This window comes from Equus caballus, chromosome 4 (assembly GCF_041296265.1).
Source record: "Equus caballus isolate H_3958 breed thoroughbred chromosome 4, TB-T2T, whole genome shotgun sequence".
Classification (NCBI taxonomy): Eukaryota; Metazoa; Chordata; class Mammalia; order Perissodactyla; family Equidae; genus Equus; species Equus caballus.
This window is the reverse complement of record NC_091687.1, coordinates 19,162,198-19,234,286: the sequence shown is the minus strand read 5'-3', so window position 1 is coordinate 19,234,286 and position 72,089 is coordinate 19,162,198. Positions and strand designations below refer to the sequence as shown.

Below are 72,089 nucleotides of genomic sequence, written 5' to 3'. Positions count from 1 at the left end.
TCCATACAATGTCTTCTGGACTTCCTGGGGTGGCCCCACTCTCTATCTGAACCCCTGGAGCCAGCCCTGCCCTTTCTAGGACATGATGGCAGCCTCACTCTCTAGGCCACATAATGGCTTGTAGAATTTTGGAAATCCAACAGCCTTCCTTTATTTCACCCCATCTCTGTACCCTTTTTCATTTAAGCTAGCGGTATTCCTGCTGGGATAACAGTCTCAAAAAGTGTTGGTTTTCCATAAATGTCAAAGGATCTGTTCAATTAGACATGAGGTTTCTCCACATATTCTTCCTGGACAACCCCATCTCCCTTCTTAGCTTCTGCTGAGATTATTGTTTGGATCCATACACCACATGATGTGCCTAACTATTTCAGCAAATGGTTGTCCAACCACACTCTTGGTCCTTTCTCCAGAGCATGCCTTGGTACTTTTTGCAGTATAAATAGGTTGGGAATTTTCAAAATCATTCTTTTATAGTTGGAAATTTCTTCTTCAATTTATCTCTTTCTTCTCCCGTTTTATCATAAGCAACAAGGAGAAACGAAGCTGTGGCTTGAACATATTGCTTGGAAATCTCTTCAGTTAAATATCTGAGTTTATTGGTTAGAAGTTCTACTTTTCACCCAACACAAGAACATGATTCAGCTAAGTATTCCGCCACTTTATGACAAATACCTCCTTTTCTACAGTGCCTAATAACATGCTCTTTTTTTTTTCTGAAATCTCACCAGAGGCACCTTTAACATTTATAATTCTATCAGCATTATGTAAACAATGACATATGTATTCTCTAAGTCAATAGAAGCTTTCTCTACCATCCTCATAATTTCATTCTGAGCCTTCATCAGAATTGCCTTTAGTGTGTATATTTCTAACAATCTCTTCATGAAATGTGCCTGAAAATTTTCCCCACCTTTGCCCATTATCCAATTCCAAAGCCATTTACAAAGTTTTAGGTATTTTTTACAACGGCTTTCCATTCCCTGACACCAAAATCTGTATTGAGTTTTCTAGAGCTACCAAAACAAATTACCACAGATTTGATGGCTTAAAAAGACTAAACCTATTTTCACACAATTTTAAAGGCTACAACTCTGAAATCAAGGTGTGAGCAGCACCATGTTCTTTCTAAATGATCTAGGGAACAATCTTTCTGTGCTTCTATGTAGCTTCTGGAGGTTACTGGCAAAGCTTGGCTTGCAGCTGCATCACCCTAATCTCTGCCTCTGTATTGTTATGGTCTTCTTCCTTCTTTATGTGTCCACCTGTCATTGGAGTTAAGTTCCACCCTAATCCAATATAATCTCATCTTAAATTGATTACATCTGCAAAGATCCTGTCTCCAAATAAGATCACATTCACAGGCACTAGGGGGCTAGGACTTCAACATATGTTCCTGGGGGACACAATTCAACCTCACAACAGAGGCATAAAAACTTTGAAGAAAACTTCCCAAATATGATGAAAAATGCTAAACCTTGAAGAAGCACAACAAATTCCAAATAGAGTAAACTCAAAGGGAGTTAGAGCTAGATACATCATAATCCTACTGTCAAAAGCCAAAGAGAAAGAGAGGAGCTTTAGACCAGGAAGAGAGAAATGACTTATTATGTACACAGTATCCTCAATAAGATCAATAGCTAATTTCCCTTCAGAAACAATGGAAGTTAGAAAGTATTGAAATGAAAGAATATTAAAACTATCACCCAAGAATACTAAATCTAGAAAAATTATCTTTCAAAATGAAGAATAAATTAAGACATTCCCAACTAAACTAAAACTGAGAGTTTGTCACTAGTAGTCCTGCCCAACAAGAAATGCTTAAGGGAGCCATTTGGGATAAGATGAAAGAATGATACAGAGTAACTCAAATCCACATGAAAAAATAAAAAAATCAGTAAAGGCAACTATATAGGTAAATATAAAAGATAGTAGTTATAGATATTTTATTATAACTCCTTTTTTCCTGCCTGATTTAAAAGACAATCGCATAAAACAACAGTTATGAGTCTATATTGATGGACACATAATGTATAGATATGAAATTTGTGATAATAACAGTATAGAGGGAGGGCCAGAATTTTATAGTAACAAAGTTTTTTATATTATTGAAGTTAAATTGATATTAATCTGAACTAGATTGTTCTAAATTAAGATGATCATTGTAATCTACAGGTTAACTATTAAGAAAATAATTCAAATATATATGATAAAAAATGACATGGCTGTTAAATTGTTACAGTAGGAAATATTTAATATAAAAGTAGGCAATAAAGGAGGAATAGAGAAGCAAAAGCTATCTAAGGCATGTAGAAAACAAAATGAAGTTGACAGAAGTAAGTCCTTTCTTATCAGTAACACATAAAATATAAATGGTTTAAACTCTCCAATGAATAGGCACATCTTGGGAGAATGGATAAAAATGATGATTCAACTATATGCTATCTATAAGATACTCACTTTAGATTCAAATATAACAATAAGTTGAAAGTAAAAGGATTGAATAAGATATTCCATGGAAACAATAACCAAAAGGGAACCAGAGTGACTATATTAATATCAGGCAAAATAGACATCCTATGAGAAACAAAAAGGTTAATAATGACAAAAGGCTTAATCTGTCAAGAGTAAATAACAATTATTGGGGCCTGCCTGGTGGCATAGTGGTTAAGTTTGTGTGCTCTGCTTTGGCTGCCCAAGGTTCACAGGTTTGGATCCCAGGTATGGATCTACACACCTTCCATTAAGCCATGCTGTGGTGGCATTCCACACACAAAATAGAGGAAGACTGGCACAGATGGTTAGCTTAGGGACAATCTTCCTCAAGCAAAAAGAGGAAGGCTGGCAACAGATGTTAGCTTACAGCCAATCTTCCTCACCAAAAAAAATAGAGAGAGAGTAAATAACAATTATAAATGTACCTATCAATAAAGTCCCTAAATAACTGAAATAAAAAATGACAAAGTTTAAGTGAGAAATAAATTAAATTGATAGTTCAAAATTAATAGTCAGATACTTCAATAGTTTATTTCCCCTAATGTATAGAATAATTAGATAGAAGAGCAGCAAGGCAATAGAAGACGTGAATAACACTATAAATTATATGTACCGAACAGACAGACAGACAGACAGAACACTCCATCCAAGAACACTAGAATACGCGTTCTTCACAAGTGCACGGGAAACATTCTGTAGGATGCAACGTTAGGCCATAAAATAATTTTAATAAATTTAAAAATTTAAAATCATGTGTTGTATGTTATCCAACTAAAATGAAATGAAATTAGAAAAGAATAAGAAAATATAGAAAATTCACTAAAATGTGGAAATTAAACCACGCAATTCTAAATAATCAATGGATCAAAGAGGAAATCACAGGGAAATTAGAAAATACTTTGAGATGAATGAAAATGAAAACACAACATAACAAAACTTATAGAATGCAGTGAAAGCAGTCGCCGAAGAAAATCTATGGCTGTAAATGTCTTCTTTGAAAAAAGAAGAAGATATCAAATCATCAAATTAATGACCTAAATTGGAACTAGGAAAACAAAGAGGAAGCTAAAACTAAATACAGCAAGCAAAAAGAGGAAAATAATAAAGATCAGAGTGAAGGTAAACAAAACAGATAATAGAAAAACAAAAGAGAAAAATAAATAAAAGCAAAAGTTTGTTCTTTGAAAAGATCAACAATATTGACCAACTTAATTAGCAAGATTTACCAAGGAAAAAACAGGAAAGGCTCAAATTAGCAAAATCAGGATTGAAAGTGGGGACATTACTAGTGACCTTACAGAAATAAAAAGGGTAATAAGGGAATACTTTGAACAATTGAATGTCAAATTATATAACCTGAATAAAATGGAAAAAATTCACAAACCACCAAAAGTGAATCAAGTAGAAATAGAAAATCTCAATAGAAATTATAACAAGTAATAATTGAATTAGTACATTCATGATTGCTTAATGACAGGTATACTTTCTGAGAAATACATCATTAGGCAATTTTTTCACTGTGTAAACATCATACAGTGTATTTACACAAATCTAAATGGTATAGCCTTCTACACATCTAGGCTCTATGGTAATAGTCTTAAGGGACCACTGTGGTTTATATGCAGTTCGTTGTTAGCCGAAACATTGTTATATAGCACTTGACTGTACCCATAAAACCTCAAAGAAAAATCCAGGATATGATGACTTCACTGGTCAATTCCACAAAATACTTAAAGAGGAATTAACACTAATTCTTCCAAACCTTTTCAAAAGACCGAAGAGGATGGGATATTTCCTATCTCATTCTGCTATGCCATTACTCTGCACCAAAGTCAGACAAAGACAGTATAAGAAAACTATAGACCCATATATCTTATGAATATAGATGCAAAGTTCCTCAACAAAATACTAGCAAACTGAAATTATTAGCATATTAAAAAGATTATACACCATGACCAAGTGGGATTTATTCTAGGAATGCAAGGGTAGTTCCGCAAATGAAAATAAGTAAATTTAATACACTATCTTAATACAATGAAGGCAGAAAAAAGATAATCTCACCATCAATTTTACTAAACATGGTACATGTTCATAAATAGTAATATTTAATATTATTAAGATGACATACTCCCCAAAATGATCTTCATATTCAATGCAGTCCCTTCCAAAATTCTAGTAGCATTTTTTTAATTTTATTTTTTTCCTTTTTCTCCCCAAAGCCCCCCAGTACATAGTTGTATATTCTTCGTTGTGGGTCCTCCCAGTTGTGGCATGCGGGACGCTGCCTCAGCTTGGTTTGATGAGCAGTGCCATGTCCACATCCAGGATTCGAACCACCGAAACACTGGGCTGCCTGCAGCGGAGCGCGAGAACTTAACCACTCGGACATGGGGCTAGCCCCAGTAGCATTTTTTTTTTTTTGCAGAAATGGAACTATTGATCCTGAAATTCCCATGAAATTTCAAGGAACATAGAATAGGCAAAACAATCTTTCAAAGGGAGAACAAAGTCCCAGGACTCAGATTTCCTGATTTCAAAACTTAATACAAAGCTATACGTATCAAAAGAGTGCGATATTGGTACAAGGATATATATATAGATTACCAAAATAGATTTGTTTCCAGAAACAAACCCATACATCTACGGTCAATTGATTTTCTACAAGAATATCAAGACAATTCCATGTGGACAGAACAGTCTTTTCCACAAATGATGCTGAGACAACTGCACACACACAGACACACTATGAACCTCTACCTCACACAATATGCAAAAATTAACTCACAATGGATAAAAGTCCAAATATAAGAGGTAAAACTATACAATTCTTACAAAGAAAAATATATGTCTATTTTCATAACTTTGGATTCAGCAATGGATTTTTAGACATTCCACTGAAAGATGAAGCAATTTAAAAAATAGATATGTGTTGGAATTTATCAAAACAAAAAACCATTTTTTTGGTCAAAGAACACTATTAACAAAGTGAAAAGACAACCACAGAATGGGAGAAAATATTTTAAAATCATATATCTGATAAGGATCCAGCAACGAGAATATACAAAGAACCCTTAAGTATCCACAATAAAAGGCAAATAATCCAACCACAGAATGAGAAAAAAATTTGACTAGACAGTTCTCCAAAGAAGATATACGTTAAAATGATGTTAAACAGGCACATGAAAAGATGCTCAACATCATTAATCATTTGGAAAATGCAATCAAAACCACAAGTTACTACATACCCACTAAGATGGCTAGAATAAAAAAGTCTGATAACAATGTGCTGGTAAGGATGTGGAGAATTTGGAATCTTCATCCATTGCCAATGAAAATGTAAAACTATGCAGCTGTTACAATTACATTTTGATAGTTTCTCGAAAAGTTAAATACAGAATTACCATATGATCCAGCAATTCCACTCCTAAGCATATATCCAAGAGGACTGAAACCATATGTTCATGGAAAAATTTGTACACAAATGTTAATGCAGCATTATTTATAACAGATAAAATTTGGAAACAATTCAAATGTTTATCAGCTGATGAACAGATAAATAGAATGTGATATATCCACACAATGGAATAGTATTGAACCATAAAAGGGAATGAAGTATAAATACTTGCTAAAACATGGATGAACCTTGAAAATGGCTTAACTGAAAGAGAAGAGATACAAAAGGTCACATATTGTATGATTCCATTTACATGAAATGTCCAAAATAGGCAAATCTATAGAGACATAAAGATTTGTGGTTGCCAGGGGCTGAGGAGAGGGAATAATTTAGACTAACAGTTACTACGTAGAAGGCTTCTTTTTGCGGTAATGGAAATATTTCAGAATTAGATAATGGTAATTGTCACACAACATGATGAATATTCTGAAAATCAGTTTAAATGTTGAATTTCATATTATGTGATGTGTATCTCATTAAAATATGCTAAATAAAATATTACAGAATCTACTTATATAATTTAACTCTTGTTACTACTCCTAATATCAAGATGCGGGCTATCATGTTTGCAGGTGGAAACCTTGCATTCCTGTTTGAAAATCATGCATGGTGACTAATTGGGGAAATGCATTGAGGCATTTTGTATTCTTAATTGGGAGGGGTGATAATCCAGAGGTCTTAGGGTTAATAGTAAGTGGGGGACATGCCAGCACTTAGAGAGTGTTGAGAATTGATGGAATGCAGGGGAATATTTGCCCTTTGGATTCTGAGGTATGGATAGTTCGAACGTAAACTAGGGTGGTTATAATACCTAATCTTTTGATGGAGACTTGTGGGATAAGTGTAAGGCATCGATCATTTTCTACAGCCTTTAATATTTTGAGATGGATGGTATCTTAGTAAGTTTGAGCTGCTATAACAAATTATCATAGACTTCTGGTTTAAACAACAAACATTTATTTTTATTTTTCATTGTTCCAGAAGCTGAGAAGTACAAGAACAAGATGCCAGAAGATCCCTTGTCTGGTGAGAGCTTCCTAGTTTTTAGATCGTTGTCTTCTCCTTGTATCCACACATGATGGAGAACAATCTCACTCCTGCGATCTTCTTAGAAGGGCACAAATCCCATTTGTGAGGACTCTACCCTCATGACCTAATTACTCCCCCCAAAGACTCCGCCTCCAAATGCCGTAATTTTGGTGATTAGATTTCAACATATTAATTTTGGAGGGACAAAAATATTCAGTCCATAACAGATGGAAGCTGAAGACACAAGGTTCATGTAGAAAGTGAGGGTCGCTATGTCAGAAAAGGGAATCCTGAATTGAGGGCCAGACCTATGCTTGAACAAAGGGTAGCTTAATCCAAAGTGACTCAAGACTTTCCTTAGAGGGAGATTCTGAATCTTAGGAATGTAAAAGAGTCAAGGTAATTTCTGGGAAAGTAATGATGAGACTCAAGTCTGAACCACAGGCGAGTCCTCAAAAGAAAACAAAAACCATAGTCAGTAACCTGTGATAATCTAGAGCATGTTGTGGTGTACAATGCACAGAACCAGTTGGGGAAACTAAAACAGAACAAATAAAGGTGGTTTTATTGTTCTCAGTGAAGTCATGTTCATGGCATATGGAAAGGAAGGTGTTTTACCACCACCAATACTGTCTGGTCATTCTGAAGTAGGGTGTTAACAGGACAAAATAGAACTTAGCAGCAGTATTGTGGGGTTCTTGGTAGATGAAATTTGGTAGAACTGATAAAAAAGAAATTAGAATCTTTAGGCCTTATTTGATTTTATGAAGGTAGGATACACAAGATAACAGAAAACATTGATTTAATGTAGTATGTTATAGATCACATCCCACCAAATTCTCATTCATGGTATCTAAGCCAGGTAAGTGGAGATAAACAGAAGTTAATTCCCCAATCTCCAAACCCTGGATAAAATCCTTTTCAATATAAATTGCTTGACGTTGATGTTGATTATGTAAGTATGTACAGTAAGCTTCCTTGAAATTGCATTCCCTGCAAGTGAAGAAATCTTCCCTGTTAAAAGTATTTATTTGCAGATAACTTACATTCATAGGGAAAAAAATGAAACAAAAGTGGTTATATCCATAGACTAGCCCTTAAAACAAGTGCAAAGTGATGCAGAAGTATATTTTGCTTTCAATTAATCCGAAAAGTAATAATAGTGAAGATAAATAATTTGAAAATTCGTATCAAAAGCTGATCCTTCAAAAATATGCTGATCCTCTCCCCTGGCCCTTTACCAGTCACAGTCTTATACAACCACTAATTTATTTTCTCTTTCTACTGATTTTCCTCTTCTGGACACTTCCAACAAATGAAATCATACAATATGTGGCCTTTTTTGTGCCTGACTTCTTTCACTTAGCATTATGTTTTCACACTTCATCCGTGTTGTACCATTTATCAGCACTTCATTTCTTCCTTTTTTGTGGCTTAATAATATTCCATTTTATGAATATATCACAGTTTGTTTATCCATACAACAGTTGATTTAATTTGGATTATTTCCACTTTTTTACTATGTGAATTTTACTGCTATGAATATCTGTGTACAAATTTTGCTATGAATGTACGGTTTCAGTTTTCTCAAATGTATACCTAGGAATGGAATGCTGGGTCAGTGGTAACTTGTTTAACTTTTTGGGAAAATTTCCTATTGTTTTCCACAGGGGCTCTACCATTTCACATCCTCACCATCGATGTATGAGGATTCCAGTTTCTCCACATCCTTGTCAACACTAGTTATTATTTATATTTTTTGTTATAGCCGTCCTAGTGCATTTTATGTGGTATCTCTTGGTTTTGATTTGCATTTCACTAATCACTAATGATGTTGAGTATTTTTTATTGTTATTAGTCTTTTTATTGTTGAGTTTTAATGCTCTCTATATATTTGCATTTGATCCTTATCAGATATATTATTTGGAAAGATTTTCTTTCATTCTTTGCATTGTATTTTCACTTTCTTGATGGTATCTTTGGATTCTCAGAAGCTTTTAAATTTGATGAAATCCAAATTATCTATTTTTTCTTTTGTTGCTTGTGTTTTTATTACTTGTGCTCTTGGTGCTAGATCTAAGAAAACGCTGCCAAGGATAAGGTCACAAAGATTTGCTCTTGATTTTTCTTCTAGATTTTTATAGCTTTAGCTATTACATTTAATTCCGTGATTTAAGTTAATTTTTGTGTATAGTGTGAGGAAAGAAACCAAATTCATTCTTTTGCATAGGGATATTCAGTTGGCCCAACATCATTTATTGCAAAGACTATTCTTTTCCCATTGAATTGTCTTGGCACACTTATTAAAAACCTCCTGTAAAGGGTTACTTCTGTACTCTCAGCTCTATTACATTGATCTATCATGCCAATATCATATTGCCTGCATTAGTGTAGCTCTGTAGTAAGATTTAAAATTCAGAGATCTGAGTCCTCCAATTTTATTATTTTCACTTTTTGCTTTTTCTTTGCTATATTTGTTTTCTTGCATTTCCATGTGAATTTTAGTATCAGCTTCTAAATATCTGCAAAAAAGCTAGCTATAGTTTTGAAAGAAATTACGTTGAATCTGCAGATCAATTTTGGCAGTATTACCATTTTAACAATGTTAGCTCTTTGGATCCATGTATATGTGATGTTTATCCATTTATCTATAGTTTCTTTAATTTCTTTTAACAATGTTCTACAGTGTTCAGTGTATATTTTGCATCCTTTGGTTGAAAGTATATTTGTGTTGCTGTTTTAAATTGATGGTTCTATTAATTTTATTTCCAAAATGTTCATTGCTGCTAAACTAGAATACAACTGATTTTTGTATATTAATATTTAATTCTATCACATTTATGGCACTTGTTTATTAATTCAAATAGTTTTTGTAATGGGTTCCTTCAGACTTTCTGTGCTTGAAATCATGTCCTCTGCAAAGAGAGGAAGTTTTATTTCTTCATTTACAATCTGGACGCCTTTTATTTCTCTTTCTTCTCTAATCGCCCTGGATAGAACCTCTAGTAACATTTTTAATAGAGTGGCAAGAGTGAACGTCGTTGCCCTTTTCCTGATCTTCAAGTGAAGTATTCATGTATTCTCCATTATGTGTGATGTTAGCTGTGAGTTTATTGTACATACATTTCTCACTCCGGTTGTGAAAGTTCTCTTCTATTTCTAGTTTGTTGAATGTTTTCATGATGAAAGAGTGCTTAACTGTGTTAAAAGTCGTTCCTGTATCTATTGAGATAATCATGAAGTTGTTATCCTTTATTCTATTAGCATATTTATTCTATTAATATAGTGTGTTATACTGATTAATTTTAAAATGTTGAAACAAGCTTGCAGTCCTGGAATCCTACTTGATCACAGTGTATAATCTTTTTCATTTGTTGGTGGGTTCAGATTGCTAGGGTTTTTAGCACGTAGATGTTTTTCTTATGAATTTTGCATCAATATTTATAACTATGTGGATCTGTCGTTTTCTTGTGATGTCTGGTTTTGATATCAATCTCTCTATCCATTTATCAAACCATTTTATTTTTTATACATTTCAAAATAAAATAAATTGCACACAGGAATAAATATCACTATAAATCTTTCACACACATTTTATTAAATATATTTCAGTATTTTTAATAATTTTTAAATTTTAATGTGTCAGGATTTTACTGAACTTAAAATTAGCTTGGGAATGTTGATTTGTAATAATGGTTCTATAACTTTTAATAGCTTTTTGATTTATTGTTGTGACTCTTGATCCTCTAAGTTTGGAACAAGAGTTCTTTACCTTCATAAAGCTTCATTTTTCTTGTAACATCCAATCACAATAGTTGATTTCCAGATCTCCCTTTACTCTGCATTCCTGCTTGCCAGGTCATTTGCCTATTGTCACCTCTTCAGGTACATTGTGGATATGCGAGTTCTGAAATGATCTCTGACTTAGAACACCCTTGAGCACAACATAACTACTGACCTTAGAAATTTTTGGTCTCTGTATTTTTCTAGCTTCCCCAAGGGGCACTGAGTATTTCAATAGAAGTAACTGGAAGTAAAAGGATAATTATACTGAAGGATGTCACTGGATCCTACTATATTTTGGTGGGAACAAATAGGCTCACTAATCAAAGGAGATATGGTTTTCTAAGTCAGGGAAATGAATTGGGAACTTGAGATGTGGAAACAACCTAGCAATTGATCAAGACTGAACTGTGGGGGCCAGCCCTGTGGCTGAGTGGTTAAGTTTGCGCACTCCCCTTTGGTGGCCCAGTGTTTCGCTGGTCCGGATCCTGGGCTCGGTCATAGCATCGCTTGTCAGGCCAGACTGAAGCAGCATCCCACATGCCACACCTAGAAGGACCCACCACTAAAATATACAGCTATTTACTGGGTGGGGGGAGGGTTGGGGAGAAAAAGCAGAGAAAAAGAAAAGACTGAAATGTGGAGTCGTAGATCAAAACATCTTTTTTTAAAAAAATATATTCAGTAATTAGAGAAGAATCCTGTAGGCATATTTGTTAAACTTTAACATGATAGGGCTGAGTCAATGTATACAGATTAAGTGAATTCAGTTTTGACATTTGGAAAATGTAGAGCAGAAAGTCATGTAAATTGATGACATAGAATCCATTATAACACCAACTACTTTCATTGTCAGCTGATTTGCGGTCATATCTGGTCTAATCTGTGCCACCAGTAACTATATTTTATTTTTAAGAGAATAAAATAACACAGGCATGAAGTTCCTTATTTTCTTCTGTGATAGACATACCAGATTTTGATACTGGGACTGAAGCGCTACTGTAACAAACACCCAAAAATGTGGAACCAGCTTTGGAATTGGGTTGTGGGTAGAGGCTGGAAATATTTAAGGAGCTTGATAGAAAAGCTTAGATCGCCTTGAGGAGACTTAGTAGAAATATGAATGTTAAAAGTACTTCTGGTGAGAGCTAAGACAGAAATGATGAATATGTTTAGAACCTGGAGGAAAGGCCATTTTTGTTACAAAATGACAGAGAACTAAGCTGTATTGTGTTCTAATGTTTTGTGGAAAGTAGAACATGTAAGTGATGAACTTGGATGTTTAAATGAGGAGATTTGTAAGCAAAATGTTGCAATGCAACATTTAAGATAGTAAGATGCAAGAGAAAAGAGATAAATTGAAGAAGTAACTGCCTAGCAAAAAGAAACCAGCTCTTTGTGATTTGGAAGATTCTCAGTCTATCCAGACAGCATGCTCTGGAACATGGCCGAAGGTATGGCTGGGCAACAATTTGCTAAAGAGAGTAGCTGTGCGACTCATGGATCCAGTCAACCATCTCAGCAGAAGCCAGACACAGAGATGCAGTTACCCAGGAAATATCCAGTCTTGTCTCAATACTTTGGACCTCCTTGAATTGCACAGGAGGCCAATAAGGTTTTTGAGAATTTTATGCAGCAGTAACACTGCAACACTGCCTGGTCTGAAAGGGATTGAAAAAAGACAAAATGAAGGAAGAATGACTTTTAGGGCAGAGCTATGGATGCCCCAGGGTGATGGGGCATGCACAGTGCCCTGGTGGACCTGGAGAGCATAGCCATCACCCTGAAGATCTGGAGGACAGAGTATGGAACCAAAGAGGATTATTCCCAGGTCTTAAACTCAAATGGAATTTGCCCTGTTATATTTTGTATTTATTTGGGACCCGTGATCCCTTTCTTTCTTCTGATTTCTCCCTTTTGGAGTAGGAATGTCTGTCCTATGCCTGACCCACCTTTGCAATTTGGAAGTGGATAGCTGGTTGCCTGGCTTCACAGGTTCATAGTTGGAGAGGAATTCATGATAGAATCATACGCTGAGTCTCATTCATACCTGATTTCAATGAATGCTGACTCTTCTGGGCTGACCAGATGGGATGAATGCGTTTTGTATATGAGAAGGACATGAATTTTGAGGGGCCACAACACAGTGTGTCATTGGTAGAATTATGAGCTCTGAAATTCATATGTTTAAGTTCTAACCCGCAATACCTCATACTTCAGAGTGTGACCTTATTTGCAAATAGTTCTTTGCAGATATAGTTAGTCAAGTTAGGATAAGGACATACCTAAGTAGATGAGGCTTCTGATGAGATATGACCACTCTCTCCATAAATAAGGGGAAATTTGGACGCAGACAGGCATGCAGGGAGAAAACCTTTGTGAAGAAGAGTGTTGAGATTAGGTGGTGCATCTGCAAATCAAGAAACTCCAAAGATTTCTAGCCAAGCATGGAAAGCTATGACAGAGGCAAGTGACAGATTCTTCCTGATAGCCCTCATAAGAAATCAACCCCCTGACACCTTGATCTCAGACTTCTTGTGTCAAGAACTGTGAGACAATAAATTTCTATTTCTAAACTCACTCACTTTGTGCTGTTTTGTTAGGGCAGACCTAGAAAATTAATACAGATGACAGCAAGGAAAGAGAAGAGAAATGTGTTAGATCTAGTATTCACATGAACAAACAATTTGCAAATTGGATATTTGTTAGGTCAGATTGCCTGTCTATGATCATAAGATTGTTTTAAAGCTGTTTTACGGCAAGGTTTCTTTACTTGGACTCTAATTTGTTACTTATCTCTCTATATAGCATTTGAATTAATATTGTGATTTTATCAACAATTTGCACTTTAAGTAAGGGATTATCACTTTATGGTGTGGTAAAGTAATGCATATTAACAAATTTGCACATTTTAATTTACACCAGCAGTTCTCTAGAAATCTCAATAGAAGAATACGTATCTCCATAAAACTTACTCATTTTTCAAGATGCAGATTATTAAGTGTGGGAGATTGAACAAATGATGTATAATTCCCCATCCTTACCTCTGATTAAATAGATGTTTGATGTGAGCAGGACATGGGGAAAATTTATTGTATATAAGTTATATTTAGTCACACACACACAAAGAAACTTGTCTAGAATTATAGCATGGTCCATAATTTTGGTCTCAAGGACCATAGATACTTCCAAGATTTTGGTCTCATTATTGTTATTCTATTCCTATGAACTTTGGACCTCAATCTCTGACCGTGTGTTTCTACTTCAAACATTTCCTAACTTTGAATTTCAGCCTCTACTTGACTATCATCTTATAAAGGAATTTAATAAAATTGCTTGAGAGCCAGGATGCTCAACGCTCAACACTCAAGTCACTTCTCATTTAAGAATCATCCATCCCTCAACTTATGTAAAATCTTTCCTTCCTTCCTTCCCTCATTCCTTTCTTGCTTTCTTCTTTTCTTTTGCCTTTACTGATTACACTACAGAATTCTGTCCCAAATTATGCATCCTTTCATTATATTAGTTTGTGTCTAGATATATGTGCAGTAAATCAATAAATGGTAGGTACCACTCCTTATTATGTTTTTCTGGAGCCAAGCCAGTGGCTGACACAAAGAGATGCTCAATAAACATTAAATAAATAAATGCATAAATGAATAATAGAACGAATACTTAAATTGCTAATTCTTTCATATCAAAAGAACTTGTGAGAATAGCTTAATGTTGTTGTTATTATGGAAAGCTCAGCTTTCTAATAGCCAAATGACTTTCATAAGGAAACTTCTTTTTGCTCTCTTATATCTGATGTGATCAATTAATTCTCCTTTAAAAATTCCTAAGCAGTGCTTGTGTACATGGAGTTCCCCAGAGAATGAATATATAATTCATTATATAATTTATGTATAATATATAATTATATATTATAATTACATAATGTACTTATTATAATTATATATAATTTATATAATTATGTATAATATACATATATTTATATATAATTATATAATTTATGTATAATTATTATTAAATTAAATATTAATGTATAATTATATACATAAATTATATAATTTATGCATAATAGATATATTGTTTATTATTAGTCTCAGCAGTTTCTTTCTTCTATCAGAAAAATGATTGCTATAGACTGAATATCTATATATCCCTCCAAAATTCATGCATTAAAACCTATTCCCCATTGTGATAGCACTAGGAGGTCGGGCCTTTGGGATGTGATTAAGTCACGAAGGCAGAGCTCTCACGAATGTGGTTAGTGCCCAGAGAGCTCCCCTGCCTTCTACCACCATGTGAGGACACAGCGAGAAGCCAGCCGTCTATGAACCACAAAGAGAGCCCTTATCAGACGCTGAATCTGTGCCTTCATCTTGAATTTCCCAGCCTCCAGAACCTTGAGAAATAATTTCCTGTTGTTTATAGGCCACTCAGTCTTGGTATCTTGTTATAGCAGCCCAAATTCACTAAGACAGAGATCGCAGTAGGGTTAATATATTTTAGTGCATTTACTTTCAGTTCCTTTTCTCTCCACAAATTCACACAATATGGAAAGGCAAGTAGCAATGTCTAATGAATGCCCCATGGATTCTTGTAGGGTTGTTTGGCAAAGAACTAGCTGGAGCAGGGACATCCTCTCAGGCCAACAAGACTCAATTTCCAACAGTCCCCCAGAATGGCCAGGCTGTTTTGTAAGAAACTCTGAAGAGTATGGCATCCAAGGAGTCTGCCACCAGTAAGAAATCTGCCCCAATTATTGTCCTACACAAATGTAGATCAGCAGTGGGCAGAGCATCTCTTCTGAAAACAGACACGTACTGTATCCTTCTCTCCTCTGGAAAATTCTGAGAAAATGAGAAACTGATGAACCTGCTAACCCTTTTAGCCCCAAACAAGTACATTCAATTCCATTTGCATTGTATATTTTCATAACTATAACCATTTCATATAAAATATTTTAAATAATTGTATTGAACTACAATTGCACAAATTAGACGAATTTTTACTAGGTAAATAATCCATGTAACCAACTCAAAAATCAACAAAAAGAGCATTAATAGAACTCCATCAAACTCCTGTCAGTCCCCTTCCCAGGTATCTTTTTCAAGTATAAAGATTTTCCTGGCTTTAATTCAATAGAATATATGCCTGTTTTTCATGGTATGAGGATTTTTTTTTGGCTTGTTCTGCTCAATGCCATGTTTGTGGAATTGATCCACATTTTTTATATTTTAAAATGTATTTGTCCAATTAACTTTTGGTGGAAATTTGGAATGTTTTTAACTCAGAGATGTTATGAACAATGCAATGAACATACTTGAATTTTGGTGAACACGTGTTTGCATTTTTTTTGGAGAGTAATTTGTGAATTGTACAGTATGTATGTATTCAGCTTTAACAAATCTTGCCAAAAAAGTTTTCCAAAGTGGTTGCACCAATTTACATTCTCATCAGTAGTGACTGAGAGCTCCAGTAGACAGACATTTTCACATATCCATGGTCGTGTGAATTTTAGCTATTTTGATGAGAATGTATTGGTAGTTCAGTGTAGTTTCCATTTGAATTTTGCTGTGACCATTGAAATTTATTAACTTTTTGGCTATGTTTATTTGTGAATACCTGTTTAAGGTTTTGCCTATTTTTCTATTGAGTTGTCTATATTTTCCTTATTGTTTTACACAAATGAAAAATATTAAAGATGCAAATACATTGTGAAAAACAGGTATTATTATAAATATCTTCTTTCTTCCTCTGGGTTGCTTCTTCTTACATTAAAGGAAACACTTGATGAGGTGATTAATTTTAATGTTGCCCAGGAGTGGGCAAACTTTTTCCCTAAAGGGTCTGAGACTAAGTATTCTCAACTTTGAGGCCACAAGGTATCCATCACAACTACTCAGCTCTGCCGATGTCATGTGGAAACAGCCATTGGCAATACATGGCAATACATTTAAACAAACAAATATGTCTGTATTTCGACAAAATGCTATTTAAAATTTTAATTTCATATAATTTTCATGTGTCATGAAATATTCTTCTTCTTATTATTTTTCCCAACTATTTAAAAATGTAAAATCCATTGTATCTCAGTGGTGTTACACAAATACATGTTGGGTCAGATTCGGCCCATAAGCTTGCCAACCCTTGATACAGGATAATACAGCAAACATTTTCTTCATAGTTAATGATGAGAGTATCACTTGACGGACATCTTTGCCTATGTACATCAGTTTTAATCTTAGCTGTTCTGATCAAAGTATATTAATAATTAATAATGTGCCGTTTTACCTCTCTGTTAAATTTTTTGTTGATTATTCTATTTACTTATAGAATTTTTTTATATATGACTCAAGGACTTTGTTAACTATATTAATGATAATTATTTTCACCCTATATCTGATAATTTTATAAATCTTAACCACTTGTTACTCTGTTTCTGTTGTCTGCTTTCTCTAGGTTTTTATCACTCAATCTATTATGCTTGTGCATGATTTTTCTATTGAATGCCAAATATTGACTATGAAAAGCTTAAGGAATAACATAGCTTTTATCATATCATCTTCTCCTAGAAAAAGATTTAAATTTACTTCTGGCAAAGATTAATCATTCAAATCCAAAGTGTTAAGTAGCTGTTGAGATGTGATAGATTAGTTGTAAGAAGCTGTATGAGTTTTGAGTAAGCGATTGGGCTCTGACTTCTAATACCACTTTCATTTTTAAGTACCCACATGACTTCTGTCAGGTTGCTTGTCTCTTGGTGGCATTTCTTCTCTAAATGTAAAGGTTTAGATTAGATGATTGTCATAACAGTATGACTAATAATTTGCCCTCAGAAGTTTTAAGGAGAAAAAATGAAAATGATAATGTTGTATTAAAGAGGCTGTAATTGATGACTTCATTAATAATAGTAAAAGGGGCCTGCATTTTGAGATGAGAGGGATTTAAGTCACAGAAAAACTCTCATAAATAGAGCATGTGATTGGCACTAAGACCTCTGATTATAAATGAGAACTACTTATAAAAGAAATTTTACATTATTATAAAAACACAATCTATAGTATGTGAATTTTCATAGAACAATATAACTTTTAAGCCATTCTATGAAAATGAATCAGAATAGTGTTTATTGATTGTTTGATATTTGCCATCCGTTATCTTATCTCTTCTCAGAATTATTAAGTTTAATCCTTGCTCTTTATTTGATTTATGCACAGTTATCCTCTTTTTATAACTTGGAAAACTAATACTTACAGAATTTAAAGACCCGGCCAAAGGTCACAAGTCTCTCAAGCATTTTGATCTCAGTCTTCTGATTCCATGATTCAGAATGTGCTTGTGTGTAAGGGGGTGGAGAGGGACAGACAGAGGAACACCTGTGTGGTGTAATGCATGTTCTTTTTATTGAGAATCTGCAAAACACCCAAAGTGATGGTGTAGGGGAAAGATTGGCGTGAGGTTTCAGCTCTTATCTTTGTTTCTAGTATGTGATCTTGTTAGTCATTTAATACCTTCAGACCTGAATAACCTTATTTGCAAAACAAGGAATTTGGCCTATGCGAGTTCTGAGGTTCTACACAGCTCTGTAATTCAGTCAATAATATGTGTTCACCGGTAAGGCTATATACGTATTCAAATAAAAGCTGCATCTCTAAGTACAAGGAGTGTGATGAATTCAGAGAGCCTTCACTAAGAATGTAATTTATTGATACCAAATGTTATATCTTCTTGATTTCTTCTAGGAAGACATAAACCTGATAAACTGTTGGAATCTAAATTAGATTTTTTTATACTTATCAACAGAGAAATATGGCTTATTTAAATCACTAGTGTGTTTTTGTGTGTTTATCAATCAAAACTTTCATCAAAAACTATTTCTTCATAAGAAGAGAAGAGCAAGGAGGATGCAATAGCAATCCCAAGAATATTTTAAGTAAAACAGTTAATATTTGACTCTGGGATTATCTGCTCTCTCTCAGGGCTACATTTTCAACAACATAGATTGGATGCTATAATTTCTATTTAGGAAAAAAGCACTTGAAACAAAAATTTAGGCAAAAATTTAAAAATATCCATGAACTTTTATATGGAAAACCACTTCACACCCTCTAGGATGGCTAGAAACAAAAAGATAATGTGTTGGCAAGGATGTAGAGAAATTGAACCCTCATGCAGTTTTAGTGGGAATGTAAAATGGTGTGATCACTTTGGAAAAGTCTGAAAGTTCCTCAAATGATTAAACATAGAGTTAGCATATGATCCAGCAGTTTTATTCCTAGGTATGTACCCAAGAGAAATGAAAGCATATGCCCACACAAAAACTTATACAAATGTTTATAGCAGTATAATTTATACTAGCCAAAAATGGAAACCACCTATATGCTCATTAAATAACAAATGAATAATCAAAATCTGATATATACACACACTGAAATATTATTCAACCATAAAAAGGAATTAAATTCTGATTCATGCTAAAATATGAATGATGCTTGGAAATATTACACTAAATGAAAGAAGCCAGTCATAAAGACCATATACTATATGATTCAATTCACACGAAATGTCCAGGAAAAGGAAACCAAGAGACAGAAAGTAGATCAGTGGTTGCTTAGGGCTGCGGGATATGGGGTGGGGGATGGTAGGATGACAACTAAAGGGTATGAGAGTTTCCTTTTGTGGCAATGAAAATGTTCTAGAATTGACTGCAATGATGGTTGCACCTACATGCAAACATACTAACAACCGAATTGTACACTCTAATTAGGTGAATTATATGGTATGAATCTTATTTCAATAAAGCTGTTTTTTTAAAATAAAAGAGAATAAAAGCTGAGGATAGATTTTTTAAATTAAATTAAAATAATTAGAATACATTCTTAAAGTTTTTTTCAAAGCTCTCACAATCGAAAAGGAAAAAATCTATGAACCCTCTTAGATGTCCTAAAATGAGCTCATTCATTGGGAAACACAGATTTTGGCAAAGGATAAGTTTGAGACAGTCTTGATTGCTACAGCTCTGACCATTTAGCATGCTAGGAGACCCCACCAGGAGATAAAGAAGAAATTGGTGTCACTGTGCCAGGTTTGTTTTGCCTGCCCCGTGGAAAGGCAAACACTGAGACAAGGAGATTGCAGCACAGAGAGGGTTTAATCACAAGGCAGCCATGGGAGGGACCGAGAGCATGAGTCTCAAATCTGCTTTCCCCAAAGTAGGAACTTAGGGATATTTATGGGATGGGAGGCAAGGTGGTCTGAAATGTGGAGAGAGCTGATTGAGGTGAGGAGAGGTGAGGTAACTGACAATCTGCGCAGGTGTAGTCAGACTCCATGGCTCTTCATAGGACCCATGTTCACAAAATGGTGGTGTGAGCATGATCTGAGGGTGGAGTTTTTAGCCTTTTGACGTCAAAAGACCACCTATTGGCCATCTGCGAGGGTCCAGTTGATGGGTTGGTGGTCTCAGCTGGTCTGGAGTGGACAAAGGGGTTCTAATTCCTGATAAACAGCTCATATTCATTACCATGGTGACCCAGGCTCCAGGGAGATGTTATCTATAGGAACCTAGTGAGAGTCAGACAGCATATTGCCTCAACAGCACACTTAACAATGGGTGGGTTAAACAGCTAAAAGCTATAATCGGTAATTGCAAAAAGGAAAATAACTTTAGTTTGTAGCTTCTTAACCATCAATGGCTAACTCTGCTGGTTTCACTGGGATAGAAGTGGATCAGGAGCCAACTAGGGAAGTCTGTGCAAGAAAGAGGTTTTGCAGTCAAATATTTATTCTCAAATTGAATCTCAAAGTCAACCCAAGCCACAATCAATTGTCATGGAGTCCAGTCACAGAGATGAGAGACTTCAGAATTTGTGGGATTTTCCCAGAGTGAGGCAGTGTCTTAGAGAGTTGTATACAGTGATCTCACACACAAGGATCCACTGGGAGGACCTTAGGCCTGAAAGGAAGGTAAAACCATTCTGTCTGATTCCTTCACTTCAGGCCTGGGCAGGACAGGGCCTAGAGTCTTAGGCACTGCTATGGAGGGCCAAGAAAGCAAGGACTGATAAACCTTGCTGAAACACTGGAAGTGAATGTGATTTTCTAGAGGGTTTGGCTAGAAAGCAAGCATGTCCAAAAGTGTGGTCACAGAAGCTGGTCTTTCAGAAGATGAAGACAGTGAAACTTATACTCTCAGAGAAGACCCAGAAAGCTTGAAAGGTGTTTGTTACTGCCTAAGCCTTAACACGCATGTAAATAAATCATCATCTGTGCAATTATTTTTCAGTACCTGCCGCCTCACCCCACACCTGCACTTGATTTATACTCACACGGATAGAGACTTTGTCTTGTTTTCCATTGTGGTCTGCTGTGCTTGATAAATAGTGAATCAGTCAATAAATACTTGTTTGGTAAATGCATGAATGTTTGAATGAATGAGGGACTAAATGGCCCAGGGCTAGATGTTCAAAGAGAAACCTGGACCCTGCGGTCTTGACTCGAAATGAGAATTCATCCAGAAATGTGTGACTTCCCAGTTAGCAACACTTAAGCACAGAGCTAAAGATATTGATAAAATTTAATTAAACAAATAAAAGTAGGTTGTAGTTTTAAAAACTTTAGAAATAATAGGGGGCTTCATATCTTGTTCATTTAATTAGCACTACAGTCTTTTGGAGTAGATATTATTATTTCCATTTTAAAGATTAGAAAAATAAACCCTTTCGACGTGAGAAAGTTACGATACACACTGCGGTTTCCTGACTTCACAATTTGTGACTTTTTTCCTGAACTTGATAACTTGGTGTGAAAATGCTCGCAAGGTGTGGTGGTAGTTGGAGGCATATGAGTGGAAGCATTGGAATTGAGGGTGGGGTTCTCCCTTCTCTCTTAAGGCACCTGGACCACAGCACAGTTACTTTTATAACTGCTCCTTTAACTCTCCCTCTCCCCCCAAACCACTCCTCTTCCCATCTCTTCCCTTGAAGAAATAATGGTTCTATATGTGCTAGAATTGCTCACATGAAAAGGAAGCTGTTCGCAGGTGTGATTATTCTTTATACATAAATGCATGATTCATTTAAAATTGTTTTCCCACCCTCAAACCAAGTTTGAATTCGGAATTTAGGCACTAAAGCATAGGAGGAAATCATTTAGACCCCCTGATATGTGGCAGTGTATCACATATCCTACATGATACACAGTCGTCCAATGTTGGATGACTCATCACGTACAATGTGCAGCCCAAACTCCTGGGCACGGCACATTAGGCTTTCTGAGGTATATAACTTTGCCTACCTCTCCACCTTTGTCTTTCATTTACTTTTTTCCCAAACAAACATTTACCCTTGATGTTTGTGTTCAGGTTTTTCACCAAGAAAGTTACTATGTCTTGTTCATTTTCACAACCTAAGTTTTAGCACAGTCCCTGCATATAAAAAGAGCTTAGAAAATATTTGCTGCATTATTCATTCACATTTCGATAAGAATATTTACTGAATACCCCCTCTATGGCATACATTTGGCTTAATATTGGCTATGGAAAAAATGAATAGGGCGTAGTCTTTGATTCAACAAACATGGATCAAATGTTTTTTGTTTGTTTATTTTAATTTGGAAAATAGACAATACAGCATATTTAAAAAGGACATATACAGAGCATTAAGAGTAATGAAGTCGAGTATGTGATGGAGGTTTCCAGGAGGTGATGTCTAACCTAATACACATCAGTGGTTTGTTGGAGGCTGCTGCACCAGCTAGCAAAAGCAAATTGTGAGCATCTCTTCCAAACCCCAGTGATGTCACATGCTAGTGCAGGGGAGGAAGACATTTCCTCTACCCTCCCTGGGTTCTTCTGGCCAGAGAATGAATTAAATTCACATGAGACAGAATAGTAGGAGAAAATTAAACAAAGCTTTATAACATGTATACATGGGAGGGGCTCAGGCAAGCTGACCAACTCAGCAAAATGGCTGAAGCCACCACCCTAAATATCATATTCAGCTAAGCACAAAGGAGGATGTTGGGGGTGGAGGGGGAGCTGATCATGGGCGATTACCACACAAGTGCAATAAACAAATGCAGATTTAAGTCCTTGCCTTTGGCATTGATTAAGAGTTTCTATAGATAAAGTCATCCCCGCTTCTTCCTGGTACAGAGCGGGAGACATCTTTACAGATGGATATTTCCTTTACAATGTAAATGTCTCTTACAAAGGATAAGTAAATTCTACTTTTCAGTTGCTTTCCTGTCCGCAAAGTAACCAGCCCCAAATAATCATCATGCCAAAGAGACATATCTTGGGGTGGCCAGTCCACGCCCCCACACTAGGTTGAAATCAGCCTTGTAGGAAATATTTACACCATTGATGTGGAAAAATGCCACATAGCAGAAATCCCCCCTCTCACCTCCTGGAGAGACTGTATGTCTCATTTGTACTCGTGGGATTTAATTTATAGAAGTGATTAAGTGATGACACGGAGGAGCTCATGTTATGGAAAGAAGATTTTTATTGCTTACATTTCCCAGGAAGATGGGGCATGCTGTCCCATTCAGGGTCCCAGGAGAAGCATCAGGTTTGAGTCCGGAGGCAGAAGCAGGAGCAAAGCAAATGTCTACTCCAAGGCCTTCATTGGGATTTCCTTGGGAAAGTCAAGGCAGGGCCGAGTTAACATTGTGGGATTGGCTAGTTCGAATATGGTGCAGGGCTTTGCGCTATTGTGATGGTCTCCACTTGCCTGGTACCTGGTCCTGGGAGGATTCAGGGTAGGGAAATACTGGCTTAGTGTGTGAAAGTTAGATAAAAGGGGTCCCTGGGGCTATAGACTCAAGATTGTTTGGTTTGCATGTTTAAGACCTGCTCCACAGACCACTTTGCTAAGACTTGGCTAACCCTGAAAGTAGCAGTCTCTCTCTGGCCAGCAAGATTTTTAAGATGTCAAAACATTATAAAATATAGAAAATAAAAAATCATGATTAATGTACAGTAGGCAAACATTCACCAGAACACTGCTGGTCCTAATGGGTTAACTAGAGGAAGATAGGAGAGAGGAGGGCACCAATGATGAAGGTGGGAGATAAAGATGACGAAGACACCTCACTTCTATGACTCATTCGACATACAAATAGAGAAGCAGACAAGTGTTTATAATTTAAATTGCTAAAGGACACAGGAGGCACCTCAGGTTTACAGGAAAATCTGAGGGCTTTGTTCCAACGTGATGAGTATGAGAAACATACTGTAGGAATGCCCATCAGGAATAAACAGCCGTTGGTGTGGCATTAGCTCAGGGTAAATTTCTGCATTGTAAATACCCACACAATAGCCATCGTTCAACATATCAAAGACAGCATTTTTATTTTGTGTCCCATTCTACTGAGTGTATTTATGTATAAAATATTATGGAGCTTCTCTTCTAGTTGTGTGTTTGGCAATAAAGGGGTTAACCTTACAAATCAAGAATGGGAGAATCAGAAAACCATTTAGGTCTGCAGAGCAAAGACTTGAGGAGTTTGTCCTTGAAAGAACTGCTGGATATCTTCTACATGGTGACGCTTCAAACTCACCAGGTGGCACATCATCTCAGAAACGGTGCAGGATACCCCAAAAGTTATTTAACAGGGTCAAAAATTAGATAATACGGTTATTAGTGATTTACATCATGCTAACCCTATATATCCATTCATCAGTCTAACAAGTTCTTGAAAGTTAATTCACGTGGAAAATTGTTGCCATTTAAAAGCACAAAAATAAATGACATCATTCAAGTTTGCTGTAAAATGAGAAAAACTTATCCTACATTTTGTCAGTGTTATAATGGACTAAAACTGAGATGAAGGCCAAATTAAACCATGGATATGGGAATAGGAAGGGGTATCAGAGAAAGCTACAAAGAGGAGTTATTTAAATTGGTCTTGAACCAGGAATTCACTATGCAGTAGTGGATAAAAGTCTTCTTACTTTAATCGACTGATTTATCTTTCCAAGCTTGTTTCTCCAGCTATGAAATGGGGCTAATGGCTGTACATGCTGATAAGAACTGTGAAGAATCTGAGTTACCCTATTTACAAGTTAACAAGTTATACTGCCATGATCTTGTGGCTGCAGAAAGGAGGCACAAAATCCTGAGTCAGAGGTAAAGGACTTTTCTTCATAACACAGCAGGCAGCCTGAGCTTCACGTCTCAGTCAGTTCACCTTGCCCGAGTCAAATGTAGGTGACATGACCCAGGTGGATGTTGTACACACACTGGGTTTGTTTCTCTGTCAGGTGAGGAACTTCTAGCTTCTGAAAACCAAATCTTTTATCAAGAACAATTGTCTGAACCTTGCCCCAAAGGGAGATATTATTTTTATTATACTGGACAGTAACAAAGACGCTTTCTTCTTTGGAGAGAGAAACTCTATCTTCTAAGGCTATTCACAAAACAAAAACCCTTAAAAGATCATGTGGAACAAAATACCGCCAGTACCCCCTGCTCACAAGATGATACAGAAGCATGAGACATATGGAGAATTATCTTCCCAAAATATCCACCACTAATTTTTGCACCATCTTGGCTTCTGGAGAATTTTTCTAGGAGTATGCCATTTCCTCTGACACTTTGATTCACCTGAGCAACAAAGACTAGAATCAAATATGTTCAATGTGTCCCATCTAGCATTTGCAATAGGACTTCAAGCAGCAGAATAAGGCCACCCACAATATTGACCTTATGTCCCTAAGCTGAATAAATCTCCAAAACTTTCAGGATCGACCTTAGAAAAACAGGTAGCTTTCTTTTTAAATGTCTGGGTTGACTTTTCCCCTTGGCCTGGGGCAAGGATGCACACTGAAGGCACACTCTGTCTTGGAGCCCAAGGAGTGAGTCCAGGGCAATTCTCGCCCTGTAGACCACGGTTAGCAAGGCAAGGCTAACCTAAATCATTGTAGGACCAAGTGGTACCATTAATCACTTCAGCTAAAGTGATTGTGTGACTCTCACTGTAGGAAAATCTGTCCACAGGGTAGACAAAATTCATCTTCAGCCATTCTCCTGGAGGCCCTTCTCAACCCAGTGACCAGGAAAGTCTTGCTTTGGAGAGATCTCTCTCGTTTTCTGAGGGCTACATGGCCTCCTACTGGCATTTACTTAACACTGAAACTTCCCTTATAACCATCCCAAAGGTGCAGGTCGCCGTGTTTTTGGAAGGGAGGCAAGTTAAAAGCTGGCTTTCACATACAGAGTAAAGTCAGAGGGAACACATTGTGCCCCCAGGGGAAAAAAAATGTTTTTTACAATTTTCTCCCCAAGTGAGACCTACATCATTTTGGAGGGATACATCTTAACCGTGCCCTATAGTGGTCTCCTGGCCAGCTAGTAGATTTTAGGGTTCACAGTTCATTTTTAATAATTGAGATTAGTTCTTATTTTTGAAGAGACTGCTTGAGGGCAGTCAGTCCAGCCCATCCCATGTGTCTATGCCATCAGGCAGGTGGAACTCACCTACCCACAGAATGACTAAGGGATCACTATGGCCAGCGGGTAGGAGGGCATGCAGAAGTGTTCACAGAGCTGAGGCCATCCCCTGCTGTTTCCAAAAGAGTTTTCAATGAGGTTAAGGGGATGTAGATTAAATCATGGTCAGAGATGTCTGGCAGGTCATATCCAATAGTCAGCTAAATTTATGGTATTTGCAGCAATTCCCAAGAGCAGCACAGGGCATATTCTGTTGTGAGAAAGTCACCAGGGGCAATTCTGAAGACATGGGTCTTCCAGATCCCTCCCTCCATAAGTCCTGAGGCCTAAGGTGTTTCTTCCCCAGGTGCGGAGGTGATTGTTTTCTACAAAATCTGGATGTCACCTTTTTCTCAATCATTCCCTAATTCCACCTAGACCTTTCTTCTGGAAGTGCCATGTGCAAGAAAGACAAGGGCATTTTGCTAAAATTTAACTGGAATTGCGGCTGGCTCCGTGGCCAAGTGGTTAAGTTCACACACTCCGCTGTGACGGCCCAGGGTTCGGATCCTGGGTGCAGACATGGCACCGCTCGTGAGGCCACGTTGAGGTGGCATCCCACATCCCACAACTAGGAGGACCTGCAACTAAGATATACAACTGTGTACAGGGGGGGTTTGGGGAGATAAAGCAGAAAAAAAAAATGATTGGCAACAGTTGTTAGCCCAGGTGCCAATCTTTAAAAAAAAAAAATTAACTGGAATTAAGTTTAAATCTTTAAGCTCCTTTTGTCCCAGTTGTCACCCACAGGGTGTGATAACCAGTTTGGTCTGGGCTTCCAATAGGGGAAAGACATATCGTAGCTGGGAATGACCAGGGTGGAATCACGAATTTTCAAAATAGTTCTATACAAATTCCTTTTATCCTGATAATTACTCAGGAAGTAGCCAAAAGGGTAAAATCCTTTTCTGGTGACAGCTTTACTTAGTGACTCTAAGGTGTGTGGACTGGGAGAAGTGAGGGAGATAGTGTGCAATTTTTTTGAGTTAATTTTTGAGCAAGTCATCCCAACCTTCAGTAATACCAGCTGCCTATGAATGTTAGGGAGCCTGAAAAGACTGTTGAATACCAAACTATCAGCTAATTTGTGAGTGGCTTTCACAATAAACATCCCACTATTGTCAGACTGCAGATGGTCTGGGAAACTGAAAGCATGACACATTAGTTTCAAGCACCGCAATGGTGTAGTGGGAGTCAGGTGTGGTCGATCCATCAGGAATGTGTGGAGGCTGTGCCCTGAGCAATGCGGTCTCCCTTACTACAAGGCAAGCCAGTGTCAACTTTTGTATAATTTACAAGTCTGGCATTCAGAATCTCATAGTCCTTTACCGCATGCCAAGTCTGCTATTGTAGACTTGTTGCCACATCCAGGGCAACGATGGTCTAGGCAGTAGGGTGGCAAATTGGTCAGTGCAGCTTGATCTACAGCTCCGTTCAGTCTTTTCAGAGAATGGTACCTTTCTGTGGACACTTACATGAGTGCCCCAGATGATTCAATCAGTAGCCATGACTTTTCCTACAGTCTGCTGCCCCTCTGAGGCTTGGGAGTAATTTATGAGAGAGAGAGAAAAAAAAATTGCCATTTTTACTTAAAAATTTAAAACCTGAACTCCACAATAATTTTTGCATTACAAAACTAACAATCCTTTGCCTCATGAGTTCTGTATCAGATTGTCAAGGCTCATGATTTTGTTTTGAAATTTTTGTCTTCGAAGTGTTTATTTCTTCATATATGTTGAGATGATTATTTTTATTTCCTTTTTGTATTATCACATTGAGTTTTATTTTTTCTGCAAGAAAATCATTCACACACTGTCTTAAAAAATAAAGACATTAGAGCCGGCCCTGATGGCCTAGTGGTTAAAGTTTGGCACCCGGTGCTTCAGCGGCCCAGGTTCAGTTCCAGTATGTGGAACCGCACCACTCATCTGTCAGTAGCCATGTGGTGGCAGCAGCTCACATAGAAGAACTAGAAGGACTTACAAGTATAATATACCACTATGTACTGGGGCTTTGGGGAGGAAAAAAAGACACATTATATTAAAAATAATAATAATAATAAATAAAGACATTGTTGCCTCACTGTTAACTAGAATTCCAGAGGAGAGGGAAATTTCAAGTTTGATTTAATTATTCGATTTGATTCCATTTCCCTTAATTCTTTGGTCTTGTCTAATTTTACTCTCTTACCTTAACTTTGTGACTGGTAGAGAGAAGGCTATGGTATTTCTGGTCCTCACTTTTACCCAAAATAATGTCAGAGCAAATGGAGAGCCTTAACTGAAATTCTAACAAATGAAGCGCTCTCCCAGATGCCTCAGTAAGAATCTTCCTACATCTTATTGGCCCAAAATAGTTACAACTTCACTCATAGTCCATCCAGTTGCAAAGGGACCAAGAGTAACTTCCAACTAACCAGGCTTACCTGGAGAGATTAGGGTAAAAACCTAAACAAAATCTGGGTTGTTTTGTTGAGGCAAAAAAAAAAGATACTGAGTTGATGAGTAAAGAAAGTGTAATTCCAGATGACTTCAGTGGTCAATTAATATTTTGGAATAATAGGAATAAATATTACCAATATTTCACAAAATCTTTAGGAAAATCGGAGGAATGAACACTTCTGAAATTACTATATTGAGATGGTATTATACAGATACCAAAGTCAGACAAAAAGAACAAAAACAGACAAGAAAAGAAAATTACAGAAAACTGTTCTCTACAAATATAAACATAAAAATACTTAACAAAATATTAGCTAGTAATATGTAAAAATGATTTTATATTATTACTAAGTTGGATTATCTCAAGAATTTAGTATCAGTTAATCGTTCAGATACTATATTAATTGAATGAAGGACTAAAATGATCTAATCATCTTTTCAAATGCACAAAAAGGATTGACTACAGCCTTTACCCATTCATGATAAAACTTTCAAAAACTAGTGTTAGAAAAGAATGCTCTGATAAAAGACTGCACACAAAAAAGCCCCCGCACCTAACATAACATCTAGTGGTGAGATACTTGCATGCTTCCCCCTAGGCTTGGGAACAGAGCAGGGCTGTCTGCTTCTGTTGCTTCTATTCAAGATGTTTGGACATTCTAGGTAGTCCAACTGGGCTAGACAAAGAAATAAAAGACAGATTATAAATGGAGTAGTAAAATCACCTTTATTCTCAGATGACATAATCCTGCATTAAAAATATTCCAGGGAATCAAACAGAGTATTAGAACTAATAAACTACTTTAGCAAGGTTGCAGGATACAATATCAATGCAGAAAATCAATTGTATTTCTGTACACTAATAAAACAATATCCGAAAATGAAATTAAGGAAATATTTCCTTTTATAAATGTATCAAAAATTTAAAAATGCTTATGAATAAATTTAACAAAAGAAATGAAAAATTGCTAGAGTAAAAACTATAAAATAATGTTGAGGGAAATTAAAGGAGGTGTAAATCAATGGAGGGATATTTCCTGTTCATAGATTGAGAGACTCAACACTGTCAAGATGGCAATTTCTCCCAGATTGATTGATAAATTCAAGTCAATCTTTATCAAAATAGAATAGAAATTTAAAAGTTGATTTCAAATTTATATGTAATTCCAAAGGACCTAGAATAGCCAATAAGTTGGATTTACAATTTTTGATATGAAGAAATTTCAAAATTTAAATCAACATTAACCAAGACAATGTGTTTTTGATATAGGTATAGTTACATATCTCAATGGAACAGAAATGAAAGTCCAGAAATAAATCCTTACATTTATGACCAGTTGATTTATGATGAAAATGCTAAAACAATGCAATATTGATAAGATATCGTCTTTTCAACAAAACTGTTTGGGACCATTGGATATCTACAAGCAAAGATGCAAAAACAAAAACAACACAACACCATAACACCATACAAAACAGTTAGACCAAATAGATCTCAACTTAAGGAATAAGAAAACAAAACTTCTCAGAGAACAAAATAGGAGAAAATCTTCATGATATTGAGAAAGGAAAAGCCTTATTAGATACATCATAAAACACAATCCATAAAAGAATAATTGATAAATTAAGCTTTATCAAAATTAAAATCTTTTGCACTTAAAATTCATGATTAAGAAATGAAAAGTTAAGCCATAGACTGATAGAAAATCTTTGCAAATCATATATCTGTTAAGACTTATACCCAGAATATATAAGGAACTCTCAACTCAATGATAAGCCATAAAGAAACCTACATTATAATATGGGCAGCTATTTGGGTAGTTGTTTCACCAAAGATGATAGGACTCATTAAGTTATTTAGTAACATATTGTTTAATTTCCACATATTTGTAATTTTCCTTGTATTTTTGGTTTCTAACTTCATTCTGTTCTGCTTGGAAACCAGACTTTGCATGATTTCAATCCTTTTAAATTTATTGACACTTGTTTTATAGCCTATGTTCTATCACAGAATATATTCCTTGCACACTTGAGAAGAATGTGTATTCTGCTATTGCTGAGTGCAATGTCCTACAGATAAGGTAGGTTAGTTGATTGATAGTGTTATGCAAGTCTTCTATTTCTTTGTTGATCTTCTACCTAGTTAGTCTATGTGTTACGAGAAGTAGGCCATTGAAGTTTCCAACTATTATTGTGTAACTGTATTTCTCTTAATTTTGTCACTTTTTGTATCATAGATATTGGGGCTTTGTTCTTAAGTACATATATATGTTTATAATTGTTATGTCTCCTAAAGGGTTGAATGTTTTATTGTCACAAAATATCCCTCTTTATCTCTAGTGACTTTTTAAAACAAATATATCTTGTGTGGTATTAGTATAACCACTCCATCCTTCTTGTGGTTGCTGTTTGTACAATAGAACTTTTACATCCTTTTACGTTCAATCTATTTGCATCATTAAATGTAAAGTGCATTTCTTGTAGATAGCATATAGTTGGGTTTTGTTTTTTTTTTATAATTTGACGATCTTTGCCTTTTGATGGGCTTGCTTATTCCATTGATATTTAATGTTATTCTTGATATAATTAGAAATACACATTTCATTTTATTTTTTGTTTTCTATATGTCTCATATCTAGAGTAGGAAATACTCTCTGAGAGGCCTTTGTCTTCTCCTTGGGAGCGGTTCCCAGTTCATTGTTCTCTATGGCTCCTGGCTCTGTCCTCTGGGATAGCCTTACTTTCACATCACACTTCTTGGTCACTTCTGAAAGTGCAATGGGAAACACACAGTTTTTTGTTTTTTTTTTTTTTTGTATCTGAGCAATGGTCTCAGTCTGTTTCATGCCTATGGTAAATTAGTGACCCAGGAATATCTTTACATTTCAAATAATCTCAGTCTCATTTAATCTAGGCTAGCTCTTTGCATGTGTGTGGTTGCACAAAGAATTAAGTTTTATCTCAGGAATAAAAGAATGACTTAATTTTGGCAGGTCTATAATGTAGTAATTAATTATATTAATTAATTAAAGGAGATATATATATGATGATCTACTTAGATTTGGAAAAACATTCAATAAAAGACGAACTCCTGAGTGGGAGGAGAGTTCATGTTAACAAACTAGGAATAGAAAGACATTTTCTTAACCCAATAATATGTATTTATTCACTGCACAAGTATTATTCAGCACCTACTTTATGTGAATCATCTATTAAGGCTGCTGAAATTATAGAAGGAAATAAAACAAACACAAATCCTTGTTCTCATGAAGCTTGTATATAGGCATTTATTTTGTCAGATGGTAAAAAAAATTCCACAAAGAAAACTAAACAACGAAACCTAAATAAAATAAATTTATAAAAATAAAGAATGGTAAAGGAAGAAAGATGGGAATATTGGGGTAGGGTGTAATATAATTTTCAAAAGAATGATCAGAGCAGTCTTCACTGAGAAAATGATGTTTGAGTATTTCTACCAAAACATACATTAAATAAAATACTCAGTAGAGAGTCTTCAGAACTATTCAATTTATATCAGGAAACAAGATGCCTGAAGTTTACCACTTTTCTTCAGTACAGCCAGAAAAGTAAGAAAAGAAATTGAGAATGAGAGACAGGGAGAGAGATTGAGAGAAAGAGAGAGAGAGAGAGAGAGAAGAGGTTTTATATGATTATCTGTAGAGAAAACCTCAGAGAATACATACAAAAATTATTAGAACTAATGAAAAGCTTCAACAAGGCTTCTGGATTCAAAGCTACTATGTGAAACTCAATTTTTTTTGGTATATTTGAAGATATGTGCAACTATCACCATAGTCAATTTTACACCATTTTTGTTATCACAAAAAAGGAAACCACATACAGTTTAGCTAGTGTTCCTGATGAGGATTTTTAGGCTGCTTAATTTTAAAATGGCTTATGATGAGGATTTTTAGGCTGGTTAATTTTAAAACTACAGATGAGATTCAGGCTCCAAGGAGTGGAATTTGTTTGCCCCTTTGTTGGGAAACATTTACATTTCTAAGGGAAACCTCTATCTGTGAAGATGCCTCCCTCTCTGAGCCAGGAGGAAGGGGGGATGGCCTTATCTCTGGAAACTCTTAATGGGGAAGGCAAGAACTTAAGTTGTTTACTGTCTGGCAACCTCATGTAACTGACCCTCCCCCCGACAAATCCTCCTTTGTCTTTAGCCGAGGATAAAATTCAAGCGGTGACTTCTGCCATTTACTCAATCCGGTTTGATTCTTATCTACCATTTTAGCTTTTTACATATTCTTTGTCTTGTAAAGAGATAACTCACATGCCCATGCCTTAAATGTAGCCCTAACCCTCAACTAGGGGCAGCAGCAGGAGCTCTGACTGCCCGTGGGTCCTGTCCCCACGCACCAGCTCTGCCTGCCAATGGATCCTGTCCCCATGCCAGCGGGGGCAGCAGCAGCCGCTCTGCCTGCCCATGGGCTCTGTCCCCATGCCAGCGGGGGCAGCAGAAGCGGCGGCAGCAGAAACTCTGACTGCCCATGGGTCCTGTCCCCATGCTATTCTACTCTCTAAATAAAAGAGCACTACTGCCAGATCTTGAGAGTCCAAGAAATCTTTCTTTCGACTCCTCGGCTCACCGACCCCGCATCATTTCCTCTCAAACTCCCCTCAAGCCCTAGGCAACCACAGTCCACTTGGTGCCTCTATAGGTTTCCTTGTTACAGATATTTCATATGAAGGGAATCATATAATATGTGGTCTTTTGTAAATTGTTTATTTCACTCAGTATAATGTCTTCAAGGTTTATCCACGTGATAGCAGGCATTAGAACTTCAATTCTTATTTTATGGCTGAAAACTATTTCATTTTATGGATAGACCACATTTTGTTTATCCATTCATCTGTTGATGGACATTTGGATTGTTTCCATTTTTTGGCTATTATGAATACATCTGCTATGAACACTGTTGTACAAGTTTTACATGGACATATGTTCTCATTTCTTGTGTGCATGTACCTAGGAGTGGACTTGCTGGTAACTCCATGTTTCATCACTTGAGGAACTTCCAGAGTGTTTTCAACAGCAGTTTCACAAGTTTACATTCTCAACAGTTGTGTACGAGTGTTCCGATTTCTCCAATATAGGGCTGTATTCAACATTTTCTGTACCTGTGGGTACCAGAGGCTTTTCATTCCTTAGTGTCTTTGTTTTTTCCCCCCTGTTGTTTTGGCATTTCCTCAATAACTCCTCTGATTAGTCCTCATCTTGCAGCATTTTCTTCTGTAACCTGCTGCTATTATCCGTGTTGGTGTTGTCGTGAAGTATGGGAGAGAGGAAGTGTTCTATAATTTTGTGACTAAATCTCTCCATGTTTTAATGGGTTGCTATCCTTAGGCTGTTTTTCTTAGCATCTCCCCCACCTTTCTCTCCTTAAGTAAGACGAGAATGACAGAAGGGCCAGGAATTGGGTAAATACCTCCTCCCTAGGAGAAATCAGGCTTGGTTAAAGTGTTTTCCATTGGAGGGTGAGCCTTCACTACAGAGAACCTTCTGGATTCATTTCAGAATGATGGCTTTTCCCCTCCCTCTGCCAGAGACAAGAGGGGATTTTTTTTTTGTTATTGTTGTGCTATACTGTGAGAGCTTAGTGGGGCTCCTGGAGGTGAAACTCGTGAAAGTATGGGGTCCTTCAGGAGGTTCTCTCTGTCACACTAGTCCCTAATTCTCCTCCAGCTACTCATCAAAATGATCACTTAAGTGTTTCCACCAGTTCATGGCTCCAGCAGCTTGTGCTCCAGGTGAGCTAGTGTTGGCTTTGAATCTGCATTGGGCTGTCTCTTCAGATTTCAAGGTGGCAGTTTGTCCAGCAACCTTATAGGTCTGAGGAAAGTTATTGATTTCCAGTTTATTCAGTTTTTTGTTTCTTGTTCTAAGGATGAGAGTAACAGCTTCCAAGCTTTTTATGCATCAAGGCTAAAACTATGCAATATTTTGAAAAGAGAATTGGCTATGCTTAGGAAAATTAAAATAAGTATACTGATGAGGATTTTTAGGCTGGTTAATTTTAAAACTACAGATGAGAGGCAGGCTCCGAGGAGTGGAATTTGCTTGCCCCTTTGTTGGGAAACATTTACATTTCTAAGGGAAACCTCTATCTGTAAAGATGCCTCCCTCTCTGTGCCAGGAAGAAGGAGGATGGCCTTATCTCTAGAAACTCTTAATGCCAGAGGCAAGAACTTAAGTTGTTTACTGTCTGGCAACCTCGTGTAAGGGCACACCACCCCCCCACCCCCCCACCCCCGCCCCCAAATCCTCCTTTGTCTTTAGCTGAGGATAATATTCAAGTGGTGACTTCTGCCATTTACTCAATCCGGTTTGATTCTTATCTAAAAGTTGTGGGACCACCAAATGGCCAGACCCTAAGGGCACTGATACCGTTTTAACTTTTTTACATATTCTTTGTCTTGCAAAGAGATAACTCACATACCTATGCCTTAAATTTAGTCTTACTCTCCACCCAACTTTGCAGCAGCAGCAGCAGCAGTAGCAGCAGAAGCGGTGGCAGCAGCAGCGATTCCTCCTGCCTGTGGGCCCTTTCCCCACGCAGCAGCTCTGACTGCCCATGGGTCCTGTCCCCATGATGGCAGCAGCAGCTCCCCATGCCAAGAGCAGCAGCAGAAGCAGCAGCAACATGCCGACAGCAGCTCTGCCTGCGCATGGGTCCTGTCCCCATGCCAGCGGTGGCAGCAGCAGCTTCCCATGCCAGCAGCATCTCTGACTGCCCATGGGTCCTGTCCCCATGCTATTCTATACTATTCTCTAAATAAAAGAGCACTACTGCCAGATCTTGAGAGTCCAAGAAATCTTTCTTATGACTCCTTGGCTCACCGACCCCGCATCATATACCCTTTACCTTGTCATTTCATTTTAAATGATTTATATACAAACTATAAACTACATGGTACAAGGAATCAAGGTGCACACGGGAAGCAGAGAGTGATTTCTAGATGAAGCAAGAAGGTATGGTGGGAGGCTCTGGCTGCATCTGCAGAGATTGTACAAGTTGGAGATCTGAATCAAAAATGGCAAAATGTGATAGGTGAACTAAGCCAGACACAAAAAGACAAATATTGCATGATATCACTTATATGTGGAATCTAAAAAAGTCCAACTTAGAGAAACAGAGGGCTATGGTGGCTGTCAGGGCCTAGGGTGGGGGAAATGGGGAAATTTTGGTCAACGGGTACAGTTTCAGTTATAAGATGAATAAATTCTAGAGATCTAATGTACAGCATGGTAACCATAGTTGTTAATAATGTATTATATATTTGGAATTTGCTAAAACAGTAGATTTTGTGTTCTCACCACACACACACACAAAAGATAATTATGTGAGGTGATGGATGTGTTAATTAACTTGATTGTGTGGAGCACTTGACAAGGTATACTAATACCAAAACACCATATTGTACACTTTAAATATATATATTTTTTTGGCAATCATATATCAATAAAGCTGTAACAAAATAACGAGAGGGAGCAAGTTGGAGAGTACAGAGAGGAAACAAGATTGACCATGAGGCTGGGAGATAGACTTATGGGGGCCCACTACACTGGTCTCTCTGCCTCTGTGTCTGTTTGAAAATCTCCAAAATAAAAAGTAAAAAAAAGAATGTCAAAATGGTAAAATTAAACATGCGTTATTTAAAGACTTGTTGGATATGTTATATTCTTTTCTGTGTGTTGGAGATGCTTCAAAATTTTCAGAAATGAAAATCTAGATGGAAATGGTTTTTTGTTATGACAGAAGCAAAGCAGAAGAGATGGAGAGAAGGTGGGCAAAAGTATGTGGGGTGGAGAAAAGGATGAAAGTAACATTTATTAATTGACTTTCATGTTGTAGAAATTCTCCATAGCAGTCTCACATAATTTCTGATTTTATGTCCACAAAAATATAGTTGATATGAACTTTTGTCCCATTTTTACCAGTGGTTAAATAGTGACTCGGAGAAGTAAAGTAATATTATTTTCAAATCACACAGCTGGAAACCTTTCTCCAAAGCCCATACTCATTAAGCTTTTTTAAATGGCTATCAACTCACTTTCCATGTACTGATCCCAGCCATGTTTGTATCACTCAGATCCAGCACACTGGAGGGTTAGCCTCACCAGTTCTGTATCTTGAATGTAGATGTGAGTGGCTATACCTGAGGTACAAAACAAATGGCTCCTGGTCTTTGCATTTCAGGTTCCCACATAACGCCCTGGTGCTCCCAGGACACAGGAATGGTTTTATCCCTGCCCTTGCCTGAAGGCTCTCCATCCTGTTGAGCTCTTAGCCCTGTGTCATCACCACCTCCTCCCACACCACCCTGGTATGTCCGCTGTCTCAGGTGGCATAAAGTCTACATGTTCACTCCCATCTCTCTGGAACACACCAGGTATCTTTATCCCCTGGTTTGGCTCAACCACCTGCATTGTGTACAGGACCTCCACCTAACAAGAATCCCTCCCAGGGACATTAACTGCTTACCTGATGCAAACCAAATTGTATTCTGCCACATTTTCCCTAATTTGTTGCTATTCTCCTTTTCCTCTACCTGCTGCATATGAAAGGGATAAGGGGATTGGGCCTCAGAACTCCTATTATCTCCTAACAACTGCTGCCTTTCGGAAGCCTGCCTTCCTCCTCAGCCTCCTCTCACATCCCTCTGTCTGCTTTTCCCACAGTCCCATCAGCAGCTTTAACTCAAAGGCTTGGGATTCCCTTTGAAGCTTTTGTTGTAGAGATATAAACAAAGAACTATAAAAACACAGAGGGATCAATTAATACTGCCATGGGGGATCAAGGAGGACATCAAAACGAAGAAGACGTTTGAGTTTGGCCTTGAAGCGTGATTAGTACTTTAAAAAAATCCCCAAGAATTCAACCAGAAAGAAAATTCAGCCTTTTGCTGTCTCAATTGACTGTCCCGGATGGAAACAGGGAGATATGATACTTACTAACTTGCTTGGGTCTTCTTGGCCATTAAGGGCTGGATGCAGCCAAGTCAGTGGGGCTTGGGGTGATGCAGGGGAAGTGACAGACAGAGCTGCCTCCACTGAGCACTTTTTATGTTCCCTCCAGGTTAAGTGGTATCTTAAAATCAGCCAAGTTAAGTGAAATATGGATATGTTCCAATTCACTGCCTCACTGGGTCACTGTTGGCTCAGCTGGACCTGTTGGGAAAAGGCCCAGTACATGCTCTTCAATAAAGGGCTGCTGCCTTCATTCTGACTTGTATTTTCTTTTTCTCCACCTCAGCCTTGATGCCCTTCAAACTAAACGTTAAAATGAAGACTGGTTAAATAGTAAAATATTCTGAACAGTGCTTTCAAAGCAAGGCATGAATGCTAATGTCAGCCTGATTTGAAAAAAAACAAGTGGAATTATGTACTGGAAAGAAAATTGGCTTTAGGTTCCAAAAAACCAGAATTTGAATCTCAATTCTGTCACTTGACAAGGTTCCTAAGGGAAATCACTTTAACTGTCTGAGCTTCTGTTTTCTCACGTTTAAAATGGGGATAAAGGTGTCTATTTCAATGTGTTATTTAAGATTTAGAATCTATATATGGTGTCTGTACAGTGGCTATAACAGGATTATGGGAAAAGGAATCAGAAACTGAAGGTGAGAATTAGCTTGGCTACTCAACTTAATGGCTTTGTAACTTTAAATTTAGTCATCAATTTCTCTATTTTCTTTTTCAAATATGTAAAATGTAAATAAGTAGAGATTCCCAGGCTCTAAAATATGATGTGAGTTTCAACTTGAAATTAGGTAAGGAAAAACATTTCATAGATTCATTCATTTATAGAGTTACATCAATGTAGAGAACTATAATTTATTCTATAAACATTATTATGCTAAGTAGTTTTTTGATCCTCTAGCCATTTGGTTGCCTTGAGGTAAGCATTCAACAATCTGAAAATCTCCCAAAGTTAAGTTGCACAGTTCACAAGAATATTTATTTCTTTAGATATCAGGTGTACACGTTCTGTCATTTGTTCTAACATTGAAAGGCAATCAGAAATTAAATAGTGCATTAAAAAGAGACATTTTTAAATTTCTTCGTCAATAATGTTTGGATGAAAACACTTTACTTTGGTTTTTATTTCATCTGAATCCACTGTTAACTCAGAGGGTGAACATAGTGGGGTTGTATTTACTTAGACTATGTTTTCCTAGACAGATGACTTAATCTCTGTCACTTTCATCATGAAATCGCTGAGTCTCTACAGCTATTTTGAGAACAGGTTTGAATTCACTTTTCAAACTAAATCTTATAGGGATCTGCATGTGAAAAACAGGCATAGGAAGAATGTTGTGGTTGAAATGAAAGCCCCTACTTCCTCCTACCCCACCTGCTTACACTTGAAATCCCCCTCCCGCAGCTGTCCCTGCAGACACTTTATGGAATCCCCGGGGTTTTACAGAGTGTTTAGTATAGAAGATTGAGCAATATGATAAATTTAACTTGTAAATTAAACTTGCTATTTAAATTAAAAAACTCCTATACTACTTTCTCTCTGAAACTTTTTGTCACCTCCTTTGGCAGAAGAGTTGTTTTGTTCCTCTGTGGTCCCAGAGTGACTTAAAAAAAATTCTTCTTTTTATATAGTGATTGTTAGGAGTGCAGCTTCCAGAGATAGGCAGCCTGTGTTCAGTCCCAACTGTGAGAGACACTTGATGTACGCCTGGCAGATGCCTCAGCCTCTCTTCGCTTCAGTGTCTTCATCTGTAAATGAGGAAAATAATAGTTCTTAGGGTGCTATATAGAATACTACATAGAATATATATAAATTCATATCAATAGAAGGGAAATAGTGTGGTGTAAGTGCCTGGCAATAAGCTTTTTTTTTCCATTGTAATGTAACTGTCTAACAATAAGCTTCTGATTGCCTAGGCATCTTTTTCAAACACATCCATCTCGAATAGATATATTGCCAGCTGTGGGGTGACACAGCTACTGGCTAAACTAAAGAGCCAGAAGTTCCCCCTTTAGAAAGCCCTGGATGACCTAGATAACTGACTGCTTGAGTGACCCTGCTTTTCTCCTCCTGCTCTTATGTTTTAAATTTCCCAATGAAGAGAGAACCCTAGAAACCCTAGGAATCCCACCCTCAACCCCAATAAAGTCATAACCTCCAGTTCTTACTCTCGCGCTCTCTCTCTCCCTGAGACCTCACTGTGTGTCCCCGGGGATGCGAGGTACCCTTCAGGTATTCCTTTAACTCAGCATGATGTTTAGACAGGTGTCCATATTGTTGTGCGTATCACTAGTTTGCTCTCTTTTCTCCTCCATTATTTAATAGACCACAACTGTGTATTCCCTCTTTTGATGAGGGAATTTGGTCCTTCCAAGTTTGGGCCATCATGATGAAACCTGCTATGAATATTCCTGTACAAATATTTTGTGAACAGATGCGTTCATTTCCCTTGGATAAATACCTAGGAGTAGCATTGCTTTGCCTTGCCATTGTATAAGCTTATATCTAACTTTATAAGAATATTTTTGTTCTTTAAATAATCTCTATTGGCTTTGTCCCCTTTCGAGTCTCACTTCCCTACTCCCTGGCCTCTCTCCCGTATATATTACTTGTACTGCGATCCCTGTCTCAGTGTCTATTTTAAGCTTTAATTCTTTTTCTTTTACAATTTTTGTAATATTCTTGTTCTCTGTAATTTTTTTATATTTTAAAATTTAATTATATCTAGTTGTATTTATTTATCACTTCTGTTTGAACTTTATATGCCCTTCCAATTTGAGTTCTTATATATTTTGTACACTCTGTAACTGCTTTTAAATGCATAAAAATGCAATGGTAGATTTTTGCCTATCCTTGCTTTTAGATTTTCTCTCCTTGTCCTTTATCCATTACTGATGATTTCTGGTAGAGTTTTTGACATTATCTTCTAGCTCACTAATTTTATTTCAACAGAATCATTTTGCTAGTCAACCCATACTTGGCACACTTTATTTCAATATTTATATTTGTCAAACTCTGTTATCTCTAACAGGTTCTTCTATATAACTGCTTGTTTCTGCTTCTGTGTTTCTCTGAGAGTATTATTTAAAGTTATTGTAAAGTTTTCTTTGTTTGTTGCATTAGTTCATTTTCTTTGAGTTGGTCACTTTTTTTTTAAGTTGTGCTTTCAATCCTGAGATACCAACATTGTCTCCTGTGACTTTTTTTTTTTTCCAGTTTCCCTGTCTCCTCCTGATCGCATCAGCTCATCCTTCTCCGTTAGCAGCGTTGTGAGAAGGAACTACAGTAGCGTTTCCAGAATGGACTTTCCGGGAAAGAATTTCAGTCGTATCAGTTGCTTCATGAAACATGGGTTTCTAGAATGAAAATTCTGCTGACAACATTTGAATCTTGGAGACTGACTCTTTTGCCTTTGTTAAATCTCCACTCTGTCATTTATTAACGGTGCTACTGGAATAATTTCTTTAATATCAATGAGCCTTGATTAATGACTCTGCAAAATGGAGGCAATACTAGTGCCAATGGAGATTGTCTGAGGCGTTAAATGAAATAATACATGTAAAATGATACAAAAGTTCCTGATCGAAATAAGCATTTTTAAAATGTAGCCTCTATTTTGATGCATTTTGTGATTCTGACTCTTGACTCTCTGAACTACTTGGAAAGACTTTAGGGGAGATCTTCCTAAATGATGTTGGGTAAGTGGTAAAGACATTAAGACATTATTTAAAAATAATTATTTTCATCCTCTTTTTCTTAGTAATCTTGGTGGCCTAGAAATGATGAGTTAATAATTGAAGCAGAGAGGCAAGCTTTACTGAATGAATTGGAAGAATCCAAGTCATCTCTTGGAATTGATAAGATTATGTTAAGAGTAAATAAGAAGTTGCAAGTCCAGGAATTAAGAGCTTTCAACACTTGCTGAAAAATGAAGTGATGTGAGGATCCAGTGAGGATGCAGTAGGGCAAAAATAGTACAGGATACACAGGAGAAATTAAGCAGATATTGGAAAAAGAGAAATTTGATTTGATACAACCCGAATATATTCCCCTAGACAAAGTTGCTGATAGACCCAGCAGCTGCTTCCTGCGAAGGAACTACAACAGCATTTCCAAAGCTGACTTCCCGGGAAAGAACTTGAGTCATAGTCGTCATAGTCACAGTCAAGTTTTCAAGAACTTCAGCTGCTTCCTGAAAAATATGGGTTTCCAGAGTGAAAATTCTGCAAACAACATTTCAATTTTGGAGAATATCTCTTGCACATTAGCACATTACGTATCTCCTAGTGTTTGATTAAAAGTCTAGAAATGCTTCAAGCTTCTTCAGCTCAACATTTCTTAAATGTGTTTGGCTATTAACATCTTTAATAAAGAGTTAAATTATGTCAATGTACTATGACAGTGATGTCCCCAGGAGGACACTTTTGAAAAGTAGATTGTGCCAGAGAGTGGCAAGATGCTCATGAACCCAGTTTCCTGTTCCTGGGAGCACAGAGAGATCACAATTCTAGCATCTTTGTTAGGCCACGCCATTTTTTTTTTTTTTTTTAAAAGATGGACACCTAAGCTAACATCTCTTGCCAATCTTTTTTTTTTCCTTCTTCTTCTCCCCAAAGTTCCCCAGTAAATAGTAGTATATTCTAGTTGTGAGTGCCTCTGGTTGTGCTATATGGGATGCCCCCTCAGCACGACCTGATTGAGTGGTGCCATGTCCATGCCCAGGGTCCGAATCAAGGAAACCCTGGGCCACTGAAGCAAAGTGTGTGAACTTAACCACTCAGCCCAGGGGCCGGCCTCAGGCTGGGCCATTGGAATATATTCTGGATGAAAGTGAGATAATCCACTATGTCTAGCAGCACATCATGCATCTTGAAAGTTCAACTGAAGAAAAGGACCACTTATAGAGATGTGGGCAAGGCTAAGGCACCAATAGGTGATGGGGAAACATCCAAGGGATAAGATGAGCAGGGAGGCATTATCACCCCAGCTCTGGGGAAATAAGGGAACAGTGACACTGAAACCTAGTGCAAATGGTAGCCATGGAAAGAGAGCTGCCACTGACCAATCACCCCCTGCTTGGAGGTAACTCAATAGGAATAAGTGAATATGTAACCTGACCTCTCTTCTCCTGCCCTCTGAAATACTATGAATACCTCCCATTAGCTAAACTTAGCCGGAAGCCAGAGGTTAAAGGAGCCCATATGAAGCCCTAGAGAAAATGCAGCTTTCACCTCTCTCACCCCCTCCCTTCCATGCTTGTACTGATTCATTTTCAAGATGGTGGCAGCACAGACTGGAAGGAACCATAATCTATTGTCCCCTCTGGAGCTGTCAATCCACATCACAGTGAGAGGAATGAGATATAATGAGTTTGCTGTATTAAGCTACTGAGGCTTTTTTATTTTTACATCTGCTAATATTAATTGCCTTGATAAATATACTAATCAGAAAATTTACAGCAGATCCTTGACAAACAGCCTTTGCAATTACTGTGTATATATGTTTCTTAATTAGATCTTTAATAATCTGCGTGTTAATTTCATTCAATTGCATGGGTTTATTGATATCACAAAACTTCTTTTTTCTTCTATCTGACACCTCCAGGAGTTGTGATAAATATCCAACTAAATACATGCCCATCAAAATTGTGGTGCCCAGGGTGAGAAAACCAACAAAACAATATCCTTTGCTGAATGCTACCACCTTGGCCAGGGATATTTTTGCCTAGAAGCGTTGCAGTTTACAAGTGCAATTTTGAGAGAATGAGTGCAAATTTCTTGGCAACAATGCTGGATAGATGGCCCACTATAAATATTTCTCCTAACAAGTTATAGTTAATAGAAAGATGAAGCAGTCTATTAGCTATTGCCTACCACAATTTCAAATTGTTCAAAATTAACGGTCTCCCAGTGCTATTTAATAAATGAAATAGGATGGATGGGAGTGCATTTAAAAAGAAAAGTACCCAAAATTTACAAAAAGAAAAAAGCAGCATTTTCTCACCACCTGCTATTACACAGGTGTTGTTCTTATGTAAAATTTAAAAGTGCTCACTAAATGGAAGACTTTTGAGTCAAAACAGTAAAATGACTTACCTGTGAGCAAACTAAAGGAGAAAGATGCACCTTTATCTAACCCGAGAGCTGGCACTCTTTACTCTACAGCAAACTGCCCACTGCCGTTGCTACCTTGATACATTACTGGTAGATGGCAGACATCGGCTTATCTAGTGCAATGCTTTCCTGTGTAGTATTTCTTGTTTGATTTTATTGTGCATTCACAACAATTCCTCCCTGAGTGTTGTTCAGTGAAATATTTATAACATTGCAGACCATTAAATAAACAAGCAATCCCTTTCTGAGTCTGTCTGCCCTCAGCAAACCTTTTAGTTCTGCAAAGTTCATTCCCTGGGAGATCTCAGAGAGCCCAGAGCATGGGGTACCTGTGATAATGCCTTTTCTTTTCTCCTTATGCTTTATTTACATCATGAGATATATTACTGAAAGCTAAATAAAATAACAGAAAGTAACATTACAAACACACCAGCTGCTTGCATAGTAACATTTTGCCATATTTGATTTAGATTAACCTTAAGAAGAAAAACCTTAGGTACATTTGAAGTTTCGTTTGGGCCACTGCGATTTTCTGTCTCCATGGAGGAAATTACAAAGTCAAATTTTCTTTAAACTGCATATTTATACTCTTAAAATACTATATATTATTAAAAGTGTATTTAAAAAATTAAATACATGGTAGCATATTATACAAATCCTTCTGTGTTATTAAAACCCAAGTTATTTATGTAAGCTCTGAACGTGTTGATGTATATTCATCTAATTCATTCAGTTTAGCTACTGCTTACAATTCGTAATATGAAAACTGTGGACAAATTCCTAGAGATTTTGGCCTGTGCATATGGATGACTAATGTGGCCATTTATTGTGAAGGGCAAATATGAAGGTGAGAAAGGAGTTTGGAGGCAGAGATCAAGAGTTTCTTTCGACATATTTTATATCCTTATTAAATACACAAATAGTGACCAGAGGAGGCAGCTAGATATGGAGTCTGGAGGCCTGGAGGAACAGCAGGATTGGAGTTATAAAGGAGAAAGTCATTAGCAGGCAAATGGAATTTAAAGGCAGGAACTGTCAAGGGAGAAATTATAGATAAAGAACAAAAGATGTCCAGTTACCTGAGGACTGGAGAAGCTAATATGCAGAGATCAAGAAGAAGAGAAGAATTCAGCAAGGAAGATGGTGGAGTGGGCTGTGTGGTGGGAGGAAAACCATCCATGCCACATATGTATGTGCATTTTCACGTGTGTGTGTCTGTTTCTGGGGCATTGACTTTTGTTTTGTTGTCCATCTGGCCATCCTGAGGCCTGTTCCATGTGGTCTAAATTACTGTAGCATCACTGTAAGTCATGAAATCTTCTTCTTTTGCAGCCAAATACTTCTTCCTTACTTTGATTCACGATAGCTTTCACTGTTTTTTTTGAAACTTCTATTAAATCATTTTGACTCTTTTGATTCAATTTTTGCATGCCTTTCCTTATATTTTTCAAAGCTCCATTTTAGTATCTTGCATTATTAAGACTTTCTCGCCATTTCCAGATGACAATATAGCTCTACACTGCCAGATCACACTCGTGCTCTCTGAGGGAAAATTACGATAATAGATAATATTCTCTTGCTTTGGGCACTGTTATATTTTGAACCATGACATATAGATGGTAATAAGAGATCTAAATGCAATGTTCATGGTATTATTAGCCATTAAAAATGATTTAATCTCTTCATAATAACCCACCATTTGGATGACAAGAAGTTATTTCACTGTTCCCTTGTTGGTTATAGAATAATATTTTTTCTATATGTTGCTCCTATAAAACATTAAAAGAGTGGAAGATAATATATCTGATAATTTTAAACTGGATTTATAATATATATCTTCTGTAAATGTCCACACCTCTTTTTTTGCTGATTTTTCCTCTGCAATTTTCTAATTTACATATTTATTAGTTAAATTATCAGTGGATTTTATTTAATGAGGCACTAATACTTTGACAGCAAAAATTAATAAGTGAGATGGTTGGGCCGTAATTGTATTAAACGTCACTCTTTATTTTTAGTATTTCTAATTTGAGAAAAATAATAAATCATAAATTCAAAATGATACCTTAAAACATCACTGCCAGATAAATATAAAGCAAGAATATGACATTATGAAGAAAAGATTTTTAAATTAACTGATGAAAAATTTCTTAAAAGTTTCAAAAGTAGATAAAATGTTAAAACCACATCCACAAAATATAAAACTTTAGATCTTTAGATAGACTCAGTTTAAGGAGAATTGATTCTTGATGTATCGTTCTAAGTGAAAACACATTGAACTACCACTTGTAGAATCTGAAATACAAAAAAAATTGGTACAATATTTGTTTTTGTCACTGAATAGCTACCCCTATGACCACTCCCTCTCACCTCCAGGAGTGAGGAGCAATATAGTCAATCTAAACTTTGACCTTCTGCCTTCAAAAGGGGCCAAGTACTTGAATTGAGAACCACATAATCTCTAATACATACAGTCTCCACTGTGACATTGGCCAAAAATAAAAGTACTTTATTAATGATGGAAAAACAAAGATGGGTCATATACAATAATACAGCAGTTCAAAGGAAGGAGATTGCTGGTAGACCAGGGTTCAATTTCATTACTGATGATGTCAGATATGTGGAGAATGAAATGCCATCTTCTTACCAAGAAGAGCTTTAGTGAGGGTTTGGCTGAAAATAGCCAAAGAGTCCCCACATCACAGGCATCCTGTCTGGGAGCCTAGTTTTCCCTGTCACTGTATGGTTGAGAAAGACTGTTTCTGCCTTCAGGGATTCCTGAAAAGTTAGGTGTTACAACCCTGAATCCAGCTTATTCTTCCAAATTCAAAAAATGTAATTTAATAAGCACTTGGTTAAGAGAAGGGGAGAGTCACTCTAAAGCATTGATTTTCAACAGTGGTGATTTGGCTCCCCCACACCACAGGGCAGGTGGCAACATCTAGAGACATTTTTGTTGTCACAACTGTGGGATTACTACTGGCATCTAATGGGTAAAGGCCAGGGATGCTAATAAATATCCAACAATGCACAAGACAGCCCCCAATGCAAATAATTATCCAGTCCAAAATGCCAATAGTGTCAGGATTGGCGTACCCTGTTCTGGAGAAGTCCCTGCACATGGACAGTAGGATGAAGTTGTTTTCCTCCAATAAATACTAAATGCAAAAATAAGTACTAATATCCCTCTTAGAAATGGAATGGATGAAGAATAAATGAATTAAAAATTAAATTACGTATATATGTATATCATCAGAAACATTAAAGATGAGGCTACATTTGTTTAAAAAACAAAGCAGCGAGATCTGAAGGAAATGTCAGAAGATAATAAACAGCTTATTAAAATGTTCTCAGAAAAAAAGTCACCAAATGAATTTACATAATGGTGGCAGTGGTGGCTGGACTGTACATTGAAGAAATTTTAGCCACTGTATTAAAATAGATGTTCCAGAACTTGTCAGGAAACATTATAGAAAATTACAAAAGCATAAAAACATGAGGTAAAACAAACATAAAGAATATATATATGTATATATAAATATATATGCACACACATGTATGTATAGATTTCTGAAGCAAGCAGAGCCAAGAGCAGAAATGTAATGCATAATAGTAAGAAAATATTGAAGAGAAAATTCTTGAATCTTTAGATCAAAGAGTTGAATGATTACTAGGTAACATTCATTATTTTTTTAAGAAAGTTTTCAAATTCCAAAACCATTCAGGAAACAAATCAAAAGAGTAACTCTATAGGGGCCAGCTCATTGGTATAGTAGTTAGGTTCACGTGCTCCACTTCAGCGACCTGGAGTTTGCAGGTTCAGATCCGGGGCACGGACCTACACAACCATTCATCAAACCATGCTATGGTGGTATCCCACTTACAAAATAGAGGAATATGGGTGCAAGAGTTAGCTCAGGACTAATCTTCCTCAGCAAAAAGAAGAAGATTGGCAACAGATGTTAGCTCAAGGCCAAGCTTCCTCACCAAAAAAAGAGTTACTTTACAAAGGAAAAATAATTGCACTTCTTCAATGAAACATTTAGCACAGAGAGACAATTCCAGGATAACAATTATACCTACTCCATATATTGGTTGTGATAACTAACAAGAAGTACACGTAAAATGCCTTGCCTCGTGCCTGCCCAATGACCAGAGTGATGGCGTATTGAAAAGAACTGTTGATGTTTCAGTCAGAAAATTCTTGAGGCTCTAAAAACTTTGGACTTTACCCCAAAGTGAATGAGGTTCCATTGAATGGCTTTGAATCTGGGAGTGACAGAATTGCTTCATTAGTTTGAAAAATTACTCTGGCAGCAGACCTGAAAAGGGAAAAATCCAGGCTTAAAGAAGACTAATTGTAGTCTTTTAGGAAAGTAAAAACACTGTTTATAAGGTATTTAACCAAGTCAGTGCAGTGGAAATGGAGAGGAGGGTGTAAATGTGTGATATTTCAGGTATGTAATCAATAGGACAGGCCAAGTAATTCAAGGTGCCGGGGTGGCAGTTGGGAAAAAGATCTGCTTAGTATTCTTAAGGTTATAAAATATTTTTGGGTAAAAAATAAATACATATGTGATGTCCAAGGAGATAAAATTATATCTTCAACTAGAACATAGTAGAATGATCTTCAGTTTGTGTTATTAGCTAAGTACTTAATACATTTCCACAATGAATATTTATTGTACTCAGTTCTGAATTAGGTGCTGGGGATAGAGAGGTAAAAACACACACTGTTCCACTTTTTAAAATATATGGAAGGACAGTGGAGGAAATAAATACACAGGAGCATTTTATCTGTGCACGGTTAGGCGCTGGATTAGAGGGAACTATAGTAAGAGGTGGGTAGGTACAGGGGCAGTGACTCCTATATGTGACAGGTTACCTGGAGACTACATCTAATCTGCATCCTGAGAATGAATAGGAATTAGGAGACAAAACTGAGTGGGGAAGTGAGACTGAGTGGATGGAACACCAGGAAGAAAGATGCAGTGGATTGGCATCACAGGCGTTTCCAAAATTCTCATCTTCATAGTAAATTGAGAAAGAGTTCCACTGGTCATTAACAGCATGTAGTTCTTGAACTCAACAAAGCGAGGTAACATTTTGGTATGATTAGTAGAAATGATGATTTACAGGCACACACTCAGTGCCTATTATAAATAGAAAGTGAGATACCAGGGATGCTTTTTTCTTGTTATCCTGGAAATGTTTGTTGACAAGATGATGATGGTGAAGACGATGGTGGTGCTGGAGGGGTGGTAGTAATAAAAATTAATCCTTGTTGTGTGTCTCTACACAGAAGTCACTGTTATTAACCCCTCATTTAACCCTGAGAATAAAGCATATGTTGAACTGTTTCTTATCACAAAGATGATTTAACTACTGCTGACTCCACTCTGATTAATCAAATGGAGGTCATTGTTTTTCAACTAAAATTTCTTTGGCAGGTTTCTCTCCCTAGTGTTTCAAACAGTGGAATTTGACATCAATCACACATCAAAATTCTCTCTAATTGACAGTAGTGACTGCTTTCTACAATCTCATTTTATGAAGTAGAAAATTGGTAAATTTGTGGCCATTTCATAGCACAAATGTAAACTTCCTTGAGCTACTTGAACAGCTTTCAGAAATAGTACAGACCAGATTGCTTTTCCTCAGAATTACTTTCATTTTGTTTCTTTATTTCAAATCTGGCAAAAATCATATTCATTGGACCTAGAAGTTTCAGATGAGCTTTTGTTTTCTTTTTTCTTTTTGGTTTTCATGTGAACATTTGAACTTCCTATTCCATGGCTTTATTTTAGTCTACTCGAGCCATAGTTCCCTTTTAAAATCCTTTATTAAGAGTGTCCATCTCCAAATTTGTTTCCAGTTCAATCTTCTGTGTCTTATGACCACTGAGGGTAGATCATTCATAAGATTGACTTTAGGAATTTGCCTTAAGCAACATTTTATTTCCTACCTTAAATCAACCTAATGTGGTGAGGAAAGACTATCATTAAATTAATGTCTATGCTACCTGGAGTTATAGCTACACTTTTATTTTGAAGAATTGCCTTAAGGTCAGCAGCAATTATCTCAGAGATTTTAATAGACATATGCCAACACAGCCTTAATGCAATGCAGTCTTGGAGGTGCATGGTACAAATCAGAAACACAAGTCTATTCTCTCAGCGTATATTAAAAAAACTTTTATGGTTTGAAAAAATATATAATTTCTTTATATAGTCATGTTTAACTTTTACTTATGTAACTTAAACTCAATGTTATGGACTAAATGCATATGTCCCCCAAAATTCATATGCTGAAATCTTAACCCCCAATATGATATTAGGAAATGGGGCTTTGGGGGGTGGTTAGGTCATGAGGGCAGAGCCCTCTTGATGGGATTAGTGCCCTTACAAAAGAGACCCTTGAGAGCTCCCACATCCCTTCTGTTATGGGAGGACACATGGAGAAGATGGCCACCTGTGAACCAAGAAGTGGGCTCTCATCAGACGCTGAATCTTGCAGTGCCTTGATCTTGGACTTTGCAGCCTCCGGAACTATAAGAAACAAATTTCTCTTGTTGATAAGCCACCCAATCTTTGATACTTTGTTATAGAAGTCTGATCTAAGACACTTAAAATTGGAGTCAAATTATAGATTATGATTATAGTATAAGAGTTTGTGAATCTATGTGTGTGTGTGTGCACAAAAGACATGGATCTCTGTACTGAGAAGAACTTTTTCCCAAAGCCAATTATGTTACTAAAAAATAAACCTTTGTTGTGAGCAAGCTCTGAGGTTTGGAATTTATTTATTTTTTTAATGCAACATACCCTAACCTATCCTGACTAATATACACATCGCATATGGTTGACACGATCCATTCAGTTATGCATATAATGTGCTTACAGAAGTATCTGGCACATGTGATATGCTCAGTAAAAACTAGCTATTGCTATTTTTCTTCATTATTCTTATTATTTTTAGTACATAGCCTCAAATATAGTCCTTGGTTGATAAATGTGTATTATAGCAATTAATGAACTAATAAAGCAATGGCAATTAAACTCATTACTACAGGAGTCGGGTCCTGGAAGGAAAGATAAAGCAAAGTAATAGACACAATTGGAAAGGACTTGAATGGAGAGAATATTTACCAGGTAAAGACAGGGACATGGGAAACCCACAAGAGATGACAAAGTGCCCAGAAACAAGCTACCAAAAGAACCGTTACATCCCTCAGGAGTGAAAGGGCCAGAGGAAGGGTAGTTACCAGAAGAAGCCAAGACCTATAGCTGTAAGCAAGAGTTACCTCACAGGAGTTGTGCCCTTTTGTGGAAGGAAGAGGACCCTTGTTAAGTCTCTCTCTGGAGGACTTAGCTCTATCTCCTCCCTCTCCAGTCTCCAGCTGGTGCTTAACTGGAGGCCACAGTTCAAGGAAGCTGGGTTGATGCAGCCTGTAGAGGTTAGTCTCCAGTGCACAGAGCAAAGTGTGGGTCCAAAGGGGCAAACAGAAAACAATTCAATAACAAACAGATTTTGGCCTAAACCTCATTGGCTGGGCTAAGAATGGGGCTTAAACATTATATGCTAGCTGAATCATGTATAACCAGAAAGCTTTTATTCTCAGCACTACGCATAATAGAATTTTGATTTCATTCTCCTAGGCTCAGAGAATATTACCTCTTAGATGGAGGGAAGGGGCAAGCAAGGATGAAATCAATTCCATCAAAGGAGAGGGGGTGTCTTTCCCCAAGATTTAACGCAATTGCCTAGGCTGCCTCCACCTCAAATGACCATCCTACCCTATTTCTCTTGCAGGAGACATAGCATCTCCCATCTCTTTTTCTGCACTGCTTCATTGTGTCATCAGAAAGAAGCAATTTAAAAAGAGGAGACGTCATCTCAGACAAAATAAGCAGCTTTTATTTATGATCCTAATCACAACTTAAGTTTCTCTCTCAATAATTTTACTCCCTAATATCCTTTCTTTCAACCTACTGCTTTTCAGTATGGAATAAAATTTGGCTTTCAAGTCTCCATTAATACTCTGTTAATATAGTGATTTGTTGATGTTAGTTCTTATCTCCCAGCCCTATATAAATGCCTCTATATTTTAGTTAATACATTAACACATTCATATTTTTGTTATAACTTAGACTGTGGCTGTCTTTCACTTGTTTCACTGTTTGTGTTGTTCAACATCCTAGTTCTTTTATTTTTTTGCTAAATCTGCTTGCTTTTGTTTGTTTTTTAGTGATCGCAAGTTTCTACACCATGGCAATTTTTCCAAAATTTTTCTGTTACTTTTTTTGCCAAACACATTTTTTTTTGCCTTTCCCATAACCTGAAAGTATTGCACCTCCTTTTCTGAAAAGATTGAAGCTCTATGTCAGGAAATCCTATTATTTTGAAAAAATAATAAAAAATAATTTTACTGAAATCTTCTCTAAAGCCAGGCCTAGCTACTCTCCTGCTCAGCACAATTCCTTCCTCTTTCCCATTATGATACCCAATAAGTCATCTGCTATCCTGTCTGAAGAGAGGATGTGGGAAGGCTCCTGAGTTTTTACATCAGAAAAGATAAGGTTTGTATCTAATTACACAAATTATTGAGTAACTTCTGTTAAAAATAGTTTTTCTCTTTTGAGTCTTACTTTGCTTCTTAGTTAAAATGGAGTAATCAGTATCTAGTTGGGTTGTTGTGAGGATTATATTCAATAAATGGTAGGCTTATTTCCAGTTTAAATTTTTTCTGCAACTTCTCTCTGAGGGTTATTATTGAAGAATGACTGAGGAAGTAGAATATCAAATGCTTAATAAAAAAATATGAAATCATAGTACTTCTCTGAAATAGTTCTGTTCTTTTCGGAAAAATGTCACAAATAACATCTTGTTTGTATCCAAATATTAGGTGGGATTGCTCTGTAGGGAATCGCATGACAGACAATGGAAGTCAATGAGTTAGTTCTTGTTTTGCAGAACCTGAGTGCAGAGAACAGATTTAGAAGTTCCTTTAGTGGCCCAGGAATTTCCATGGAGGATAAAGTTGGCCCAAGCCCTGCCCTCCCAATGTTATCAGGCTCCTCTCTCATGAATGAGGCGACCTCAACTATGTTCTGTCATCCACTGGCAGAAAAGGACTCCAAAGAGGAACTCTGCAGTCCACATGCTCATGGTCTTGGAGGACCGACTCCGGGGGCAGTCAGGCTGTGCCATGACTCGCACCACTCAGGCCTGGGAGCAAGATTGGCATGTCAGTGGATGTAGTCCACATCGAGTAGAACAGATTAGGTACTTTGAATTTGTTTTCCAAAGGGAAGGTTATTTGGGGGGAAATTCAGAATAATTATGCTTACTCAATCTCAAATGCCAACACTCAAGAAAAATAGTTTAATTTACTCTTGTAAGAGAAGTTTGCTGGTGGAAAGCACGGGTACAGGAAATTGGCAGAAATACTCTGAATTTTCTATTTATAGGAGGCTTGGCAGGAGCAAAGGAGAGAATATATTACATGAAATATGCTTACTAAATTTTTTCTTTAACAACTCACTGGAAGTAGGAAGTATTTATGAAGATTTTTAAAGCCAAATAATGCCACTGTAAAAAGTACTCTGTAACGAACAGTTTAAAACCATATTCCGAAATTGTTTCGTAAACCCAAATAGACCTTCAATTCAAAATAGGCTAATCAGAACTTAGAAATAAATTGTTGGAGGAAAAAAATCCTCATTCAATATGATTGTATTATTTCACTATGAGGAAAATTCATTCTTGGGATTAATTCTAGTTAATTATTAGGAATCCATGGACATTATTCCATCAATAAATCCTTAGGCACATTGTTACCGAACATCTACTATATATTCAGTATAATCTAAGTGAAATAAGTGATAGAGGAGAAATATAAGGAAAAGCTCACATCTTTGTGCAACTTTCAGTTCTTCAAGGAGGTAAGCACAGATGTTCAAGTCACTCATGCAAAACTTTATGTAATAAAGAACTGCCTACATGGATTCATCCATAATGGTATGAGCAATCAATACTATAGAACTTTAAAGATGAGAGATAGAGATGAGGTGAATACTGTGTGGAGTAGACAGGGGACACTTCATGGAGAGAACTTGGCATGGCCCTGAATGTTGAACAAATACAAGGATGTGGAAAAAAAGAATGAGAACATTTCAGAAGAGAGAAATTACCTTAGGAAATGTGACTTCCTAGTCCACAGAGAGAATGAAAATAATTTTGTTACATGGTTATTATAGGCAAAGGTGGACATTTTCATGGATCTTGAGAAAGACAATCTTAATGGTCCCGTCCAATTCAGTGGCTCTGAATTAAAAGCTGTCTGAAAGATCAAGGAGGATCTGTTAATTCTAGTCTGGAAATCCTTATGGTGTGTTTTACTTTTTGAAATCCTGGGACATTCTGGTCTCTGTCACTTTGCACCAGAGCTGTAACTGGAGACCAAAGGAAATTCATATTAGCTCCCAAAATCTCAACCAAGTTAAAACCTCTTTGCAAGCATTGTGCTTATTTTTAACCTTTTATTTTTTAAAGAATAGCATTCATATAAAACTATAACTTCATATCTATCAGTTGGCCTGCTTTGAAATTCATATAATTGGAATAGCTCTACATGCATTGGTTTGTATCTAATTTCTTTAACGCAAAATTATTTGTGAGATTCTTTTATGTTGTGTGGTTCTCCAGTTCATTGGTTTTCATTGCTATATTACATTCTCTTAATGAATGTACCATGATTTTTATGTCCACCCTATTGTTGATGTGCATTTGGGTTGTTTCCAAGTTTTTCAGGTTAATATGAATAATGTTCCTATGAACATTCTTATTTATTCCTCTTCGTGCACATGCACATGTATTCCTCTTTTGAAAATACTAAGGTTTGGAATTACTGGGTCATTGGATATGTGTATGTTCAAAGTTAGTGAACAATGACCTACTGTCATCCAAAGTCATTGCAGTAGTTCCAGTAATACCAAGAGTATTCTGGATTCTCATTGATCTGCCTACTTACCAAACATTTAGCAATGTTGGGTTATTTTTTTCTTAGACATCTTGGTGAGTTTGTAGTGTTATCATATTGTGAACTTAATTTTCATTTGCTTTATTATTGAAGAGGTGAATTTTTTGAAAATAATTTTTATTGGCTATATGAATATCTTGCTTTATAAAGCAGTATTTCTACTATCTATTTTCATTGCATTGTGTGCTTCTTGTTATAATTATTGACTATTTATGAATTCTGAATCCCAGTCCTCTGCTATATGTGTTGCAAATATCTTTTACTAGACTATGGCTTGATTTTTCTCTCTTATTTGTGTCTGCTGTTACAAAAGGATTATAATTTTAATGTAGTCATACTTTTCAATCTCTTTCTTTATGGGCTATACTTTTGGTATCCTACTTAATAAATCTTTGCCTTCCCAAAGTTCATGAATATATTTTTATATTGTATCTTGCAAAGCCTTTTTGATTTTCACTTTTGGCTCTACAATCCACCTAGAATTGTTTTCTGTCTTTGTATAAGTTAACAGTCAAGTTTCATTTGAATTTCATATAACCATTAAAGGAGAGAAGAGAGAATGATTACCAGAACCCAAGGCCAACCCATAGGGAGGAAGCTAGAAGAAGAATAACCTGGATTTACTCTTCTTTTTCCCCTTGATCACATGTCAGGACTTCCAGTGGCTGAGAGCAACAATGGTATACTTCAGGTCAACCTCCCAAGGCAGAATGCAAGGTGGAAACTGGAGAATAGATTTGAACGGACAAACTAAAGATATTTATCACATTAGGACCATGGCCTTTACTGAAGTTAATCATCGGATATTCCTCAAAATGGATCAGATTGGCAAAATGAAACAGAACAGTGGGTAATTAAGAAACATATCACCTGATAAAAACCAGACCATTAAATTATTAAAGCCTTGATGAATGAAATAAAGAATGAAAGTGCCTTGTTATATATTATATGATTATATAATAAGATGTGTTTACTGGAATTAGTATATTGTCCGTTTGACTGGGGTTTTTGGTTAAGGGTCGAGCTTCTGAATAAAAGCTTAATTTTCTCTTCCGCTATTTTATCCCTATCATCCAGCACAATATCAAGCCCATAAAAAGAGTCAGCAGTTTTTCAGTAGTTGAATTAGGGAATCAATGGTGATGATTAACATACCTATGAGCTGGGATCTAAATTCAATCTCTCATATTAGGAGTTGTGGGGAGGAAATTAGTCATAATTACTTGTTCAAATCCAGTGGAATTGGGTACTTTGGCAGAAGCATTGTAGCTTCCCATTCATTGTGACACCAGGTGTGATTGGTGGGACAGGGGCCCTTGGATTATAAAGCAGGTGCCCTATGGTGGTAATTGCTTCCCCAAGTTTGATATTTAGGGGCACAAGTGGGACAAAGTTGTTCATATAGTATTATATCAAGTTAGGAACTAGGGTAGAATTAGAACTCCACTGGGAGCCCCAATTCACTCATTTACGAGAAGCTGAAGCGAAGAGAGGCAGGAACGATAGGTCAAAGCTTATGCTTCACGCTGTGACTGATCTCACAGAAGGATGAGCATCCTCGTGGGTTCCTTTGCTTCTTCAGTCACGTAGATCATCCTCTCTGCTGCAGTAACCCCCATCCTTAATCCCAAGCCTCACCTTTACTCTACTCCATCACAACTACCTTATATGTCCCAGGATTCCATAAGGAGAGGCCTGTATTTCAATGAGTGAAATACAGCCCCAAGAAGCAATGGAGTAGAACAAAGATGCTAAATCATTACCCAGACTTTGTTGAAGGATACAGAGATCAGGAACTTGAGGACAGGTATAGTCAGTTAAAATAAATTTTCCCCTGCTCAACAAATTTCTCTTTCTTACAACACCATGATTATTTTGAAGTTAATTACCTTTTTGCTTAACACCATCTTCCTCAATAGAAATTGCAATTGGATCTATAACACATGCAGATAATGACTCCGTATTTGTTTCTTTTTTTTCCTTAGAATTTATTTTAAGATAGTCCTTCAGTAGAATCCAGAGAAAGGAGAAAAACAAAAAGGAAAAGCAAACATGGGCCAGAGAAAACAGAAATCTCAAGAGATGTGCTGCAATTTTATCCACAGGATTCACTAACCAAAGGGAGTAAAAATTCAAGTGTGTGCATTATAATTACAATGGATACAACAGAGAAAAATCCTACCTAGCTTCCCCCAGGGGATTCCTGGCCTCCATGAATTCCCTCCAGCTTAGGTGGAAGCCCTTGGGTGTCAAACAGTATTTGTCACATCCTTGATGCTGGTCTTTATTGGGCTGGTCCAGCAGCTTCTGACCATGCCCATCTTTCATGGTGAAGAACCCTAGAGCTGCCAAGTTGTGTGATCTCTCTGGGACATTGTGTTCCCAAGGCCCCTGGTTCTTTCTCATGGCCCTTCACTGTGACTGCTCACGGCTGGTCCCTGGGACCAAACCAACTGAGTCCAGAGTTGGGAAAGGAACAAGGCACGGCAGGGCATCAGCTTCCACAGGGGATCAGCTGGCTGTCCCTCACTCTGCCTGCACCCCAGCAGGACTCTTGCCCCTATAGAGACCTAATGGGAAGTACCTCCCTGCCATTTGGGGTGACAGCTGCTGCCTATTCTTTCTCCCACAGTCCCCCCCCTTAGCACCTCAGGTTCTCTGTCATGAATTTTCTCTCTACTTGTTCTTGTCTTCTAGATATTCTTATATATAATACAAAGCAGAGGAAAACTCTAAAGTTTCTTTCTGTTTGTATTTTTATGCTATTTCTGCATTTTATGCTAGAGAGCTGCTTTCAACTGACTGGTGAGAAGGAAGATGTACTGCCGTAGTCCAGGGCCAAGCACTGGTTCCCTGCACCTCAGTGCCCAGCACTATGGGCCGCACCCAGCCCCCACTGCACGTGGCCTCATGCTGGCCCCAGATTGACCTTCTCCATGTGCAGGAGCTCTGTGTGTCACAGAGCTTCCAAGATTTTCCTTATCTACCACTGACGGAGAGCTGACTTTGACTTTCTAGGTTTCTAATTAAAACAAAACAAAGCACTAAAACAAACAAGTAAAAATGAAAGCAAGGAAAAGTCCCTGGTACTTCTTACGTCAACACATAATACTGACGCAACTGGGTGGCTGGAAGCAGAAGGTGATGGTGAGAATGAAACAATACATGAAACATTGACCAGCTTAAACCAGTTTTGCTTCCTTAAAATGGATTATTGATTACTCAAACCTTGTTTAATAACAGAGACAGTACTGTACATGTTCCAGGCTGGAACTCATAGCCACAGGATGACCCCAGAACCAAGAATCTTCAGAGATGTTGCCATTAGAGCCCTTCATGAGGCAAAACGTCCTTCAACAAGGAAAATATAGCTTCCAGCAGCCTAAGAAGCTTTATTACCATATATAGACTGATTCAAGACTGGCTAATCAGCTTAATTGGGCCCATCTGCAGCTTAGCAGACCCTAATACCTTAAATTTTGCCCCAAATCTTGGATAGGGGAGACAGATTTGAGAACCTTGCTTCCTGTCTCCTTGCCAGTTGACCTCTCAATAAAGCTCTTTCTTTTCTCAAAAGCTGGTGCCATAGTATTGGCTTCTATGAGTGTTGGGCAGCGAGCCCTTGATTGCTAACAAAAAGATCTCATTACATGGCCAATCCAATAACATGTTGCTGAGACCGTGGGAAGTTCTCTCCATTTAGGGGGAGATAGGCAGAGAAGTCCACTTTGGAGGACCTTTCATTTTGATTTTGTTAGCCAGAATTTGTAATATGGTTGTCAATTGCAATTCTCCCCTCCAGAGCAACTCCCCTACCACCACCACCAAAAGAGAAAAAAATGTTATAAATTTTGCCTCTAGGTCTTTGTGTGTGAGGAAGATTGGCCCTGAGCTAACATCTGTGCCAATATTCCTTTACTTTATATGGGATGATGCCACCGTGTGCCTTGATGAGCGGTAGTATGTCTGTGCCCAGGATCCAAACTTGCTTAACCACTAGTTCACCAGGCTGGCCCCTCTAGGTATTTTTAATGTACACTGATTTTAATATAGCTGAAATTTACATCAGTTTTTGAACACAATCAAGTTAGAGAGTGCCACTTCCAAGTTTATTTCAAGAGATTTAATAGTAGAAGAAGAAAACAAACTTTTTCTTATTGATTCCATGTAAAATTAAATTGATGACCAAGCTTATTGGGGCAATACAGATACCCATATAAGTTCCTAAGCTCACTAGTCAGTGTATCAGGCATAAATTAGGCTCCCCTCTCACAGGTATCAGTGAAAATGCCAACTCTTATTGTCTGGTCTTCACCATCGCATCTGAAAGTCAAAGCAGTACTCCTAATTGCTCTGCTAAAACTTCTTATATACACAGAAAGCGCTCAGTCCCAATACAGAGTAAGACATTAGAAAATACAGCATGAAGTAAAGTATCTGTCCATAACTAGATCCCTCAAGAAATTTATAAATTATTCAAACACGCAAGTACCCAATCTCACCAGAACACTTAATGATGTACTTTTATCTGCTCATGGCCACATGCCGTGCACTCAGCTGTAACTGTCCTTAATTGTGAAAATATGATAACATCTAGAAATCCTTCCTGCTACAGGCATATTTCACTGCCTGGGAGGGTTTGCATAAGGAGATAACAGATCTTTTTGTGTCTGGATCAGACGATTTGCTTCTCACAACCAAAATCCTCTACAACCCCTGGTCCTTCCCAAGCCTGGCAAGATTTTGTGCCATTTTTATCTTATGAAAAATGAAGATAGGTCAACTGTCATATAAATACAAGAGTGACAGTGATAGCACCAAACTTACAGAGATATAGTTCTGTATAAGCTTCATAAGCAGAATAAAGCAACAAATACATATATATATCCATCAAATGTATATATTCATGCAAATCCATACAACAAATATGTGTGTATGTATATATATATATATATATGTGTGTGTGTGTGTGTGTATGTGTAAACATATATACACCTGCTTTTTGCCACTAGGCAAATCCATGATGGTATTGTGATGGAGCAGGGGCAAAGTTGAGCCAGGAAAAAGACAAATGGCCAGTCTTCTCAGAATTGTGTTTGGGTGATATCCTCCTTCTGCCACGTCGAGACAAGCCTTGACACTGTCTGGTACTGTGGAGAGGTTGGTCAAGCCCTTTAGGCTTGCAGGAGCCTCTGGAAAGGCAGCTCTGTGAACCTTCTCTCTGCTTTGTGTTGAAGTATAACATGGTCAGAGATGTGATGAGTCACAATGGTCAGAAATAAGAGATAGTCAAGATACAACATCAAGATTCAAATAATAAAAGTAGATCCTGGAGTTAACTATTGAGTAGCAGGGTGATGCAGCTGAAAGTGAAAGCAGTGCTTGTTAACAAATGAGAAGAAAGACAGAATTCAAAATTCAAAGTATATATTCCATTCTTCTGTTGGAAGAAATGTAAACACCAAGAACAGCATTGATGTGAAGTGTCAGCTTTGGATCAACACTTAATTGATTGGGACAAGACTGAAGAAGAGATTATGAAATTGGAAAAGAAAGTGGGCAGAGTTACTTCCAATTAAGAAAATGATTTTACAAAATCTCAGTAGGAACAAGCTCCATGGCACAAATGCAAGCAGACAATCAAAGACAGGACAATTACAACATGTGCAATGAGTTGGAAGATGGTGAAATGTCCTCTCCCCAATTCCACTTGCAAATTTAAGGGTGCCATTCAACATTATCCTGAGCATGACATAAGGAAGACAATTTCCAAAACCAATACCAATTTAATGACTATAAGTCCAATAGTTGTTCAAAGACTAGATATTAAAAGTACACTCAATCTTGAAGAGAAGATAGATTATCCTACCTAATGCTTAGATTTTTTCAGTTAACTTTCAATTAATAGTTACTAGGGGGAAAAAAGATGAATAGACCTTTCATGCTGGTCTTTGCCGGTATTGGATAATTGCCTATTCAAATGGAATTGGAATGTTCTAAGTATCCTAAAGGTCTTAAAAGTATTTGTATATATGATGGTGGATAAAGAAAAGATAAAAGCACAAAGTTAGCATATTGTTATTTCAAAATCTGGAAGAAAGAACCACCTGGAAATGATTGTGTTAACGTTGAAAGATTAACTCACTTGGTTTTCAGTGAAGCAGGTAAGATACTGGACATGAGACTTAAGGTCCAGATAATAGATTTTATTGGATGTGCATCCAGTTCAGCCGATAGTTTTAGTACCTGCAAATTGGTCAGATACTGTCCATTTGCCTGATATGATTTGAAAGATCCTACAGCTGGATATGTTAGCACATTAGCTCTAACTGCTGCAAATATGAGGCAAAATGCTGTTTTCACCACTGAAGAAGATAACAGATCTCTTTAAGTCTTTCGAGAGACTGAATTTCTAGATTATCTTTCAAATAAATCTTGTTGTTTGTCTGTAGAAAAGTGGTTGCTAATGGTTTATCAAGTGACCGAGATTCGGAATGTCTGCACTGGCATTGCATCAAGAGCAGAGGAATTGGGGGGCGGCGAGCATTAGTGGACTTTCAAACAGGAGAAGCCACAACACTAATTGCTACTGATTTAGTGTGTCTGAGGTCTTGTTTGTGATGTAACACTGGTCTGTATTTATGAGTTTTCCTGAAACACTGAGGGAAAGATAGGAAATAGACTGATCATTTGAAGCAACTTAAATACTAGTGTTTAAAAATAAGTAAAATAAAATTACTTAAAAGAAATGAATTTGGAGCTAAATCTGGCCTGTGGCATTTTTATATCACATCAACATTCCTTTCTGTCTTCCAAAAGTAACGCTCCACGTGATTTAGGGCAAGGGATTAGCTTCCCTTGTAGTTAGAGTTTAAGTTCTCTCAGATCAAAATCTGTGACATCTTGGAGGACATGATAAACATAATAGTTTCAGAGTTGAAATTTTTGGTGAGATAGACATCACTCATTTCCCACTAAAACCCTTCTTCTTTTTTTCCTGAGAATTGACTCCTGTTTTGGTTTAGTCTATCAATACGACCAATTAAATATATTCACATATTCAGATGTTCTTTCCACTAGTAGAGGTCATGTGACCCTGGTTCTGATCAATGATAAACACACAGACTCAGACAGCGCGCACTTTTGATAACCTTCTTTCCCTCTCTGCCTTCTAATGTCTATAGCAGAGACAAATGCCCTGAGGCATTGAGTGGTCATCCTGTGTCCAGGAAGAGGAAAGCTATACACGTATCTTGGCAGAGCAAGGAGATCGGAGATGCCTAGGATATTGGACGTTGATGCCATCGTTGGCCTCTGTCTTGACCTGGACTCTCAACACAGTGATTCTGGCAGCAGGAGATGATTAAGCTTTGTGTTCAGGCTTTGTTAGTCAGACATTTTGTTTTGTTTTGCTTTGATGATTGTTTGGTTTTGCAGGTGCACACATTCCTAAATGATACACATGGTTATATAGTAATCACCTAACTGCATGTTAATAGTTAAATCACAATTAAATCGTGGAGGGTAGCCACACACACAGAGCGATTGCTTTGAGACTCCATGATATGTTGAGGCAAAGTGAAGATACATGATAAAAACTTGAGGTTATTATCAGAAATATTTTTGAGTATTAGAAGAGTAGCCATTGGTGGATCATCTTATGTAAGTTATTTAACCTCTCTGAGTTTAGTTTTCTCGTTCATAATATTTGAATATTAATAATTAATATATGAAATTATTCTAAAAACTTGTTATAAAGGACTTTTCAAAGTGCGTGGAACATAAAGAGGTATCCAATGTTTCTGGGTTCCATTTCCTCTTATGTTTCCCATCAAAATTTGTTCGTTGTAATCTATCACACAAATTGTGTCAAACTAAACCACTGATAATCTTTTATAAACATGAGAACTCAGAAAAAAATGTTAAATAAAAATCATCAATCATCAATTTCTGATTGCTACTACATGCTGTCCTCACAAAGTGTTATCATATATAGATGTTTGTATGCGCACACACACACACATGCACGTCTGGTGTATGTACAAAGTATCTATTCATGAGATTGTCAAGAACACAGGGTAGAAGAGAGGCTGCTTCCACTGTGTTTTTCATAGAAGATTCCTGAATAGTTTAAATGGCAACATTTTGAAAAATTTAGGAAGGCTGCACAATATGGAGCTTATACAGTGTAAGTCTTTGGACAGTTTGGTTTTCATACTGGTTTTTCTCAGAAACAGTGTGTCAACACCAATGGAAAATAAGCATGTCACAGGGGTCATTACCGTTTAATTCTGGGCTGTGTGGTCAAATCTCAGATGGTTTGTTTCAAAGAAGCTCTACACAAAACTCTCTATACATCTTCATATAAGCAACCGATTAAGTAATTCTTCATTTAGCAACGTTATTAACTACTTTTCATGCACTTCCAACTGCAATACATAGGTTAAAAAGAAACTTTATATCTTTCTTTTCAATACTCTTTTATCTACATTTTTCCTGTATCATGGTTATAATAAACACTATTGTTGCTATTGATTCAATCACATATTGCTTTATATTCTCATAAAAGATTTTATTTCAATGTCTAATTATTATTATTTTTTATTGTGGTAACATTCGTTTACAACATCAGTGGCAAATTATTAAAGCATAATATTAAAATGTTGGCTTTACTATGGTGATTTTTATTAAAACTTTCAATTACAATTGATAGATACCATTTGTTATTATATAGTCCTTCAGCAGGATGCTGTTTCAGAAAGTTAATTTTCTCAGGATGATAAATGTGTTGGCCAAGATCTCACAAGTAGACGATAGGGAATTAAGACAAAAACCTTTGTCCTGCTTTCTTAATCTGATAATCTTTAGAAGAAATATAGAGTTTAGCAAAGAATCTGTTTGGAATCCATTTTTCAGTACCAATAGGCATGGATTTTTATTGATTTAGTCAATCCAAAATTTAAACTAACCTCAATTATTTAAACTATGCACAAAAAGAGGAATTGATTTGAAAGACTTTTTAACAAAAGAAAATGTTTAAACATCAGACTTAATGAAGCTTGCCTTAATTAAGAAATCAAACCTCCTCTTGGGTTCTATTTATTCAGTAAGTCATGAGAATCAATAAACATACATCTGTATTCTTAAATAAAAGACCCAAATGGAAACTTACCAAATATAAATCAGAAATAACATTTTTGTCAAAATATTCTCCAAGGTCAGACATACTCTCTGTCTGAACTAGAAGTAGATCAGTTCTGGACAGTGAACTGGATCAGATGATTTCTCCAAAGACCTAGAGTTGCTAAGTTACAAAGGCTTCCCAGAAGCCCTCGAACCTTCTAGAACTATTGGTACAAGCGAATAGTAGGTTTTCCAGCTACAAATTTTAAATAATACTATTTCCATGATAGACTTTTCTAAGATCACCCCAGCATCCAGGTAAAAACCCGATCCCTGCCACAAACTATGATTTGATGTTATCTGTTTGGGACTATACTTATCTATTATAGGGGAATAGTTCCCACCTGGAGGGGTTATCACGAGTGTGAGAAATCATATAAGTGAAGCACCTGCCTTATATTGGATGCTCAATACGTCACAGTCACATATCCAGATGGTGTTGAAATTCAATGGGGAATACGTGACTTATTCCACTCTGCGGTGAGCATACAATTCCTGAAGTAGAAGATGGAAATGGCAATTCAGCTCTTTATGTAGAAGACGTTGTTATTTAGGTTTAATATGACGGGGGCAGGCACTTTTGTTTTGTTCATTGTTGTAGCCCCAACTCCAAGATCAATTTCTGAGTTACACTAGGTTTTCAATAATTATTTGATGAGTAAGTGATAATCTTTTTTCCTCTTTCTAGAGGACTGCTGCTTTACAATGCTTCAGATCTCCTTATTTAGATACTGAAATATTAGAACTCTATACCTCTATTAATTGGCCTGATATTTATCTTACCTGGCACCAGGAAACCCACTTTGCACAAAACACTTGGTCTTCCCCAGGTAAATTAGCCTCCTTATCAGACTAGCTAAAACATGATTTAAGGATCAGGAACAATAACTGGGTATATTTTTCCTTCTGGAGCATATTATCTTGAATGATTTCCCCTATAAGTTACCATTTCAAATAGTAGATGAAAGATGCAATTCCTGGAAGTATATAAAAGGCATAATAAAATGAATCACAACCAAGCTTAAAAGCTTTTTTGAAGGCAGAAATTAAAATGAAGTGTAGTTCTTCATCAGATGCAAATAATAACTTAGGAATATTTGCATTCTATGGTTTTAAACTAAATTAACTCTATGTATTAGGTGTAATGTAGTCTGCTTACCACTGTCATTAATATTAAAGCAGCAATACAACATTGTCAAACGGCTGAATAAACTAGTGAAATGAGCTAAGGGGAATAAAAACAGGTTTAAGGTCCAGTCTCTTCTTTCTATTTGTTATGTACTTTTTCCTATATCACTGACTCCAGTATTACTATTTGGAAGATGAAACAAATATTCTGAATTAGAGAGTCCAAGAGAGATCTCCTTTAACCAGTTCATTTCCAGAGAAGCTAAGATTTAGAAAAAAAGGCAAGGATTTAACCTGACTCAATTTCTGATAGTAAATTCTTTTGTCCTACTTAGTTGGACACTGTCATTCATTTTGTCCCCAGTTCCATTCCTCTCCTTTTCCAGAAAAAATTCTGTCCTTGATGAACTCAGAACACCAATTCAGCAGACAAAATCTACAACCATCCATACAGACAGACACAGAGCCCAGAGAGTGCAAATTCTCCACCCATCCCACAGATAGTCAATGGCTATAGTGGGGCTGAGGTCCTTCACCTACACTCAGATATCCTGGAGGATGGCCATCTACTCGCAGTTCTCCTGGAGGATGGCGACCCCTTGTAGTTCTCTTCCTCTTGGTTGGACCTCTCAGAGATGACTGTCCAGGACCCAGGTCTAAGTCAGAGCTTGTACGTAGAGACTGAGTCATCGCAGCTGCAGGGAGCAAGTCAGATTCACCAGCCCATGAGCCAGATTGGTGGAGGTCTGTTCAGCACCCTCACCCTTCACCTTCTCTGCTGTTAGTGCGATGATGAAATCAAATATTAGCTCTAACATTAAAAACCATGTCATCATAAGAAGGGCCTTCCTTCTGTTCTCAAGTTGTCAGTGTTGAAGAACAGGTTTTCATTTCTTTTTCTATCTTTTTGTTCTTGATTTTAATTTTGTTTTTCTGTTTGTATTTCCTGTTTATATTAGACTGTAAATTTGTGAAATGCATTAAAAATGAATTACTAGAATAATATGAGGAACACTTTTTAAAAACCAAAAGACGTACATATAAACTATGCGCCAATAGTTTTATGCCCTCATTCAATAAAAATAAATTTACTTTTTATTAAATATAATTCAACCAAGTATAATACAGAGAAATAAAAAGGATTACAAAAAATGTACACTTTGTTCCTTGAGAATATGCTTATAAGTTATCAATATAGAAAAACATATATACACTCATAGGTTTCTAGGTTACTATTATTCAATAGTAAATAAACATAAACTATAATTGAAATTTTAACTTCCCATATTAATCCATATACATGAACTTTTAACAAACACTTAGCCCTGAGCTAACTGCTGCCAATCCTCCTCATTTTTTTTGTTGCTTGAGGAAGATTAGCCCTGAGTTAACTACTGCTAATCCTCCTCTTTTTGCTGAGGAAGACTGGCCCTGAGCTAACCTCCATGCCCATCTTCCTCTACTTTATACATGGGATGCCTACCACAGCATGGCTTTTCCCAAGCGGTGCCATGTCCGCACCCGGGACCTGAACCGGCGAACCCCAGACCGCTGAGAAGCTGAACGTGCGAAGTTAACCTCTGCACCACCAGGCCGGCCCCCAATCCTCCTCTTTTCTCTGAGGAACACTGGCCCTGAGCTAACATCTGTACCCATTTTCCTCCACTTTATATGTGGGACACCTACCACAGTATGGCTTGCCGAGTGGTGCCATGTCCACACCAGCAAACCGCAGGCCACAGAAGTGGAATGTGCTCACTTAACTGCTGCCCCACTGGGCCAGCACCAATATTTAAGTTTTTAATGTGACCAATAAACTTACTTCTTGTTTGTCAATCAATCTAGTCCAGGTTGGACAGCGTATTACTAACACAGATAATAACACCTAAATTGTTTGCTTTATTTTAATAAAAATTTTGGTGCAGAAACCAGTCTTTGAGAAGTATGTTGAAAAGAATGGAAAAAGAAATGAAATTTAAAAGCAATTTCTACAAGCCCAGGACTTTAATTTTTAGCTTTTATCCAAAAAGAAAGAAAGAAGGTTAAAAGAAACAAAGAAATTTTCAAAATTAATTTTTTTCGTGTGAAGAAGATTGGCCCTGAGCTAATAGCTGTTGCTAATCTTCTTCTTTTTGCTGGAGGAAGATTGCCACTGAGCTGACATCTGTGTCAATGTTCCTCTATTTTGTATGTGGGATGTGGCCACAGCATGGCTTGGTGAGTGGTGTGTAGGTCTGTGGCCAGGATCCAAAGTCATGTACCTCAGGCTGCAAAAGCAGAGTGCACGAATTTAACCATTATGACACTGGGCTGGCCCTTCAAAATTAATTTTTAATACATTAGTACCTAATTCAAACATGTTATGTAAAATTATAGTTAAATTTAAATGATCTTTTAATGAAAGAAAAGGGTTCTGTACATAAATTTCCCGGGCATGGATCTTCTTTTGATGGAAAATAATTTTCAAAACATTTTTTCACATTCACAAGCTGTTGATAATATCTCATATTCAACATCAAGATCATCATTTAGTTGACACGAAATTGTTAAATTACAGAACATTTTACAATAATCTGTAGAAATTCTATTCTTCAAACGTTTTTAATTTCGTTCTTTGATTGCATCTGCCTTGAAAAATATATTTCATTCCTTTCTGGCATGGATATATTCAGATCCTTAAAAATATCAAAGATATCAAGCAATAAGCAAGTCCTGACGTCCAATCTACTTATTAACACTTGTTTTTTATCTTAGAGGAATGCTAACCAGCCATTCTGTAGTTCAAACATTCTTGACAGAACTTTTCGCAATGATAACTATCATGCCTCAGCATTCCTAATAGTTGTTCATAGTCAGATTCTGCATCATCAAGTGTTGATAAGAATAATATAAAATTCAACGTATTAGCCTTTAAGTAATTCACAGATTTTACCATAGCACTATGCACACTTCAGTTTAGCTCACTTTGGGATGGAGAGGCAAGATTTTCTCGATGAAGAGATTACTATGCTGATTTACACTTTGAAACCAGCTCCATAATCCGGTGACCACCTACATGTTTTCTTGTCAACATTTCCATGTCATTTGAATGTGCGCCTGCACAGCACTTAAAGTCCAAACCATATTTGATGGCCACGTAATATTTTGTAGTTTTATGTAGTTCAGAGCTGGTCGTGTTTGTCAGAATCAAAGATGACAGGGGCTGGCCCGGTGGCGCAGCGGTTAAATTCGCATGTTCTGCTTCTCGGCGGCCCTGGGTTTTCCGGTTCGGATCCCAGGTGCAGACATGGCACGGCTTGTCAAGCCATACTGTGGTAGGCGCCCCACATATAAAGTAGAGGAAGATGGGCACGATGTTAGTTCAGGGCCAGGCTTCCTCAGCAAAAAGAGGAGGTCTGGCAGTAGTTAGCTCAGGGCTAATCTTCCTCAAAAAAAAAAGATGCCAAAAAAAGAATTTTTCTTCTTTTCACCATGTTCAAATATCACACACATATGAAGAGAATTACCATGTTATCAATATATATGCATTGAGAAGGCTTCACTGAATGTGCAGACCCACCCAACCCTTCTGAGCAAGCATCCTTGATACAGTCTTTTGCTAACATTTTAGCGAGTGTACACGTTTAGCAACTATATTAAAGAAAAATAATGCTATGTGGAAGACTCTTTAAAGCACCAGTGTTTAGATGTGAAATATTGAACAGCTGCTCTGTTAACTCCTTAAGGTAAGGCTCTCTCTTTAAATAAATCTTTGGTTTTGAACTTATTTCTTTATGCTGTGCTTGTAAATGCTACTTACATTTTGATGGTTCATTGCTTCATTAGACATTGTATCTCCAAAAATAACACACTCTGGTTTTAGCGTTTGACCCTCAATTATGGTTTCAAAACAAAACTCAAATCATGATGAATCACACTGCCAAATAAAACTAGAAAAGACAGTAAAAAATTAACCTAACTGCATGACAAATGAAGATATAACAGGACTGAAGGGGGTGAGGAAAAGAGACTAACAAGTAACTTTGCACAAGAGAATTTTGACTTGGATAATTTGAGTATAAAGACAAAAAGAACTGTACAGAAATACTGTACTCTAGCTGGCAAACTTATCTCTTAAAAGGGTATAGGTTAGTAATTCTAAAACTATGTGCATGCTAGGCTTGAACAAATAAGTAAGTATATTGGAGATGATGAGAGTCAGATTTCTTACTGTCAGGTTAAGAAGTTACAAATATGTAAGAGGGAAGGCCCAAGCAAACCCTATGGGATGGTGTTGAAATTGGAAGAATCAATGTGAACTCGTGGAAAGAGATAGTAACAGGAAACACTGTATATAGGTGTGCACGTGTGGGTTAACACACACAAAGTAGAGAAAATTCACCATATTCACAGGCCCCGCCCACACTCAAGGGGAAGGGATTATATAGGTGTGTACCCCAGGGGTGGGAATCTTTGGGGGTCATCTTAGAAATCTACCTGTCACAGGATAACTGCAAATAAAACTCAGAGTACCCATACTTAGTGATAAAATATAGACAACCTGCTCCTTGAAATCAGGAGTAAGACAAGAATGCCCAAAGAATGAGAATAGCCACCTAATTAAAACATTTTATTACAGATCCTAGTCAGCATTATAAGACAAAAAAACAGAAATTAGATTTATAAGGATTTTCAATGAAGAAATAAAAATATTTTTATATTTATAGCCAAATAACATGAAGCAATCCTCTTAAAGATTTATGGACAAACAATGAGGATCAATATGTGAAATTATTGGTGTCACTAGATTCAGCAATGTTGTTAGATATCAGCAATTACAAATTAAGTTTTTTTATGCTCCCATTATAATTGCACCAAGAAGTATCACAATCCTAGGAATAAATCTAAATAAAAGATGCAAGATCTCTACACGTAAAAACACGTAATATGGTTGAGAAAATTTTAAAAGGCCTAAATAAAGTAGAGGATATATCATCCTCGTGAATTGGAAGATAAATATTATAAAGTTAGCAAATTTTCTTATTAATCTATAGATTTAATTGAATTCCAACGATAAAACAAGTAGATTTTTTTTTGCAGAAATGGAGAAGCTGATTCTAAAAATCATAGGAAAATGCGAAGAACCCCAACAGCCAAATCCATATTGAAGAAGAACAGTGCTAACCTCCCTAATATTCAGTCATATTCTAAAGTGGCATTAAAGCAATGTCATATTGGAGCACAGATAGCAAATATACTGATAGATCCATCAGATTCCAGAAACAGATTCACCCAACGGACATTTTTATTAATGACAAACATGACACTTCAGAGCACAAGGGGGAAGGAGAGTCTGTTTAATAAACGGTGGTGGATCAAGTGGATAACAATATGAAATAGTAATTTAACCTTGACCTCTACACTATATACACAAATCAGTTACATGTACGAGGCAAATCTAAATATTTATTTTCTTAACAGTAAAGTTTCTTGAAGGTAACTCATCAGAATATCATCCTGATTTGGGACAGACAAACCTTCCTTTAAAACAGGAAAACAAAAACCTCCACAAAACTGTAAAGGGAATTATAGATAAATTGTAGCACATTAAAATCAACGATTTCTGTTCATCAATAGATACTATTGAAAATAACAGAAAAGCCATGGATTATCAGAAGATATTTGCCTTAGATATAAAGGAAAAGTACCTCACGTCAATAATTAAATGACATATATACTGATGAGAAGTAGGCAACCGACTTCAATAAGCAGTTCAGAAAAGGGCAGGGTAGGGAACCAAAAGCACAGATAAACATATAAGCACCTCTTTAATCACCAGAGAAATAAAATTAAAACCAAAATAAGATACTATGGCACACCATGAGAGTATGGTGAATATTAGAACAAATGACAAAACCCATTTGTTGCTAAAGTTATGGAAAAATAGGAAATCTCACACACCATTACTGGTGTTAGTGTTGATTGGTAAACCAACTTGGAAACCTGTTAGGAATTATCTACCAGAAGGAAGATACTCATACTATACGATTTAGAAAGGCCATTACTAGTTATAGCACATATCTAAAAACAGAAGAGTTTACAGTAGGTCTCTCATTCATCCAGACTCTTTTGGATCAATTGAGTCTATGTTGATCTAACACTGATCTCCTTATGAATATGGTAGTGGTATTTTGCTAGCAGAAAAATTACTCGCAAGAGTCTTTTCAACCTAAAAATTACCTTTATCAGCATATGCCTGGTCAAGACTGTTAGTTTTAAGTAAATATGGAATTTCTAAATCTGTGGTATAGAAATTTGTACAATAAACATACATTGAAGAATAGAAATTAGTCACATAATCTCTTTACCCCTGTGTGATAATTAAATCTAAATGACTTCAACTACACTGACATATACTACAGACACTGGTAGCTCTTGTCTCTTATTCTAAAATCAGAATAGGTCCCAGTTCAGGAAAAGGGACCACTTGAAAGCTATTTTTGCCTATTTTGGATTTGCCCAAAGAGGAATGCTAAGTCTGAGACAGCAATTTTGCTTGTACTCTTTGAATCATTAATAAAGTTTGAGGTGCTCTATAATGCCTGTGAGTTCACTTTGACACATCTACCATTTGTAGAAACACAGATTGGTGTCTATGGTGGGACTGTCTTTCAGGTCTACAAAAGATATTGGTGAAGGTGCTTTTTGGTTAAAAATACAGGAAAGAAAGAAAAGCATGGAGAGAATTTGATGCCAGGAATGTTCCCTATACATCCTTGGTATGAAGTGATAAAAGATTTGTGACTGTTGTGACTGATTATGGGGGACAATTTCTTATTAATGGAATTTGGAACAAATATAGGCCAAAAGGTCTGGCTAAGTGAACAGAGAAGTAATTTCAAGAAAAGGATATGTTAGTAAAATATTTCCT

General features: G+C 36.8%; 1 long non-coding RNA gene across 1 annotated transcript; it reads right to left on the bottom strand.

Annotated features, from left to right (window-relative positions):
• Positions 1-38,668: 38,668 nt before the first annotated feature.
• Positions 38,669-64,165, bottom strand: LOC138923947 (uncharacterized). The gene is made up of 3 exons (XR_011438326.1): positions 64,041-64,165; positions 63,151-63,297; positions 38,669-39,462 (listed from the first exon to the last, which is right to left on the bottom strand). It is a non-coding gene; the product is annotated as an uncharacterized lncRNA (long non-coding RNA).
• Positions 64,166-72,089: the final 7,924 nt, after the last annotated feature.